This window comes from Entelurus aequoreus, linkage group LG04 (genome assembly GCF_033978785.1).
Source record: "Entelurus aequoreus isolate RoL-2023_Sb linkage group LG04, RoL_Eaeq_v1.1, whole genome shotgun sequence".
NCBI lineage: Eukaryota > Metazoa > Chordata > Actinopteri > Syngnathiformes > Syngnathidae > Entelurus > Entelurus aequoreus.
In genome coordinates this window covers 8,508,060-8,580,148 of record NC_084734.1, presented here as the reverse complement: position 1 = coordinate 8,580,148, position 72,089 = coordinate 8,508,060, and the positions used below count along the sequence as shown (strand labels likewise).

General features: G+C 39.3%; 2 protein-coding genes across 9 annotated transcripts in view; both read left to right on the top strand.

The window, feature by feature from the left end:
• Positions 1-33,023, top strand: part of stx3b (syntaxin 3b) — a 58,798-nt gene extending 25,775 nt beyond the window's left edge. The window contains exons 5-12 of one of the 8 annotated variants that reach the window (XM_062044150.1): positions 1,978-2,048; positions 2,124-2,232; positions 2,316-2,389; positions 7,709-7,843; positions 14,585-14,695; positions 14,861-14,971; positions 32,448-32,528; positions 32,625-33,022. In XM_062044150.1, the coding sequence (XP_061900134.1) occupies positions 1,978-2,048; positions 2,124-2,232; positions 2,316-2,389; positions 7,709-7,843; positions 14,585-14,695; positions 14,861-14,971; positions 32,448-32,525 (689 nt within the window). In that variant the 3' untranslated portion in view covers positions 32,526-32,528; positions 32,625-33,022. Of the gene's footprint in view, positions 1-1,977; positions 2,049-2,123; positions 2,233-2,315; positions 2,390-7,708; positions 7,844-7,984; positions 8,055-14,584; positions 14,696-14,860; positions 14,972-27,563; positions 27,679-27,872; positions 28,793-32,447; positions 32,530-32,615 lie in introns of those variants that run through there. The other 7 variants (XM_062044143.1, XM_062044147.1, XM_062044145.1 and 4 more) reach the window with 7 other exon arrangements.
• A 1,931-nt stretch (positions 33,024-34,954) lies between these two features.
• On the top strand, positions 34,955-64,183 carry kdm2ab (lysine (K)-specific demethylase 2Ab). The gene is made up of 23 exons (XM_062044141.1): positions 34,955-35,170; positions 35,509-35,549; positions 42,383-42,521; positions 46,045-46,123; positions 46,252-46,298; positions 48,177-48,355; positions 48,428-48,534; positions 48,638-48,731; positions 49,676-49,829; positions 49,906-50,021; positions 50,103-50,229; positions 50,315-50,607; positions 50,676-50,753; positions 52,846-53,127; positions 53,211-53,339; positions 53,426-53,512; positions 57,126-57,350; positions 57,425-57,454; positions 57,540-58,456; positions 58,530-58,693; positions 58,786-58,932; positions 60,937-61,152; positions 63,196-64,183. The coding sequence occupies exons 2-23, from the start codon at positions 35,514-35,516 to the stop codon at positions 63,375-63,377; spliced, it is 3,828 nt and encodes a 1,275-aa protein (XP_061900125.1). The 5' UTR covers positions 34,955-35,170; positions 35,509-35,513; the 3' UTR covers positions 63,378-64,183.
• The last annotated feature ends 7,906 nt before the right edge of the window (positions 64,184-72,089 follow it).

Here is a 72,089-nt window from a genome sequence, read left to right as displayed (position 1 = left end):
AGCATTATCACTGGAGGACGAGGAATAGCTAAACATACTTCATTACAGACCGTAGGCAGATACAATAGCTCACCGCTAACAGCACCCCTGAATGTAAACAAATGCGATGGGTGGATCTACACCTAAAATCCACTGTAATGATACCAAGTACAGGAGCGTATCTAGTCGATACTACTATGATTACATCAATATTTTTAATCGGCAATTTTTTATTTCACATTATATTCATAAAGTCAGTAAATACGTCCCTGGACACATGAGGACTTTGAATATGACCAATGTATGATCCTGTAACTACTTGGTATCGGATCCATACCTAAATATGTGTGGTATCATCCAAAACTAATGGAAAGTATCAAAGAAGAGAAGAATAAGTGATTATTACATTTGAACAGAAGTGTAGATAGAACATGTTAAAACAGAAAATAAGACAAAGTAAGTTTCTTACAAGTACCATTATCACTGGAGGACGAGGAATAGCTAAACATGCTTCATTACAGACCGTAGGCGGATACAATAGCTCACCGCTAACAGCAAGCTAGCACCCCTGAATGTAAACAAATGTGATGGGTGGATCTACACCTAAAATCCACTGTAATGATACCAAGTACAAGAGCGTATCTAGTCGATACTACTATGATAACATCAATATTTTTAATCGGCAATTTTTTATTTCACATTATATTCATAAAGTCAGTAAATACGTCCCTGGACACATGAGGACTTTGAATATGACCAATGTATGATCCTGTAACTTCTTGGTATCGGATTGATACCTAAATGTGTGGTATCATCCAAAACTAATGTAACGTATCAAAGAAGAGAAGAATAAGTGATTATTACATTTGAACAGAAGTGTAGATAGAACATGTTAAAACAGAAAATAAGACAAAGTAAGTTTCTTACAAGTACCATTATCACTGGAGGACGAGGAATAGCTAAACATGCTTCATTACAGACCGTTGGCGGATACAATAGCTCACCGCTAACAGCACCCCTGAATGTAAACAAATGCGATGGGTGGATCTACACCTAAAATCCACTGTAATGATACCAAGTACAGGAGCGTATCTAGTCGATTCTACTATGATTACATCAATATTTTTAATCGTCAATTTTTTATTTCATATTATATTCATAAAGTCAGTAAATACGTCCCTGGACACATGAGGACTTTGAATATGACCAATGTATGATCCTGTAACTACTTGGTATCGGATCCATACCTAAATATGTGGTATCATCCAAAACTAATGTCAAGTATCAAAGAAGAGAAGAATAAGTCATTATTATATTTGAACAGAAGTGTAGATAGAACATGTTAAAACAGAAAATAAGCAGATATTAACAGTAAATGAACAAGTAGATTAATAATCCATTTTTTACAGTTTGTCCCTCATAATGTGTACAAAATAATAGGTGTATAAATGACACAATATGTTACTGCAGACTAATTAGGAGTCTTTGTTTGTTTACTTACTACTAAAAGACAAGTTGTCTAGTATGTTCACTATTTTATTTAAGGACTAAATTGCAATAATAAACATATGTTTCATGTACACTAACATTTTTTGTTCAAATAAAGACAATAATGACATTTTTTGTGGTCCCCTTTATTTAGAAAAGTATCGAAATACAATCCTAAAAGACACTAACGCAGACATTATTTTACACTTGTTTGTAGTTATACATATGATTACAACATTTGAGCTTTATGTTTCTTATAATTGTGTTGTTTTTGGACTCATACAACAATATGGTACCGCTGGGTTGATACCATGATGGCATCCTACCGTGAGATTTTGATATTGTAGCATCAGTTTAAAAATGGTTGTAAGTGTTCATTTTTATTATAGTAAGGATTTATTTTTATAAGAGGAATGTATTGGTGGCATTGAGAATCGTAGTTGAAGTGAATGTGTGCAAAGAGGGAAGTAGTACAGAGATGTACAATGAATAATCGGGTTCCCTCTCCAGCCATCGAGAGGAACCTGGAGTCCGAGGAACAGGAGAGGGTGTCAGCTGACATGCGGATACGTAAATCTCAGGTTGGCAACTTTAGTGATTTCACTCCCTGCAGAGTTGTGGTCTGCCAACATGACGTGCAATATATTGTCTTCCAGCATGCGGTGCTGTCCAGGAAGTTTGTGGAGGTGATGACCAAGTATAACGAAGCCCAGGTGGACTTCAGGGAGAGGAGTAAAGGACGCATTCAGAGACAGCTGGAGATCAGTGAGTGACGCCCGTCTAAAAGTCTACGAAGCGTGGAAGTGATGCTGCTGTTCTCCGAGCATGTGTTCCTTTTTCTCTTTTAGCCGGAAAGGCCACAACAGATGAGGAGCTTGAGGAGATGTTGGAGAGCGGGAATGCTGCGGTGTTCACTGCAGGGGTGAGTGGGACATTAACGCTCTCATCAATAATCATTTTTGAGACCCTTAACATGCACAAAAAGTCCCCATATTTTGCAGGCGCGTCAGGTATGGCGAGCAATTGTATATTTTGGGGGTCCTGTTTAGTTTTTTTTAATTTTATTTAACTTTAGTTAACTGAATTTTTTTTATTTTTCTTGATCTTTTATTTTATTTTAACTTTATTCTAACTTTATTTAATTTTTGAGGTCCTTAACAAGCATGAAAATTCCCCATATTTTGCAGGCGCGTCAGGTATGGCGACCAATTTTATATTCTGGGGGTCCCGTTTAGTTTTTTAAATTTTATTTAACTTTAGTTAACTTATTTTTTATTTTATTTTTCTTTATCTTTTATTTTATTTTAACTTTATTCTAACTATTGAATTTTTGAGGTCCTTAACAAGCATGAAAATTCCCCATATTTCGCAGGTGCATCAGGTATGGCGAGCAATTATGTATTTTGGGGGTCCTGTTTAGTATTTCATTTAACTTTTTTTTGTTCTGTATCTTTTATTTTTTTATTTATTTTAATTTTATTGTAACTTTATTTAATTTTTGAGACCCTTAACATGCACAAAAAGTCCCCATATTTTGCAGGTGCGTCAGGTATGGTGAGCAATTGTATATTTTGGGGGTCCTGTTTATTTTTTTAATGTTATTTTATTTAACTTTAGTTAACTTAACTTTTTTTTTCTGTATCTTTTATTTTATTTTAACTATATTCTAATTTTAATACATTTTTGAGGTCCCTAACAAGTATGAAAATTCCCCATATTTCGCAGGTGCATCAGGTATGGCGAGCAATTTTATATTTTGGGGGTCCTGTTTAGTATTTCATTTAACTTTATTTTTTTGTTCATCTTTTTTAAATTTTATTTATTCTAACTTTATTCTAACTTTATTTAATTTTTTGAGACCCTTAACATGCACATAAAATCCCCATATTTTGCAGGCGCGTCGGGTATGGCGAGCAATTTTATATTTTGGGGGTCCCGTTTAGTTTTTTTATTTTATTTAACTTTAGTTAACTTATTTTTTATTTTATTTATCTTTTATTTTATTTGAACTTTATTCTAACTATTGAATTTTTGAGGTCCTTAACAAGCATGAAAATTCCCCATATTTCGCAGGTGCGTCAGGTATGGCGAGCAATTATGTATTTTGGGGGTCCTGTTTAGTATTTCATTTAACTTTATTTTTTTGTTCTGTATCTTTTATTTTTTTTATTTATTTTAATTTCATTCTAACTTTATTTAATTTTTGAGACCCTTAACATGCACAAAAAGTCCCCATATTTTGCAGGTGCGTCAGGTATGGCGAGCAATTGTATATTTTGGGGGTCCTGTTTATTTTTTTAATGTTATTTTATTTGACTTTAGTTAACTTAATTTTTTTTTTCTGTATCTTTTCTTTTATTTGAACTATATTCTAACTTTAATACATTTTTGAGGTCCCTAACAAGCATGAAAATTCCTCATATTTCGCAGGCGCATCAGGTATGGCGAGCAATTTTATATTTTGGGGGTCCTGTTTAGTATTTCATTTAACTTTATTTTTTTGTTTATCTTTTTTTAATTTTATTTATTCTAACTTTATTTAATTTTTTGAGACCCTTAACATGCACATAAAATCCCCATATTTTGCAGGCGCGTCAGGTATGGCGAGCAATTTTATATTTTGGGGGTCCCGTTTAGTTTTTTTTATTTTATTTAACTTTAGTTAACTTATTTTTTATTTTATTTATCTTTTATTTTATTTTAACTTTATTCTAACTATTGAATTTTTGAGGTCCTTAACAAGCATGAAAATTCCCCATATTTCGCAGGTGCGTCAGGTATGGCGAGCAATTATGTATTTTGGGGGTCCTGTTTAGTATTTCATTTAACTTTATTTTTTTGTTCTGTATCTTTTATTTTTTTTATTTATTTTAATTTCATTCTAACTTTATTTAATTTTTGAGACCCTTAACATGCACAAAAAGTCCCCATATTTTGCAGGTGCGTCAGGTATGGCGAGCAATTGTATATTTTGGGGGTCCTGTTTATTTTTTTAATGTTATTTTATTTGACTTTAGTTAACTTAATTTTTTTTTTCTGTATCTTTTCTTTTATTTGAACTATATTCTAACTTTAATACATTTTTGAGGTCCCTAACAAGCATGAAAATTCCTCATATTTCGCAGGCGCATCAGGTATGGCGAGCAATTTTATATTTTGGGGGTCCTGTTTAGTATTTCATTTAACTTTATTTTTTTGTTTATCTTTTTTTAATTTTATTTATTCTAACTTTATTTAATTTTTTGAGACCCTTAACATGCACATAAAATCCCCATATTTTGCAGGCGCGTCAGGTATGGCGAGCAATTTTATATTTTGGGGGTCCCGTTTAGTTTTTTTATTTTATTTAACTTTAGTTAACTTATTTTTTATTTTATTTATCTTTTATTTTATTTTAACTTTATTCTAACTATTGAATTTTTGAGGTCCTTAACAAGCATGAAAATTCCCCATATTTCGCAGGTGCGTCAGGTATGGCGAGCAATTATGTATTTTGGGGGTCCTGTTTAGTATTTAATTTAACTTTATTTTTTTGTTCTGTATCTTTTATTTTTTTTTTTTTATTTTAATTTTATTCTAACTTTATTTAATTTTTGAGACCCTTAACATGCACAAAAAGTCCCCATATTTTGCAGGTGCGTCAGGTATGGCGAACAATTGTATATTTTGGGGGTCCTGTTTATTTTTTTTATGTTATTTTATATAACTTTAGTTAACTTAATTTTTTATTTATTTTTCTTTATCTTTTATTTGAACTTTATTCTAACTATTTCATTTTTGAGGTCCTTAATAAGCATGAAAATTCCCCATATTTTGCAGGTGCGTCAGGTATGGCGAGCACTTTCATATTTTGGGGGTCCTGTTTAGTATTTCATTTAACTTTATTTTTTTGTTCTTTATCTTTTTTTATTTTTTTTATTTTAACTTTATTCTAACTTTATTACATTTTTGAGACCCTTAACATGCTGGCAGCTTTAATTGACTTTGGATTTAAAAGTCAGTCGGTACCTGCCTGGTTGTACACCTTCAGTATTTGCCTTTCAGATGTGGCCAGTGAAATGTTTTACTGCTCAGATGACGACAAGGCGTGTGAAACTGTGGGTTGTAAAGTACAAAGTACACACAACTGTCATTTGTATCCATGACGTTCTGGACTCATGACTCCGCAGAGGAGCATTCAGAGGGATTGTGGTTTTTTTTAGGGTTAGAGAGAGTAAAAAAAATATTCAGTGAAAGGCTGAACTCCATGGAGGGAGTCCAGACTGAGGCCAAGGGAAAAAAACCTCATAGCCGTAGCACACATAAACAAGTTACATAGAGTCAACAAAACTTGCAACAGAGGGAAGGGAGTGGGAGCTACTCAGCCGTCCATCGCCCCTAAGGGGAAGTACTTGATATTGATACTAAAGGTACAAAAAAAATGCAGTTTATTTGCTTTAATAAAGGTATTTATTATTTAGTTAGCAGAGTGTCTCCACACTCTGTATGGAGACACACATGATTAGCTGCTAGTTAGTCAACCAGGTGGTTAAAAATAAATATAATAGCCGGAGGGGATCGGCGTTTGTGATCGCCACTAAAAGGCATTATTCAGCAAAGGTGACCACGTACTTTTTCATGAAACTGAAAATGAAAAATCGACCTTCCCGGTAAGGTCTATTCAGGTGTACTGGAGAGGAGGCTACGCCGGATAGTCGAACCTCGGATCCAGGAGGAACAGTGTGGTTTTTGTCCTGGTCGTGGAACGGTAGACCAGCTCTATACTCTGGGCAGGGTCCTTGAGGGTGCATGGGAGTTTGCCCAACCAGTCTACATGTGCTTTGTGGACTTGGAGAAGGCATTCGACCGTGTCCAACCAGAAGTCCTGTGGGGAGTGCTCAGAGAGTATGGGGTATCGGACTGTCTGATTGTGGCGGTCCGCTCCCTGTGTGATCAGTGTCAGAGCTTGGTCCGCATTGCCGGCAGTGAGTCGGACACGTTTCCAGTGAGGGTTGGACTCCGCCAAGGCTGCCCTTTGTCACCCATTCTGTTCATAACTTTTATGGACAGAATTTCTTGGCGCAGTCAGGGCGTTGAAGGGATCCGGTTTGGTGGCTGCAGGATTAGGTCTCTGCTTTTTGCAGATGATGTGGTCCTGATGGCTTCATCTGGCCAGGATCTTCAGCTCTCACATGATCAGTTCGCAGCCGAGTGTGAAGCGACTGGGATGAGAATCAGCACCTCCAAGTCCGAGTCCATGGTTCTCGCCCGGGAAAGGGTGGAGTGCCATCTCCAAGTTGGGGGAGGAGATCTTGCCCCAAGTGGAGGAGTTCAAGTACCTAGGAGTCTTGCTCACGAGTGGGGGAAGAGTGGATCGTGAGATAGACAGGCGGATCGGTGCGGCGTCTTCAGTAATGCGGACGCTGTATCGATCCGTTGTGGTGAAGAAGGAGCTGAGTTTTAGTTTAGTTTATTAAGGATCCCCATTAGTCTACACCGCAGTGGAGACTATTCTTCCTGGGGTCCAGAAGGCAAAGCTCTCAATTGACCGGTCGATCTACGTTCCCATCCTCACCTATGGTCATGAGCTTTGGGTTATGACCGAAAGGACAAGATCACGGGTACAAGCGACCCAAATGAGTTTCCTACGCCGGGTGGTGGGTCTCTCCCTTAGAGATAGGGTGAGAAGCTCTGTCATCCGAGAGGAACTCATAGTAGAGCCTCTGCTCCTCCACATGGAGAGGAGTTAGATGAGGTGGTTTGGGCATCTGGTCAGGATGCCACCTGAATGCCTCCATAGGGAGGCGTTTGGGGCACGTCCGACCGGCAGGAGGCCAAGGGGAAGACCCAGGACACGTTGGGAAGACTGTCTCCCGGCTGGCCTGGGAACGCCTCAGGATCCCCCGGGAGGAGCTGGACGAAGTGGCTGGGGAGAGGGAAGTCTGGCTTAGCCCGACCTCAGATAAGTTGAAGAAAATGGATAGATGGATGGACTCTGAATGGAATTGCCACCCCAACAATCATTGGTACTTTAACTTAAGAATCAGACTTGAATCTAATCGAATCGTGAGTGATTCCCACCTCGAGTACATAGCCTTGAATTCAGGTTAACCCAGTATCACGTAGCACTATTATAAAGTTCTTTGATTCCTTGAGTTTGTAGCAAGACAGAAGTGTTGGTAGTCCACAAAGGAACTGTGCGGGTGTGACGTGTATGAGCAGCAGTTATATTTGAGCTTGTGCTTATGTTGATGTCCTGCAGATTGTGGACTCTGGCATCTCCAAACAAGCCCTGAGTGAGATCGAAGCCCGACACAAAGACATTGTTCGTCTGGAGAGTAGCATCAAAGAGCTTCACGACATGTTCGTAGACATCGCCATGCTGGTGGAGAACCAGGTACGCTCCTCTCTGCTTCCTTCATGGGTCTCCTCCATCATCATCATCATCAGCGCTCACTCCCTTTGGTGTCTCTTTTTGGTTTTTACTTCCTGACTGAGCCCAACTCTTTTCTGCCTGACACTCCCGTCTTTGTTCCAGCACCGTGTCTTCTTCACTTTCCTCTTTCCTGTCCTCTGCCACCTCCGTATCATCAACTGCTCACCATCTTGTAAGATCACACATTCATTGCCGCTCACCATCTTGTAAGATCACACATTCATTGCTGCTCACCATCTTGTAAGATCACACATTCATTGCATACAATAAGTATAATTGTCTACATACATAAAGTATAATTGTCTACATACATAAAGTATAATTGTCTACATACATAAAGTATAATTGTCTACATACAATAAGTATAATTGTCTACATACAATAAGTATAATTGTCTACATACAATAAGTATAATTGTCTACATACAATAAGTATAATTGTCTACATACAATAAGTATAATTGTCTACATACAATAAGTATAATTGTCTACATACAATAAGTATAATTGTCTACATACAATAAGTATAATTGTCTACATACAATAAGTATAATTGTCTACATACAAAAAGTATAATTGTCTACATACAAAAAGTATAATTGTCTACATACAAAAAGTATAATTGTCTACATACAAAAAGTATAATTGTCTACATACAATAAGTATAATTGTCTACATACAATAAGTATAATTGTCTACATACAATAAGTATAATTGTCTACATACAAAAAGTATAATTGTCTACATACAAAAAGTATAATTGTCTACATACAAAAAGTATAATTGTCTACATACAATAAGTATAATTGTCTACATACAATAAGTATAATTGTCTACATACAAAAAGTATAATTGTCTACATACAATAAGTATAATTGTCTACATACAATAAGTATAATTGTCTACATACAATAAGTATAATTGTCTACATACAATAAGTATAATTGTCTACATACAATAAGTATAATTGTCTACATACAAAAAGTATAATTGTCTACATACAAAAAGTATAATTGTCTACATACAATAAGTATAATTGTCTACATACAATAAGTATAATTGTCTACATACAATAAGTATAATTGTCTACATACAAAAAGTATAATTGTCTACACACAATAAGTATAATTGTCTACACACAATAAGTATAATTGTCTACATACAATAAGTATAATTGTCTACATACAATAAGTATAATTGTCTACATACAATAAGTATAATTGTTTACATACAATAAGTATAATTGTCTACATACAATAAGTATAATTGTTTACATACAATAAGTATAATTGTTTACATACAATAAGTATAATTGTTTACATACAATAAGTATAATTGTTTACATACAATAAGTATAATTGTCTACATACAATAAGTATAATTGTCTACATACAATAAGTATAATTGTCTACATACAATAAGTATAATTGTCTACATACAATAAGTATAATTGTCTACATACAAAAAGTATAATTGTCTACATACAATAAGTATAATTGTCTACATACAAAAAGTATAATTGTCTACATACAATAAGTATAATTGTCTACATACAATAAGTATAATTGTCTACATACAATAAGTATAATTGTTTATATCTGCTTGCACCTTTGCTTTCTGAGGGGAAGTCTTTATTGAGGTAAGCACACTTGTCTACCTTTCCTATACTATACACCTTTTAGTCCACACCTTTCCTACTGTATACACCTTTTAGTCCACAGGTCTTCACCATGTGACCACACTCCTTGTCAGCTAACATTAGTGCTCCGGTTGGCAGCTAGCAATTAGTGCGCCAGTTGCCGGCTAGCATTTAGCGCTCTAATTGCCATCTCGTGATTTGCGATCTAGCTGTCAGCTTGTAATTTGTGGGCTGTAGTTAGCGCTCTTGATGCCAGCTAGCGATTAGTTCTCCAGTTGCCAGTTGGCGATTACCATGTCAGTTGCCAGCTAGCGATTAGTGCTCTAGGTGACAGCTAGAAATCAGAGCGCCAATTGCCAGCTAGCGATTAGTGTGCCAGTTGCCAGCTAGCGATTAGTGCTCTAATTGCCATCTAGTGATTTATGCTGTAGTTGTCAGCTAGCAATTTGCAGACTAGTTGTCAGCTAGCAATTTGCAGACTAGTTATCAGCTAGCAATTTGCAGACTAGTTGTCAGCTAGTAATTTGCAGACTACTTGTCAGCTAGTAATTTGCAGACTAGTTGTCAGCTAGTAATTTGCAGACTAGTTGTCAGCCAGTAATTTGCAGACTAGTTGCCAGCTAGCGATTTGCAGACTAGTTGCCAGCTAGTAATTTGCAGACTAGTTGTCAGCTAGTAATTTGCAGACTAGTTGCCAGCTAGTAATTTGCAGACTAGTTGTCAGCTAGTAATTTGCAGACTAGTTGTCAGCCAGTAATTTGCAGACTAGTTGCCAGCTAGCGATTTGCAGACTAGTTGCCAGCTAGTAATTTGCAGACTAGTTGTCAGCTAGTAATTTGCAGACTAGTTGCCAGCTAGTAATTTGCAGACTAGTTGCCAGCCAGTAATTTGCAGACTAGTTGCCAGCTAGTAATTTGCAGACTAGTTGTCAGCTAGCAATTTTCAGACTAGTTGTCAGCTAGCGATTTGCAGACTAGTTGTCAGCTAGCGATTTGCAGACTAGTTGTCAGCCAGTAATTTGCAGACTAGTTGCCAGCTAGCGATTTGCAGACTAGTTGCCAGCTAGTAATTTGCAGACTAGTTGTCAGCCAGTAATTTGCAGACTAGTTGCCAGCTAGCGATTTGCAGACTAGTTGCCAGCTAGTAATTTGCAGACTAGTTGTCAGCTAGTAATTTGCAGACTAGTTGCCAGCTAGTAATTTGCAGACTAGTTGTCAGCTAGTAATTTGCAGACTAGTTGTCAGCCAGTAATTTGCAGACTAGTTGCCAGCTAGCGATTTGCAGACTAGTTGCCAGCTAGTAATTTGCAGACTAGTTGTCAGCTAGTAATTTGCAGACTAGTTGCCAGCTAGTAATTTGCAGACTAGTTGCCAGCCAGTAATTTGCAGACTAGTTGCCAGCTAGTAATTTGCAGACTAGTTGTCAGCTAGCAATTTTCAGACTAGTTGTCAGCTAGCGATTTGCAGACTAGTTGTCAGCTAGCGATTTGCAGACTAGTTGTCAGCTAGCGATTTGCAGACTAGTTGCCAGCTAGTGATTTGCAGACTAGTTTCCAGCTAGTGATTTGCAGACTAGTTTCCAGCTGGCGATTGGCGCTCTATTTGCCAGCTGGCGATTTGCAGACTAGTTGCCAGCTAGTAATTTGCAGACTAGTTGCCAGCTGGCGATTGGCGCTCTTTTTGCCAGCTGGCGATTAGCAGACTAGTTGCCAGTTGGCGATTATCATGTCAGTTGCCAGCTAGCGATTAGTGCTCTAGTTGACAGCTAGCAATCAGAGCGCCAATTGCCAGCTAGCGTTAGCGCTCTAATTGCCATCTAGTGATTTATGCTGTAGTTGTCAGCTAGTAATTTGCAGACTAGTTTTCAGCTAGTAATTTGCAGACTAGTTGTCAGCTAACGATTTGCAGACTAGTTATCAGCTAACGATTTGCAGACTAGTTGTCAGCTAGCGATTTGCAGACTGGTTGTCAGCTAGCGATTTGCAGACTGGTTGTCAGCTAGCGATTTGCAGACTGGTTGTCAGCCAGTAATTTGCAGACTAGTTGTCAGCTAGTAATTTGCAGACTAGTTTTCAGCTAGTAATTTGCAGACTAGTTGTCCGCTAGTAATTTGCAGACTAGTTGTCAGCCAGTAATTTGCAGACTAGTTGTCAGCTAGTAATTTGCAGACTAGTTGTCAGCCAGTAATTTGCAGACTAGTTGTCAGCTAGCAATTTGCAGACTAGTTGCCAGCTAGCGATTTGCAGACTAGTTGTCAGCTAGTAATTTGCAGACTAGTTGCCAGCTAGTAATTTGCAGACTAGTTGCCAGCTAGTAATTTGCAGACTAGTTGCCAGCTGGCGATTGGCGCTCTTTTTGCCAGCTGGCGATTTGCAGACTAGTTGCCAGTTGGTGATTATCATGTCAGTTGCCAGCTAGCGATTAGTGCTCTAGGTGACGGCTAGCAATCAGAGCGCCAATTGCCAGCTAGCGATTAGTGTGCCAGTTGCCAGCTAGCGATTAGCGTTTTAATTGCCATCTAGTGATTTATGCTGTAGTTGTCAGCTAGTAATTTGCAGACTAGTTGTCAGCTAGCGATTTGCAGACTAGTTTTCAGCTAGCGATTTGCAGATTAGTTGTCAGCTAGTGATTTGCAGACTAGTTGTCAGCTAGTGATTTGCAGACTAGTTGTCAGCTAGCGATTTGCAGACTAGTTGTCAGCTAGCGATTTGCAGAATAGTAGTCAGCTAGTAATTTGCAGACTAGTTGTCAGCTAACGATTTGCAGACTAGTTGTCAGCTAGAAATTTGCAGACTAGTTGTCAGCCAGTAATTTGCAGACAAATTGTCAGCTAGTAATTTGCAGACTAGTTGCCAGCTGGCGATTGGGGCTCTATTTGCCAGCTGGCGATTAGCAGACTAGTTGCCAGTTGGCGATTATCATGTCAGTTGCCAGCTAGCGATTAGTGCTCTAGTTGACAGCTAGCAATCAGAGCGCCAATTGCCAGCTAGCGTTAGCGCTCTAATTGCCATCTAGTGATTTATGCTGTAGTTGTCAGCTAGTAATTTGCAGACTAGTTGTCAGCTAGTAATTTGCAGACTAGTTGTCAGCTAGTAATTTGCAGACTAGTTGTCAGCTAACAATTTGCAGACTAGTTATCAGCTAACGATTAGCAGACTAGTTGTCAGCTAGCGATTAGCAGACTAGTTGTCAGCTAGCGATTTGCAGACTGGTTGTCAGCTAGCGATTTGCAGACTGGTTGTCAGCCAGTGATTTGCAGACTAGTTGTCAGCCAGTAATTTGCAGACTAGTTGTCAGCTAGTAATTTGCAGACTAGTTGTCAGCCAGTAATTTGCAGACTAGTTGCCAGCTAGCGATTTGCAGACTAGTTGCCAGCTAGTAATTTGCAGACTAGTTGCCAGCTAGTAATTTGCAGACTAGTTGTCAGCTAGTAATTTGCAGACTAGTTGCCAGCTAGTAATTTGCAGACTAGTTGCCAGCTGGCGATTGGCGCTCTTTTTGCCAGCTGGCGATTTGCAGACTAGTTGCCAGTTGGCGATTATCATGTCAGTTGCCAGCTAGCGATTAGTGCTCTAGGTGACGGCTAGCAATCAGAGCGCCAATTGCCAGCTAGCGATTAGTGTGCCAGTTGCCAGCTAGCGATTAGCGTTTTAATTGCATCTAGTGATTTATGCTGTAGTTGTCAGCTAGCAATTTGCAGACTAGTTGTCAGCTAGCGATTTGCAGACTAGTTGTCAGCTAGCGATTTGCAGATTAGTTGTCAGCTAGTGATTTGCAGACTAGTTGTCAGCTAGTGATTTGCAGACTAGTTGTCAGCTAGTAATTTGCAGAATAGTAGTCCGCTAGTAATTTGCAGACTAGTTGTCAGCTAACGATTTGCAGACTAGTTGTCAGCTAGAAATTTGCAGACTAGTTGTCAGCCAGTAATTTGCAGACAAATTGTCAGCTAGTAATTTGCAGACTAGTTGCCAGCTGGCGATTGGGGCTCTATTTGCCAGCTGGCGATTTGAAGACTAGTTGCCAGTTGGCGATTATCATGTCAGTTGCCAGCTAGCGATTAGTGCTCTAGTTGACAGCTAGCAATCAGAGCGCCAATTGCCAGCTAGCGTTAGCGCTCTAATTGCCATCTAGTGATTTATGCTGTAGTTGTCAGCTAGTAATTTGCAGACTAGTTGTCAGCTAGTAATTTGCAGACTAGTTGTCAGCTAGTAATTTGCAGACTAGTTGTCAGCTAACGATTTGCAGACTAGTTGTCAGCTAACGATTAGCAGACTAGTTGTCAGCTAGCGATTAGCAGACTAGTTGTCAGCTAGCGATTTGCAGACTGGTTGTCAGCTAGCGATTTGCAGACTGGTTGTCAGCTAGTAATTTGCAGACTAGTTGTCAGCTAGTAATTTGCAGACTAGTTGTCAGCCAGTAATTTGCAGACTAGTTGTCAGCCAGTAATTTGCAGACTAGTTGCCAGCTAGTGATTTGCAGACTAGTTGTCAGCTAGTGATTTGCAGACTAGTTGTCAGCTAACGATTTTCAGACTAGTTGTCAGCTAGTAATTTTCAGACTAGTTGTCAGCTAACGATTTGCAGACTAGTTGCCAGCTAGCGATTTGCAGACTAGTTGCCAGCTAGCGATTTGCAGACTAGTTGCCAGCTAGTAATTTTCAGACTAGTTGTCAGCTAACGATTTGCAGACTAGTTGCCAGCTAGCGATTTGCAGACTAGTTGCCAGCCAGTAATTTGCAGACTAGTTGTCAGCTAGTGATTTGCAGACTAGTTGTCAGCTAGTAATTTGCAGACTAGTTGCCAGCTGGCGATTAGCATGCTAGTTGCCAACTATCGATTAGTGCGACAGTTGCCTGCTAACTATTAGCGGCACTATTGCTAATGTTTGAAGTACTTAGTATAGCATAACAACAAGGTACCTTAATGATCAGTTTAATATATAATCCAAGTAGGAGGTCCATCAGTTTGCACACCATTGAAGACCCCAGTTTTAACTGGAAGGAAAAAGTGTGGTAAGTTCAGTTTTTCATGAACTTAATCCTAACGACCTCCTTGTGTCCTTGCAGGGTGACATAGTAGACAACATAGAGCAGAATATTTCCAAGTCGGTGGACCACATCATTGCAGCTAAAGAGCAGACCAAAAAAGCTGTCAGGTACCAGAGCAAAGCACGCAAGGTAATGTTCTCACTTTGCTCTTTCTCACCTCATGCTGTGCAACTACCTGCTCTCTCTCTGGCCTCACACACACACACACACACACACACACACACACACACACACACACACACACACTGGGCCTCTTATTTGATGCACCTGCTAATGCTGCGCGGCCACAAAAAGGGCGGAATGATCGACCGGATCGAGAGCAACATGGACCAGTCTGTGGGCTTCGTGGAGCGAGCTGTAGCGGACACTAAGAAAGCTGCTAAGTTCCAGCAGGAGGCTCGACGTGTGAGTGACCTCAGTGGAGATGTGAGCGCTTCAGGTCTCCCAAAAGCAAAGTAGGAGAGACTACACGACTGCACTGTACAACAGTGGTCCCCAACCATTGATCCGGGGACCGGCACCGGCCTGTGACGCATTGACACCGACTAAATCATCAATCAATCAATCAATCAATCAATCAATGTTTACTTATATAGCCCTAAATCACGAGTGTCTCAAAGGGCTGCACAAGCCACAACCACATCCTCGGCTCAGATCCCACATCAGGGCAAGGAAAAACTCAACCCAATGGGGACCCCCCAGGCGACCGGTGCAATGGACGTCGAGTGGATCTAGCATAATATTGTGAGAGTCCAGTCCATAGTGGATCTAACATAATAGTGTGAGAGTCCAGTCCATAGTGGATCTAACATAATATTGTGAGAGTCCAGTCCATAGTGGATCTAACATAATAGCGTGAGAGTCCAGTCCATAGTGGATCTAACATAATAGTGTGAGAGTCCAGTCCATAGTGGATCTAACATAATAGTGTGAGAGTCCAGTCCATAGTGGATCTAACATAATAGTGTGAGAGTCCAGTCCATAGTGGATCTAACATAATATTGTGAGAGTCCAGTCCATAGTGGATCTAACATAATAGTGAGAGTCCAGTCCATAGTGGATCTAACATAATATTGTGAGAGTCCAGTCCATAGTGGATCTAACATAATATTGTGAGAGTCCAGTCCATAGTGGATCTAACATAATAGTGTGAGAGTCCAGTCCATAGTGGATCTAACATAATATTGTGAGAGTCCAGTCCATAGTGGATCTAACATAATAGCGTGAGAGTCCAGTCCATAGTGGATCTAACATAATAGTGTGAGAGTCCAGTCCATAGTGGATCTAACATAATAGTGTGAGAGTCCAGTCCATAGTGGATCTAACATAATATTGTGAGAGTCCAGTCCATAGTGGATCTAACATAATATTGTGAGAGTCCAGTCCATAGTGGATCTAACATAATAGTGTGAGAGTCCAGTCCATAGTGGATCTAACATAATAGTGTGAGAGTCCAGTCCATAGTGGATCTAACATAATAGTGAGAGTCCAGTCCATAGTGGATCTAACATAATAGCGTGAGAGTCCAGTCCATAGTGGATCTAACATAATAGCGTGAGAGTCCAGTCCATAGTGGATCTAACATAATAGTGGGAGAGTCCAGTCCATAGTGGATCTAACATAATAGTGTGAGAGTCCAGTCCATAGTGGATCTAACATAATAGTGTGAGTCCAGTCCATAGTGGATCTAACATAATAGTGTGAGAGTCCAGTCCATAGTGGATCTAACATAATAGTGAGAGTCCAGTCCATAGTGGATCTAACATAATAGTGTGAGAGTCCAGTCCATAGTGGATCTAACATAATAGTGTGAGAGTCCAGTCCATAGTGGATCTAACATAATAGTGTGAGAGTCCAGTCCATAGTGGATCTAACATAATAGTGAGAGTCCAGTCCATAGTGGATCTAACATAATAGTGTGAGAGTCCAGTCCATAGTGGATCTAACATAATAGTGTGAGAGTCCAGTCCATAGTGGATCTAACATAATAGTGTGAGAGTCCAGTCCATAGTGGATCTAACATAATAGTGTGAGAGTCCAGTCCATAGTGGATCTAACATAATAGTGTGAGAGTAGATAAATGACACAATATGTTACTGCATACGTCAGCAGACTAATTAGGAGTCTTTGTTTGTTTACTTACTACTAAAAGACAAGTTGTCTAGTATGTTCACTATTTTATTTAAGGACTAAATTACAATAATAAACATATGTTTCATGTATACTAACATTTTTTGTTCAAATAAATACAATAATGCCATTTTTTTGGTGCAACCCTTTATTTAGAAAAGTATCGAAATACATTTTGGTACCGGTACCAAAATATTGCTATCGAGACAAACCTAGTATCTGCATATGAAATATTGCACAGAATATGAATACATAACTTTTAGAATGGAAATAGAAATCTATGTGAACTTATGGAAAGTATTTCTAGCTTTATTATATATCCATGCTCTTGTCCTTGAGTGTGTTGTATCTCTTATAACCATCACATACTAAAGCAAAACAAAGCCTACTACTGGCAAAAATGAGTAAAGGGAAAAGGCCAGGGGCTCCTACTAATTCACATGTCAAACTCAAGGCCCCGGGGGCCCCCACTTCATTTTATTTGGCCCTGGAAATATGTATCAAAGTACTGTAACTTTTCTTACTAAATTATTCTTTCTTTCTATTTTGGGAGAAAAAATATATATGTAATCCATGTTATCGCAAATGATAACTTAAATATTGTCTAATTATGCAAAAATATAGGATCAAACATTCAAACCATTTTTTTAAAAATAGAAATAAATACTAATAATAATGATTTCAAAGCAAGTTCAATAAAGTACTGTAACTTTTCTTACTAAATGTATTTCTTTCTATTTTGGGAGGAAAAAATATATGTTCTCCATGTAACTTAAATATTGTCTAATTATGCAAAAATATAGGATCAAACATTCAAACCATTTTTTTTTCAATAGCAATAAATACTAATAATGATTTCAAAGCAAGTTCAATAAAGTACTGTAACTTTTCTTACTAAATGTATTTCTATTTTGGGAGGAAAAAATATATACGTACTCCATGTAACTTAAATATTGTCTAATTATGCAAAAATATATGAACAAACATTCAAACCATTTTTAAATATAAATACATACTAATAATAATGATTTCAAAGCAAGTTATCCATGAAATTGTGCAATGTAAAAGCAATAGATTTCATGGTCATTGTGAAATTTACTGTGGTTTTTACAGCATTTTTCTCTAAATGAAAAAAAAACAGTATTTTTTTTTACTGTAATAAACTGGTGTTGTTTTGGCATTTACAGTAATACACCCAAAAATATACACTTGTTGATTTGTGGGGAAAAAGTCAGCTCAGGTGCCAAAACTGTACTGTGAAATTGCGTTCTTTTTATTTACAGTAAAAAAAACGAATTTACATTTTACAGTAAAATTCTGGCAAATGAGCTGCCTTTTTTTTTTTTAACCATAAAAACAGCAGTACTGTTTTTCCATGTACAGTAATATACACTACATGTACAGTAATATACACTACATTTACAGTAATATACACTACATTTACAGTAATATACACTGCATTTTCCGCTGAAATTATCGCAATTTGCCATATTTTTTGTACATTTTAGTTAAAAAAAAAAAATCTAATAATAAAATGCATAAAAAAAATAGTGTAATAATAGTATTCACTGTTAGAAGCGGCCCTCTGGGGCCAAACATAACTGCCATGTGGCCCTCAGTGAAAACCACTTTGACACTTATTCAACATTATGGTGAGTTTTTTTTCATGTATTCATTTTCCATGCGCTTATTTGCTATATTTATCTGCCGCACGCCGTGAAAATAATGCCGACATTAAAGCGGTCCCTGGTGCAAGACCGGTTGGGGACCCCTGCTGTACAGAACTGTATTCCTCATGAGGTCATCAAGGGTGAGAAAAGGCCGACTGCTCAACTTGGAGTTTCTCCAGCAACTTTTATTAGGTCATTACCTTTTCATGTTCTCACCTTAAATAGCCAACATCCTGTCACTATGTGAAGAGGCAAATTCCTCTTGCTTGCTTTTGGAAGACCAGAACCTTCTTGTGATGATCCCACCTGACCCCTACTCAATCCCAGCCCAACTAGATCACCCTTATACCCCCCCCCCCACACACACACACACACACACACACACACACACACACACACACACACACACACACACACACACACACACACACACACACACACACACACACACACACACACACACATACTTACACACACTCTCTCTCTCTCTATTCTCTACTTGGCTTTATTTCTGTTTGTGTGTGTCTGTGTGTGTGTGGGTGTCATTCTAGCTATAGTGGAAAGGGGGCCCCTCACAACCTACTGACCAAATGTGGGTCCACACAAAGTAGGCAAGATGTGTGTGTGTGTGTCATTCTAGCTATAGTGGAAAGGGGGGCCCTCACAACCTACTGACCAAACGTGGGTCCACACAAAGTAGGCAAGATTTGTGTGTGTGTCATTCTAGGTATAGTGGAAAGGGGGGCCCTCACAACCTACTGACCAAACGTGGGTCCACACAAAGTAGGCAAGATGTGTGTGTGTGTCATTCTAGGTATAGTGGAAAGGGGGGCCCTCACAACCTACTGACCAAACGTGGGTCCACACAAAGTAGGCAAGATGTGTGTGTGTGTCATTCTAGGTATAGTGGAAAGGGGGGCCCTCACAACCTACTGACCAAACGTGGGTCCACACAAAGTAGGCAAGATGTGTGTGTGTGTCATTCTAGGTATAGTGGAAAGGGGGGCCCTCACAACCTACTGACCAAACGTGGGTCCATACAAAGTAGGCAAGACGTGTGTGTGTGTGTGTGTGTGTTTGCTGTCCTTTAAAATGGCCAACTCACATAACTTACTACTATGTGTGTGTGCGGTCAAATCTACCTAGCAACAGCGGTCGGTCCTCACAACTACAAAAGTAAAACTTTTTTTTTTAACTTTGTGTGTTTTGCATTCTGAAGTGAGGTTGCAACTATCTAGTGATAGATATATATTTGTTTCATCATTCTAGCTATAGTGGAAAGGGGGGCCCTCACAACCTACTGACCAAACATGGGTCCACACAAAGTAGGCAAGGTGTGTGTGTGCATGGGTTTGTGTGTGTGTGTGTGTGTGTGTGTGTGTGTGTGTGTGTGTGTGGCATTGACCTGTGAAGGTAAGTCAACATCGTTGCTCTAATGGATTGCTTTAGTCAACATTAGCCTAGCTCGGAGGTCGGCAACCAGCAACTCTTTAGCTTTTTCAAAAATGTATGAAACTGGAAAACGGTGAAGGGGAAAAAAATTGTTTTTTGTCGTAACATGTTTTCTGCAGGAGGACCAAAAAAATGACACAAACCTTCCTGGTTGTTAGAAATCCCACTGTTTATATTAAACATGCTTCGTTTGGCTAGCGACGTTTTGTCCTACTAATTCTGGCGGACCTTGAACTCACCGTAGTTTGTGTACATGTGCAACTTTCTCCCACGCTGCCACAGAAAGACGTGTTTAATGCCATTTAGTCCACCAAACATTTTATGCTGTGCGTGAATACACAAAGGTGAGCTTTGTTGATGTTATTGACTTGTGTTGAGGGCTTATCAGGCATATTTGTTCAGTGCATGACTGCAAGCTAATCGATGCTAACATGCTATTTAGGCTAGCTGTATGTACATATTGCATCATTATGTTTGTAGGTATATTTGACCTCATTTAATTTCCTTTACTTATGTCCTCTGTGTATTTAATTTATATTTGCATGTCTCATGACACATTATCTGTATGTCTGATAGTTGTTTGTGTGCCATGTTGTTCCAGACCACAGCAAATTACCTTACATTACCTAGCTTGCAAAGATTGTAATAAATCCATTAGAAGAAGACAGCCTGCAGTTTCCTTTAACTTGGAAACAAACATCTATACCTTTGGCCATTCTAAGACAGGCATTTCCAGGAGTTATCTCACCCTCTGAGAAGTTTTACTAATGTTTTCCAATGTTGTAAAAATGTGTCGAAAAAATATTATATTTTAACATTTCTGTCAATGAAGATTTGCATCAGCCTGCGACACATAGTCATTTTGATAGTAGGCTAATATAGACACTTATATGTTGTCTTCATTATAACACTTCAGTGTTTCCCATAAACTGACAAGGTACCTGTGGCGGTGGGGGCGTGGCTATGGGCGTGGTCACCATGACATCGAGTAATTTGCATAATTTACTACAATATGATTTTCTCTAAAAAGGCTCAAAAAATGTATACTTACTAATTAATAACAGTTTTGTTTTAAACTTACATCCATCCATTTTACAATATAATTACAACACTTTATGTACATATTTATATACAGATTTGAACAATAAGTAATTCACTGACATATATTTATTAATTGTGGTTCTTACAAAAAATATATCTTATAAAATATAAAAGCTAAAATGTCTCTTAAAGCTCTGCCCCTTTAATTAGTGCATACTAAATAATTTAACTTTAGCCTACTACGACAACCATATTATTTACCAGCAACATAAAGTGAAACAGAGGCAGAGGTGTCCTGCCACAGTCAGTAACAAATAAACAGAAAACATTAGTGGTGGTAGATAGACACAGAGCTTCATCAAACATCTGATCCACTGAACAAAGAGCTCCAAAAATCTTGATCCTACACTTCTCTTTTGTAAAGTAAATCTGAACAGACGATATGGGCATCTACATCAACTATATGATTTGCCTGAGAAGCTGGACAGGAAGGAAAAAAAAAAAAAATCTATTTGTGGCGGCCTTAATTCTTTCGTGGCGGGCCGCCACAAATAAATGAATGTGTGGGAAACACTGCACTTATAGGACTGTCTCAGAAAATTAGAATATTGTGATTAAAAAGTCCTTTATTTTCTGTAATGCAACTAAAAACATGAAAATGTCACACATTCTGGATTCATTACACATCAACTGAAATATTGCAAGCCTTTTATTATTTCAATATTGCTGATTATGGCATACAGCTTAAGAAAACTCAAAAATCCTATCTCAAAAAAATTAGAATGTTTCCTCAGACCAAGTAATAAAAAAAGATTTATAACCGCAAAACAAAATCAAACATTTGAAAATGTCAATTAATGCACTCAGTTTTTGGTTGGGAATCCTTTTGCCCGGATTACTGCACCAATGCGGCGTGGCATGGAGGCAATCAGCCTGTGGCATTGCTGAGGTGTTATGGATGCTTCAATAGCGGCCTTTAGCTCATTTGCATTATTGGGTCTGGTGTCTTTCAGCTTCTTCTTCACAATACCCCACGAATTCTCTATGGGGTTCAGGTTAGGGGAGTTGGCAGGCCAATGGAGGACAGTAATGCCATGGTCAGTACACCAGTTATGCTAGGTTCACACCAACGGCGCTTTGACGGCGCTTTAAAGCGGCATGCAAAGCGGCGTTAAAGCGTAACAAAGCCTGATTGAAGCGTGAGGGTCCTAATGGATGGTGGGAAAGCTTGTAGTGAAGCGGGACATGCGGCAAGTTCGCCAAAATTTTTTAAACGGTTTAAAAAAATTCTGCGCTCTGTCAAGGATGGAATAAAGCGCCGAGAGAGTATGAAAGCGTGAAAAAGCGTGACAAAGCTCAGCAAAACTTGACTAAAAGCGTAGGAAAGCTTAACAGATCTTGGTTCAAAGCGCGGACCCCAGTCTACAACTACAAATAGGAAGTGACTGTGATATTGACTAGTGACATTGAAACTTTTATGTAAAACCAACACAGTATTACAAATCCATTCTCTTTTGCATCATTGCCTTTTTTATACGATGATCATTGTTTCTGTACTTCTGCTGTTTGATGTTGCAGTTTGACATTACTGTCTATAATTTTTCTGTATGAAAATGTTAATAATAAAGAGAATATGTTACGTTTTATAAAAGAAATGCCTTTTATTATTTTCAACTAGCATAAGAAATGAAAGATAGATATTTATTAAGATGACAAAAATAAAAGAAATGAATATATAAAACATAACGAAAAAAAAAGAGAAATTGAAAAAATAAATGAATATAAAAAATGTGTGGATAATTGCCTTTTATTATTTTCAACTAGCATAAGAAATGAAAGATAGATATTTATTAAGATGACAAAAATAAAAGAAATGAAGATATAAAACATAATATAACGAAAAAAAAGATAAATTAAAAAAAATAAATGAATATAAAAAATGGGTGGATAATTGCCTTTTATTATTTTCAACTAGCATAAGAAATGAAAGATAGATATCAAGATGACAAAAATAAAAGAAATGAAGATATAAAACATAATATAACGGAAAAAAAAGAGAAATTGAAAAAAATAAATGAATATAAAAAATGTGTGGATAATTGCCTCTTATTATTTTCAACTAGCATAAGAAATGAAAGATAGATATTTATTAAGATGACAAAAATGAAAGAAATTAAGATATAAAACATAATATAACGGAAAAAAAGAGAAATTGAAAAAATAAATGAATATAAAAAATGTGTGGATAATTGCCTTTTATTATTTTCAACTAGCATAAGAAATGAAAGATAGATATTTATTAAGATGACAAAAATAAAAGAAATGAAGATATAAAACATAATATAACGGAAAAAAAAGGGAAATTGAAAAAATAAATGAATATAAAAAATATGTGGATAATTGCCTTTTATTATTTTCAACTAGCATAAGAAATGAAAGATAGATATTTATTAAGATGACAAAAATAAAAGAAATTAAGATATAAAACATAATATAACGGAAAAAAAAGAGAAATTTAAAAAATAAATGAATATAAAAAATGTGTGGATAATTGCCTTTTATTATTTTCAACCAGCATAAGAAATGAAAGAGATATTTATTAAGATGACAAAAACAAAAGAAATGAAGATATAAAACATAATATAACGGAAAAAAAAGAGAAATTGAAAAAATAAATGAATATAAAAAATGTGTGCATAATTGCCTTTTATTATTTTCAACTAGCATAAGAAATGAAAGATAGATATTTATTAAGATGACAAAAATAAAAGAAATGAAGATATAAATCATAATATAATGGAAAAAAAAAGAAATTGAAAAAATAAATGAATATAAAAAATGGGTGGAAAACAGTATACTGAGTTTTTCACATTTTTTTCTTATTTTTGTTGTAACAATGCACAACAGAGCTTGATAATCGTGTCAGAGCCTGATTTAAAGCGTCAGGATCGCATCAAAGCATAATAAAGTTCAATAAAGCGTAATAAAACGTATCAAAGCGTGATTTAAAGCATATCAAAGCGTGAGGAACGGTAACAAAGCGGCAACTAATTCGTATCAGAGCGTATCAAAGCATAACATACTTCAGAGATCGGGATATTCGTGGAACAATTGACAAAAATGACGCCGCTTTGCTCGCCGCTTTAAAGCGCGGCAAGCGCCGTTGGTGTGAACCAGTCATTACTGGTGGTTTTGGCACTGCTGGATCATGCTGGAAAATGAAATCATCATCTCCATAGAGCTTTTCAACAGATGGAAGCATGTAGTGCTGTAAAATCTCTTGGTACACAGCTGCATTGACTCTGGACTTGATGAACCCCAGTGGACCGACACCAGCAGCTGACATGGCTCCCCAAACCATTGCTGACTGTGGGAACTTCACACTGGATTTCAAGCAACTTGGATTTTGCTCCTCTCCAGCCTTCCTCCAGACTCTTAACGCCTTGTCTTCCAAATGAAATACAAAACTTGCTTTGGTCTGAAAACGGGACTCTGGACCACTCTGCAACTGTCCAGTGCTTCTTTTCCATAGCCCAAGTCAGACGCTTCTTCCGTCGTCTTGAGTTCAGGAGTGGCTTGACCATGGGAATACGGCTACATGCTTCCATCTGTTGAAAAGCTCTATGGAGATGATGATTTCATTTTCCAGCATGATCTGGCACCTTCCCCGACTCTGGACAGCCAGGACTTCATCCATGGCCACAGAACCTGTGTCCACAAGGGAGAGGGGGGCAGAGGAGAAAATATCGGCAAAAAGGCCATTTTCCGACATCTCTACTTGCAATCTTTTGGATTATCAGCTGTCCCTTTGCACAGAGAGAAAAATACAACTTCAGCACAATTGATAAGAACTACACTAACGGCACTTAAAGGCCTACTGAAATGAATTTTTTAAATTTAAACGGGGATAGCAGATCCATCCTATGTGTCATACTTGATCATTTTGCGATATTGCCATATTTTTGCTGAAAGGATTTAGTAGAGAACATCGACGATAAAGTTCGCAACTTTTGGTCGCTGATAAAAAAAAAAGCCTTGCCTGTACCGGAAGTAGCGTGACGTCGCAGGTTGAAGGGCTCCTCACATTTCCCCATTGTTTACACCAGCAGCGAGAGCGATTCAGACCGAGAAAGCGACGATTACCCCATTAATTTGAGCCAGGGTGAAAGATTTGTGGATGAGAAACGTGAGAGTGAAGGACTAGAGTGCAGTGCAGGACGCATCTTTTTTCGCTCTGACCGTAACTTAGGTACAAGCTGGCTCATTGGATTCCACACTTTCTCCTTTTTCTATTGTGGATCACGGATTTGTATTTTAAACCACCTGGGATACTATATCCTCTTGAAAATGAGAGGCGAGAACGCGAAATGGACATTCACTGTTACTTTTATCTCCACGGCAATACATCGGCGAAGCACTTTAGCTACGGAGCTAACGTGATAGCATCGGGCTTAACTGCAGATAGAAACAAAATAAATAAACCCCTGACTGGAAGGATAGACAGAAGATCAACAATACTATTAAACCATGGACATGTAACTACACGGTTAATGCTTTCCAGCCTGGCGTAGCTTAACAATGCTGTTGCTAACTTAGCTACGGGACCGCACAGAGCTATGCTAAAAACATTAGCTATCCACCCACGCCAGCCAGCCCTCATCTGCTCATCAACACCCGTGCTCACCTGCGTTCCAGCGATCGACGGAGTGACGAAGGACTTCACCCGATCATCGATGCGGTCGGCGGCTAGCGTCGGATAGCGCGTCTGCTATCCAAGTCAAAGTCCTCCTGGTTGTGTTGCTGCAGCCGGCCGCTAATACACCGATCCCACCTGCAGCTTTCTTCTTTGCAGTCTTCATTGTTCATTAAAGGCCTACTGAAATGAATTTTTTTTATTTAAACGGGGATAGCAGATCTATTCTATGTGTCATACTTGATCATTTCGCGATATTTCCATATTTTTGCTGAAAGGATTTAGTAGAGAACGACGATAAAGATTGCAACTTTTGGTATCTGATAAAAAAAAGGCTTGCCCCTACCGGAAGTAGCGTGACGTAGTCAGTTGAACATATACGCAAAGTTCCCTATTGTTTACAATGATGGCCGCATGAAGTGAGAGAGATTCGGACCGAGAAAGCGACAATTTCCCCATTAATTTGAGCGAGGATGAAAGATTTGTGGATGAGTAAAGTGCAAGTGAAGGACTAGTGGGGAGTGGAAGCTATTCAGATAGGGAAGATGCTGTGAGAGCCGGGGGTGACCTGATATTCAGCTGGGAATGACTACAACAGTAAATAAACACAAGACATATATATACTCTATTAGCCACAACACAACCAGGCTTATATTTAATATGCCACAAATTAATCCTGCATAAAAACACCTGCGTGTTTGTTATGCTAGCTCCTAGCTCCTCTGCTAGCTCCATAGAACACGCCAATACAATTCAAACACCTGATCAACACACACAATCACTCAGCCCAAAAGACCGTTCACCTAACCCAAGGTTCATAAAGCTTATATATTTAAAAAAAGTTACGTACATACGCAAAAAAAAGTTGCGCACATACGGTCAAGCGATCAAATGTTTAGAAGCCAAAGCTGCATACTCACAGTAGCACGTCTGCGTCTTTGTCATCCAAATCAAAGTAATCCTGGTAAGAGTCTGTGTTGTCCCAGTTCTCTACAGGCGTCTGTGTATCGAAGTCAAAAGTCCTCCTGGTTAGAGTCTCTGTTATCCGAGTTCTTCCATCTTGACTGCATCTTTCGGGAATGTAAACAAAGAAGCGCCGGCTGTGTACTGTTGTTGCTGACTACGTTCGAAAAATACGTCCATTTCGCACCGACAACTTTCTTCTTTGCTTGCTCAGCTTCCTTTTCCATAATGCAATGAACATGATTGCAACAGATTCACGAACACAGATGTCCAGAATACTGTGGAATTATGAAATGAAAACAGAGCTTTTTCGTATTGGCTTCAATGTGGAAGGCATACCCGTGTTCGCCGGGCTACGTCACGCGCATACGTCATCCTCAGAGGCGTTTCGAACCGGAAGTTTAGCGGCAAATTTAAAATGTCACTTTATAAGTTAACCCGGCCGTATTGGCATGTGTTATAATGTTAAGATTTCATCATTGATATATAAACTATCAGACTGCGTGGTCGGTAGTAGTGGCTTTCAGTAGGCCTTTAAACAAATTGCAAAAGATTCACCAACACAGATGTCCAGAATACTGTGGAATTTTACGATGAAAACAGAGCTTTTTTGTATTGGATCCAACGGGGTCCGAATACTTCCGTTTTAACCATTGACGTCACGCGCATACGTCATCATACATAGACGTTTTCAACCGGAAGTTTGCCGGGAAATTTAAAATGTCACTTTATAAGTTAACCCGGCCGTATTGGCATGTGTTGCAATGTTACGATTTCATCATTGACGTATAAACTATCAGACTGCGTGGTCGCTAGTAGTGGCTTTCAGTAGGCCTTTAAACATAAGAGTTGTGTGATAATATATACATCATTATTCTCACAATTTCTTCTGATTTTTGGGGGAAATGTTGAAATGCAGATGTTGACAGGACAATAACGCCGCTGTCACTCAACGCTACAACCTCGTATTGCACTCTGATCCTTGAAGGAACTCGTATAACCGTGGACACGCAGCAATGAGAGTTGTCCCGTCTGTACTTGCCAACAGAGAGTGCTGCATGTAGTGCTGATTGTTCTGGTCTTGGTGGCCGTGCTAGCGCTGGTCATCGGGCTGTCAGTGGGCCTGACTGGCGGCTGAGCAGCTGCTTGAGGAAGCAGCTCAGGTGAGTCCAAGACGTGGCACATGTGGGCGGGAATAAGGCTTTGCATGCTCCTCACTGGAAAGGCTTCTTGTGTGTGGAGGACTTGGACGTGGTGAGCTTTGTGGGCGGGTCTTTTCTCTCACCTGGTTCAGCAAAACACGCCAAGCGGCGCCGGTTTGACCCTCGTTCTCCTCTCTGTCTCCCCCCGTCCCTAGAAAATGATCACAATCGCCGTGGTCTGTGCCGTGCTGGTCGCCATCGTCCTCGCCATCGTCCTCTCACAGACTCTATAGCAGGACCTCTTCCCTACAAACCATTTCACTCCTCTCATTCCTCATCCGGAGTCTACGAGAAGAGCAAGACTCGACCGACGTCCGTCTAAAGCTAAGGGCAGTTTGTTCCGCCATAAATGAAGACTGAACCTGGTGTCACATTCCTATTTATTCATGATCCTCTGCTATAAGAAGCACATTATTATTATTATTATTATTATTATTATGCATTTATGAGCCTTTGACACATTTCACAATTGGAAGGTTCTTGGGAGTTTCAGCACTTTCACGTTTTTCCACAAAAAAAGATTCATCTGTGGTCTTGCACGCCCTCCTTTTGAAGGACAACTAGTCATTCCAAAGAAGACCTTAGATTGTAACACCCAAAAAGCTTATTTTTTTTTAAAGAGTCTGCACCAACACTGTGTAACCTGGCTTTCTTTTAAAACATACCGTTTATGCTTTTAAAGATTTTTAGCAAACCGGTTGCCAAATATGTCAACAACACCCTTTAAGTATTGCTACTTTGTTTATTACTGCGATACTGTGTTTTGTTTGTGCCCGTATGGCAATAAAGTTAGATTGAATGTGAGTCAATACGCTGTAAAGTCAACACTCTTTAACGGTTTTATTGCTCAGATTTGTGTCATTAAATCATTATTTATGACGTTAAAGAACCACTGCCTCAGAGACAAATATCCATGTGGACTTCATCCAAATGGTGCCTTCATTTGTCACAGAGGGAACAAAACTGTGATGTACTAATGTTTTATTGCTAATTAAATGTGTTTTTATGTATATTGCTGGTTGACTTGCTGTTTGACCGTAAGCCTGACACAAAGCTGATTCATGGTTATGAAGAGGTAGGTTGTATTTTCTCATTACACACACACACACACACACACACACACACACACACACACACACACACACACACACACACACACACACACACCTCTTTTCCCTTGGTCCTCCCTCTAAGTGGTGTCATTGTGCATGCATGTGAACTATAAAAACCCAAAAGCAGTGAAGTTGTCACGTTGTGTAAATGGCAAATAAAAAGAGAATACAACAAATCCTTTCTTTAACTTATATTCAATTGAATAGACTGCAAAGACAAGATATTTCATGTTCACACTGAGAAACTTCATTTTTTGCAAATAACCATGAACTTAGAATTGAATGGCAGCAACAAAGTTGTCACAGGGGCATTTTTACCACTGTTTTACATGGCCTTTCCTTTTAACAACACTCCGTAAAGGTTTGTGTCAGGTTCAAACACTGATGACATCTGTTAAACAAGACAAGAAGCAAATAATTAAACAGACAGAATTCAATTTGGCTCAATCTGAGGAGAGACGCCTGGTCTGTACAGACTTCCAGCACGCTCTGGCAAAAGATTGTACGCATCATTGGCGTTGTTAGGCCTATTTTAAAATGTTCTTAAGCTCCCCTAAATAATTTGGTGTTAAAAAAAAAAAAAAAAAAAAAAAAAATTTTTTTTTTTTTTTTTTACAAATACATGCCGACATATTCATTATAAAGTGGCCCGAATATTAATTTAAATAAATAATCATGTAACCTGTCATTATTCACTCAGTTTCCCCTCACTTCACAGTGTAAGGTAGAGAGCCCCTTTAGTGCGTCGGTATCCAATCCATTCCACTTGTTCATATAGAAAATGCCCACATCACTCAAAATCCAGTCCGCATTTTCTATGCGACCTTGCTTGCGGTCCTGCAGGTGTACGAAGCACATTAGCACACAGCACTGCAGAACAAGAACCTTGTGTCTGCAATTGTAAATCATTTAGTTTTTAAGTTTTGTGTTTCTTGTAGAATCCATATAAAATAATCTATATAAAGTAGTAATGAAAAAAACATAATTAAATATATTTGTTTTATTGTATTGTTACATTAATAGCTGTTAATGGCTTGTTAAACATTTCATAGGATTTTCAGAGGGTGGAAAAAACAAGACATTTAATATAAAATGTAAAATGAATAAATACATAAAAAGAAAAAGAAAAAAAATGGTTAAAAGCCATCGTCCCGGGGAGCATTTAATTTCGTGCCGTGCATTTTTTTTACCGGGACGACGGGACTACGTTAATCTCAAGCCCTGGAAGTTACATTTTATTGTTTGCATTATTCGTTTCAGCATTGCACTTTGAAGACGGTCCCTCAGCTCTTTGACAGCTTTGGCTCTTTTTCAGATCAGCAGACGGACTCTAAGTCTTTCTTATTTACAGTTTATATAAATGTTTCTCATTTCTATTCAGACTTCCATATATATTTAATTTCCTTAATAGCTTGCCATGATATATATATATAAATATATTATATACAAGCCAAATTATCCCGATCCAGATATTACTTTAATTCAAGTAATTAAGTAATATTTCCAGGGCTTGAATTTACAACCATTTTAGTCACATATGTGCCCAAAATGTAATCTGTGCAACTTCAAAATATTTGGGAACAAACAATTATTGTATTGTGAGCTAAAGTGGTGGCATTAGCCTCTATGTTGTGAAGTAATAACATAGAGGCTAATGCCATGACTTTCATTGTGTTTCAGTGTATCTTGAAGGATCATGCAAGTCATTGTTTCTTGTTGATGCTGTAAACAAAATGTCACCATGTTTGTTGTTGTACTGAACACACATTGAAAATAAACCCACTGAAATAATAACAATGATTAATTTCTAAGTCTTTGTTAGCCGTTTGTAAAGTTTTGTGCTCGTGCGCTACGGTCGCTCGCATCCTGTGCATCTCCTGGGGGCTAAGCCCCCCTGTCCTTAAAAGTTAGTGACGCCCCTGGTACGCATCCTCCTTTATTTGGACTTTCTCTGACCACATGGCAACGGCTGCTTCTAAGGGACGAGGGTCGTAAATAGCCATCGCCTTTGGTTACAACAGTTCAAAAGAAAAGGTTGTAAAAGAGTTGAAAAAGGAGGTTCAAAAAGAGGTCGTCTGGAACTTGGGCAGATCCTGCCTTCTCTCCGCTTTGTGGTCCTTGGGTTAGAACAATATCTTTCTGTTGATTACAATACATGAAAGAAAACAGAACACCTTCATGTTGCTTCCCCCCCTACACAGTGGAGTTTTACAAGCCTTCTTGGTAGGTTTCAAAGACAACTTCTGTCTTCTCGCTGGGAACTCATTTCAACACAAAGTTTTTGTGATGACTTAGATAAAATTCTAACAGTTTGGGAACTGAGGAGACACATTTTTGAACTGGAATTATTTCCCGTTCTTGCTTGATGTACAGCTTAAGTTGTTCAACAGTCTCCCTTCTCATATTTTAGCCTTCAACATTTCAATGGGAGACAGGTCTGGACTACAGGCAGGCCAGTCTAGTACCCGCACTCTTTTACTACGAAGTCACGCTGTTGTAACACGGGGCTTGGCATTGTCTTGCTGAAATAAGCAGGGGCGTCCATGATAACGTTGCTTGGATGGCAACATATGTTGCTCCAAAAGCTGTATGTACCTTTCAGCATTAATGGTGCCTTCACAGATGTGTAAGTTACCCATGTCTTGGGCACTAATACACCCCCATACCATCACACATGCTGCCTTTTACACTTTGCGCCTAGAACAAACCGGATGTTTATTTTGCGCTTTGGTCCGGAGGACACGACGTCCACCGTTTCCAAAAACAATTTGAAATGTGGACTCGTCAGACCACAAAACACTTTTCCACTTTGTACCAGTCCATTTTAGATGTGCTCGGGCCCAGCGAAGCCGGCGGCGTTTCCGGGTGTTGTTGATAAATGGCTGTGGCTTTGCATAGTAGAGTTTTAACTTGCACTTACAGATGTAGCGACCGACTGTAGTTACTGACAGTGGTTTTCTGAAGTGTTCCCGAGCCCATGTGGTGATATCCTTTACACACTGTTGTGGTTTTTTGATGCAGTACAGCCTGAGGGATCCAAGGTGTGTAATATCATGGCTTACGTGCAGTGATTTCTCCAGATTCTCTGAACCTTTTGATGATATTACGGAGCGTCGATGGTGAAATCCCTAAATTCCTTGCAATAGCTGGTTGAGAAATGTTGTTCCTAAACAATTTCCTCAGGCGTTTGTTGACAAAGTGGTGACCCTCGCCCCCGTCCTTGTTTGTGAATGACTGAGCATTTCACGGAAGCTGCTTTTATACCCAATCATGGCACCCACCTGTTCCCAATTAGCCTGTTCACCTGTGGGATGTTCCGAAATAAGTCTTTTGATGAGCGTTCCTCAACTTTCTCACTCTTTTTTGCCACTTGTGCCAGCTTTTTTGAAACATGTCGCAGGCATCAAATTCCAAATGAGCTAATATTTGCAAAAAATAAAGTTTTCCAGTTGGAACGTTTAAATATCTTGTCTTTGCAGTCTATTCAATTGAATATAAGTTGAAAAGGATTTACAATTCATTGTATTTTGTTTTTATTTAGCATTTACACAACGTGACAACTTCACTGCTTTTCTACAAAATGGCACAAATGACACTTCTTTCCCTCTATATCTACAGAAAAAGATGATGATTACTTTGTGCTGTACCATCATTGGCATCGTGGGGTTCTCCTATTTCTACAGTTTCTTCTCATAAAAGGTAAAACTTGACCCTTTGCATCAACATGACAAATAGATGACTTTCTGAATGTTTAATGCACGCTTTTTCTGTTTTTGTGTGTGCTGGCGTCAAAAGAGTTGTCCCAAAAAATGTTTCCTCCAAGCTGAACTGTGACTGAAACTTCAAAGTGTGTCCCTGCCTGATTGTGTACTTCCTTCTTTCTATATTGACTTTGAATAATAGTTGTGTTGCTGTGTGAGGTGTCACGCATGTGCAGTCTCCCTCTCTCACTGCATCGCCCCCTGGTGGTCGTTGGAAACTAACTCTATAAAGTCCACATTCCAAGCCTTCTGAGGACTGAACCACATTCTGATTAATTTGATGTCACAAATGTCATGACCTGCATGTACTTTTTGTTGTGTGTGTGTGTGTGTGTGTGCTCTGAAAATGTAATATTTGTGTGTGTGTGTGTGTGACAAGTTTCCTGGCTGCGTGTCGACCCAGAAAAGCGTGTTACGTAATAAAGTATAGTTGTGCGTTGTACCAGCTGCTGTCATTTCTTTAGTTTAATTACATTACATTTTTTAACCCCACCACCACCACCACCGTGACATTGTTGCAGTGTTTTCAGGGGTGTATTAAAACCCCAAACTCGCAAGTACTTTCTTGTTTAAAGCCTTTTTATATATATCTTTTTGAATTTTATAAACCTTTATTTATAAATTGCAACATTTACAAACAATTGAGACATAATAATCAAAATAAGTACAAAAACAGTACAAAACTGCGCCAGGGGGTTGTAAACTCAAAGTAACTAAAATATATATATTATATATATATATATATATATATATATATATATATTTTATATATATTATGTATGTTATATTATGTATATATATATGTATATATATATTATATGTATACATTATATTATATATATATATATTATATATGTTATATGTATATATATATGTATATATATATATATATATTATATGTATACATTATATATATTAAATATGTATAATATTATATATATTATATATATTATATGTATACATTATATATATTAAATATGTATAATATTATATATATTATATATATATATATTATATATATATATGTTATATATATTATATTATATATTATATATGTATATATATTCTATATTATATTTTATATATATATATTATATTTTATATATATATATATATTATATATATATATATTATATAATATGTATACATTATATATATTTTATAATATGTATACATTATATATATGTATACATTATATGTATACATTATATATATATATATATATATATTATATATATAATATATATATATACATAATGTATATGTATAATTTATACATAATATATATATATATAATATATAATATATATATATATATATACATAATGTATATGTATAATTTATACATAATATATATATATAAATATATATTATATCTATATATACATATATACATTTTATATATTATGTAATATATATATACATTATATATATATATATATATTATATCAATCAATCAATATATATATATATATATATATATATATATATATATATATATATATATATATATATATATATATATATATATATATATATATATATATATATATATATATAAAGTGCAAAGCCATAGGCTCACACAAGTTCAGTAAATAATTTAAATTTGGAACACAGCATCATCGTTTTCACAGCTTTTTGGTTGTTAGACGTAGAGAGTGTTTTAACGTAGAGTTCTAATTCTTTTTTTAAAGGCACAAAAAAACAGGTCGGGTATTGAGAAACTTACATTTATGAATATAAAACTTAGCCATTAGTATAATGAGGTTGCAAAGGTAAAATTATTTTTCGATTTTTTTTTTTCATTCTCGTTTAAAGCCTGCGTCTTCTTCCTCCCCAGTCATCATAAGAGAGGCGGAGTTTAGAGGAGAGTGCGCTCGATTTGCCATCACACGTCGTAAATATCGCACCACGGCGACGCACGGTATTGACTGTACCCACCACAGGGCGAGCAAATGAAGCGCGCCTGTTTGTTAACATATTCTAATCTTGCCTGAATGGCAGAGGGCCGTGGCCAATAGGAGGGGTGATATGCAAATAGTGGGCGGGGTCACAATAGTGTAACCAAATGAAGCGCGCCTGTGCGTTGACATGTTCTAATCTGGCTTGAACGGCAGAGGGCTGTGGCCAATAGGAGGGGCGATATGCAAATAGTGGGGCGGGGTCACAATAGTGTCTTGTGACTGTCAACATATTCTAATCTTGCTTGAACGGCAGAGGCCGTGGCCAATGGGAGGGGCGATATGCAAATAGTGGGGCGGGGTCACAATAGTGTCTTGTCTGTTAACATATTCTAATCTTGCTTGAACGGCAGAGGCCGTGGCCAATGGGAGGGGCGATATGCAAATAGTGGGCGGGGTCACCGTAGTGTAATGTTGGTGTGTATCTGTGTTGTTTGACCAGCTGAAAATGGCGGCTCGGAGCGTCGAATCCGTCTACTAACTTTATGGCGTGATAATAAAACCTCACAATGCGACACCAGCGCGGCCTCTCAGAAATGGCGACAAACTTACCGGGGACGCTTCAACGCCACGCTCGACTGGTGAAACGCCGCCGCTGACCGCGAAACGGAGTTAGAAGGTAGAGGCGGATGCTTTTTTTTAAAGCTCCTAATGCTAACATGCTAACATAGCTGGCGACGACTTATCAAAGAGGCGAGCTGTTACCTACTTCTCTGTCTATATATATATATGCATATATATATATATATAGAATATTTAAAAAAGTGTCACTTGTTAAATCACCCAATCTTTCGACGGTTTTTCTAAATCCTGTATATTTTGCTATATTTAGCAAGACTGTTGGCTAATGCTAGTGTCGCTAGCTTCCCCGCTTGAGCCTTTCAAAATAAAACAACAACAAAACGTCCTAAAAACTCACATTTTCCCCCCATTTAACACTCTTCTCGTTTCGTTTAGAGACCATGGAGGATCCTCACACGCGGTACAGCAAGCGCCTGGTGAGTACTCCCTTCTTGTTTTTGCCCATTAAACAGCTGTTTGCTGTCTTTGTTGCATGTTAACATCAACAGTTTGACAGGAGTTCAGTTTCAATGTCATTGATTCCAAGTGATGGGCTCTTCGTGACGTGCTTCTGTCATCAAAAACGTAAAGTAGCAATGAACTTAACGCCTTGAGGTTCAAGAGAAGGTCAAGTTCATTGTGTGACCTGCCAGTGTTGGTTTGACCTGCTGCCCACTGCCTGCTCCTTTCTTTCCTTTATACATCTTATATTTCCTGTATTTTATATTATTACTTTAAACTGTTTCATATAGGGATGTCCGATAATGGCTTTTTTGCCGATATTGTCCAACTCTTAATTACCGATATCACATATATATACACAGTCGTGGAATTAACACATTATTATGCCTAATTTGGACAACCAGGTATGGTGAAGATAAGGTCCTCTTTAAAAAAAGTAATAAAATAACATAAGATAATTAAATTAAAAATTTTTTTTTGAATAAAAAAGAAAGTAAAACAATATAAAAACAGTTACATAGAAACTAGTTATTAATGAAAATGAGTAAAATTAACCGTTAAAGGTTAGTACTATTAGTGGAGCAGCAGCACGCACAATCATGTGTGCTTACGGACTGTATCCCTTGCAGACTGTATTGATATATATTGATATACGCTGTAGGAACCAGAATATTAATAACAGAACAAAACAATCTTTTGTGTGAATGAGTGTAAATGGGGGAGGGAGGTTTTTTTGGGTGTGTGCACTAATTGTAAGTGTATCTTGTGTATTTGATGTTGATTTAAAATTAAAAAAAAAAAAAAAAAGATACCGATAATAAAAAAAACGATACCGATAATTTCCGATATTACATTTTAAAGCAGTTATCGGCCGACAATATCGGCATGCCGATATTATCGGACATCTCTAGTTTCATATTTAAATTTTTTATCCTGTAAAGCGTCTTTGAATGCTCTAAAAAGTGCTATACTAAATAAAATGTATTATTATTATTATTGTTATTATTATCTTCCAACTATTGTCGTTTGTCCCAAATACTGTTGTCCCGATACCAATATTTTGGTACCAGTACCAAAATGTATTTCGATACTTTTCGGTACTTTTTTAAATAAAGGGGACCACAAAAAATTTAATTATTGGCTTTATTTGAACAAAAAAATCTTAGGGTACATGAAACATATGTTTATTATTGTAATTTAGTCCTTAAATAAAAAAGTGAACATTAGGGGTGTTCCAACTATTGTTGTTTGTCCCGATACCAATATTTTGGTACCGGTACCGAAATGTATTTCGATACTTTTCTAAATATAGGGGACCACAAAAATGTCATTATTGGCTTTATTTGAACAAAAAATCTTAGGGTACATGAAACATATGTTTATTATTGCAATTTAGTCCTTAAATAAAATAGTGAACATACTAGACAACTTGTCTTTTAGTAGTAAGTAAACAAACAAAGACTGCTACCGTATTTTTCGGACTATAAGTCGCAGTTTTTTTTTATAGTGGGTGCGACTTATACTCAGGAGCGACTTATGTGTGAAATTATTAACATATTAATGTAAAATATCAAATATTATTTATCTCATTCACGTAAGAGACTAGACGTATAAGATTTCATGGGATTTAGTGATTAGGAGTGACAGATTGTTTGGTAAACGTATAGAATAGTTCTATATGTTATAGTTATTTGAATGACTCTTACCATAATATGTTACGTTAACATACCAGGCACGTTCTCAGTTGGTTATTCATGCCTCATATAACGTACACATTGGTACTTTAACTTTAACTTTTTAACTATTCTTTATTTATTTTAAATGGCCTTTCAAATGTCTATTCTTGGTGTTGGCTTTTATCTAATACATTTCCCCCAAAAATGCGACTTATACTCCAGTGCGACTTGTATATGTTTTTTCCCTTCTTTATTATGCATTTTCGGCCGGTGCGATTTATACTCCGGAGCGATTTATAATCCGAAAAATATGGTATTTTGGTACCAGTAACCAAAATGTATTTCGATACTTTTCTAAATAAAGGGGACCACAAAAAAATGTCATTATTGACTTTATTTGAACAAAAAATCTTAGGTTACATTAAACATGTTTATTATTGTAATTTAGTTCTTAAATAAAATAGTGAACATTAGGGGTGTTCCAACTATTGTTGTTTGTCCCAAGTACTGTTGTCCCGATACCAATATTTTGGTACCGGTACCAAAATGTATTTCGATACTTTTCTAATTAAAGGGGACCACAAAAAATGTAATTATTGGCTTTATTTCAACAAAAAAATCTTAGGGTACATGAAACATATGTTTATTATTGTAATTTAGTCCTTAAATAAAATAGTGAACATACTAGACAACTTGTCTTTTAGTAGTAAGTAAACAAACAAAGACTCCTAATTAGTCTGCTGACATATGCAGTAACATACTGTGTTATTTATCTACCTATTTTCTTGACTACATTTATGAGGGACAAGCTGTAAAAATTGATTTATTAATCTACTTGTTCATTTACTGCTAATATCTGGTTATTTTCTGTTTAACATGTTCTATCTACACTACTGTTAACATTTATAAATTGCTTATTCTCCTGTTGTTTGATACTTTACATTAGTTTTGGATGATACCACAAATGTAGGTATCAATCTGATATCAAGTAGTTACAGGATCATACATTGGTCATAATTTAAGTCCTCATGTGTCCAGGGACGTATTTACTGAGTTTATAAACATAATCCATCCATCCATTTTCTACCGCTTGTCCCTTTTGGGGTCACGGGGGGTGCTGGAGCCTATCTCAGCTGCATCCGGGCGGAAGGCGGGGTACACCCTGGACAAGTCGCCCCCTCATCACAGGGCCAACACAGATAGACAGACAACGTTCACACTCACATTCACACACTAGGGCCCATTTAGTGTTGCCAATCAACCTATCCCCAGGTGCATGACTTTGGAGGTGGGAGGAAGCCGGAGTACCCGGAGGGAACCCACGCAGTCACGGGGAGAACATGCAAACTCCACACAGAAAGCTCCCGAGCCCGGGATTGAACTCAGGACTATTCAGGACCTTCGTTTTGTGAGGCACATGCACTAACCCCTGTTCCACCGTGCTGCCTGATGCTAAACAACGTCGATGTAATCATAGCAGTATCCTGTAGTTGGTATCATTACAGTGGATGTCAGGTGTAGATCCACCCATGGCATTTGTTTACATTGTGACGCCGGTGAGCTATTGTATCCTCCTACGGTGTGTAGTGAAGCATGTTTAGCCATTCCTCGTCCTCCAGTGATAATGGAACTTGTATCATTGTACTTTATTTGTCGCCATGGAGGCGAGGATTAGTGTTTTAGAAGTAGCTATGCAGCTGAGATAGGCTCCAGCACCCCCCGTGACCCCAAAAGGGACAAGTGGTAGAAAATGGATGGATGGATGGATGGATGGATGGATAAAACACTGCAGACTGCGGGTGGACTTTAGCCGCTAGCTAGCTAGCCATGTCTTAAACCTGAGGGTGTTTCAGTGTTATAACTTCACCTTTATTTTTACTTTTTACACCAAAATGCATCCTTTCTCCCTTTTCTGTCCAAACACTGTGTCTGCTTGTAAGTACTCTGTGTGTGTGCGCTGCCAAACATGCTCCTTTGCTTGTAAACGATGTGACAACGACAGTGGTGGGGGACCGGTACTTTTTAGAGGCGGTATATTACCGAATACGACTCATTACTATACTAATACCGGTATACCCTACAACCCTAGATTGTAGTGTATAAAACTGGCAGCTCAGTCGCCACAATTTTACCGTAATATTTGCTGTTTATTTTTTTTTTTACAGCATATAAAATGAAAAAAATACAAAATTAAATGGAATGAAAAAACAGTAGCACTGTATTTTTTTAACGTAAAAATTAATGCAAGTTTTTTATTCTGTAAAATCTCCAGTTGTGTTTTATAATGTATTATTACTCTATACCGGGGGTGTCAAAGTTATTTTATCTCGGGGGCCGCATGGAGGAAAATGTGTGCGCACGCGGGCCGGACTATTAAAATCATGCCATTGAAACTAAAAAAATAAAGACAACTTCAGATTGTTTTCTTTTTCTTACTTTGGCCAAAAATAGAACAAACACATTCTGAAAATATTACAATAAAAATATAGAAAAAAAAATACCCGGCAGTGGTAAAGTTTAGATCCATGAAGTAAAGAAGAAAGTGAATGAATGTTTATAACTGAATACATTTGTAAAAAAGTGTTTTCTTATGTATTAGTTTTTTAATGAATTAATAACATATATGACAACCTTTTTCCAAAACACAATATAGAATGTGAGATATAACAGGATAATACATACATTTATCATTGGTTTTCAAAACGCTTACAAAACATTGGGACCCCAAAAATTTACTGTGGGACCCCATTTTTATGACTTGATGGGGTCCCAGCATTTTGAAAATTCCTAGCACCAACACCGATGGAGTATTGGTGCGTGCAAAACAGCAGCAGGTGGCTGTGTTCTAATACTAATCAAATATCATCCCAGGGGCCATAGATCTTTCATTCGCGGGCCGGATCTGGCACGCAGGCCTTGACTTTGACACATAGACTCTATATTGAAAGCGGATTTTACTGCAAAAAAATGTTACTGTAAATTTTTTACATGAACAGTTTGTTGAATTACTTGCTTTGAAATCATAAGTCAAGCAGATATTGAAGTATTTATCTTTATTTGAACAATAACATTGTTTTGAAATGTATGATGATATAATATCGTAGAGGTTGCCCTCTAGTGGGTTCTTCGGACCACCACACGCCGCCAGGAGAGCCCGGAATTCAGGGTACAACACTGTTTTATTTTCATAAAACGGGCAGAGGCTTTTGCTTTCCAGCAAAATGTCTTTCTCTCCTGCGTCCGCTCAGCAGCACCCCCAACTCCAACTGCGTGTCTCATTCCGGCTGCTGCTAATAAAGGTGACAGGTGATTAGATAACAAGGTCCACATGGGCCATATACTCACCTGTTGTTGTCTTCGAGGCCGGTCCTGGCACACCTCGTTCCGCGGCAGGCCCGCAGGCCACGCCTCTCTCCACAAATATTTAGTTTTATTATTAGAGATGATTCAAGTGTAAGTATTTATAATTGTACACAGTACATTTATTTTTGTAATAAATGTATTAAGAAAAGATAAGGTACTTTATTTACACACATTATTTCCACGCTTTCAGGGGCCACACAAATTGATGTGGCGGGCCAGATCTGGCCCACGGGCCTTGAGTTTGACACCTGTGATATAGGAGGTTGTACTAAAAAGAAAGCAACATCTGCTATTGTCTAGCTCAGTGTTTTTCAACCTTTTCTGAGACAAGGCACATTTTTTTCATTGAAAAAATCTCAATGCACACCACGAGCAGAAAACATTAAAAAATGAAACTCAGCAGCCGATATTGACAGTAAAAAGTCGTTCTCGCAATTGTTGGATATGACTTTAAAGCATAACCAAGCATGCATCACTATAGCTCTTGTCTCAAAGTAGATGTACTGTCACCACCTGTCACATCACACCGTGACTTATTTGGAGTTTTTTGGTGTTTTCCTGTGTGTAGTGTTTTACTTCTTGTCTTGCGCTCCTATTTTAGTGTTGATTGTCATGTCATGTACGGATGTACTTTGTGGACGCCGTCTGCTACTCCACATGCTGTAAGTCTTTGCTGTCGTCCAGCATTCTGTTTTTGTTTACTTTGCAGCCAGTTCAGTTTTAGCTTCGTTCTGCATAGCCATATCCTAAGCTTCAATGCCTTTTCTTAGCGGCACTTGCCTTTTGTTTAATTTTGGTTTAAGCATTAGATACCTTTTTACCTGCACACTGCCTCCCGCTGTCGTCTGCATATTGTGATCACGGCAATGTTCCCGTAGCTACCTGCTGCCACCTACTGATATGGAAGAGTATTACACGGTTACTCCGCCGAGCTCTAGAAAGCACAGACACTAAACAACGGCACATTTGCGGATTATAATTACTGGTTTGGTGAAATTACATAATCTCCCACGGCACACCAGACAATATCTCACGGTACACTTGTGTGCCGCGGCACAGTGGTTGAAAAACACTGGTCCAGCTGTAGTATAGGAGGTTGTACTAAAAAGAGACCATCTGCTATTGTCTAGCTGTAGTTTATTGATATGCTTTCCAACGTAATACGTATTTTTCAACCTATACATGTTGAAAATAAATGTGTGCCGCTGTTGTATTACGCTGCAATATAGTTTTATAAATGATTATAATGCACTTTTTAGTTTTAATGTACAGTTAAAATAGTAGTACAGCTTGCATAGTACATTTTCTGTAAACTAACCTTGTGGGGGTGGGGACATCTGATCCATCTGTCCAGCCAAGCACTGTAGCATGTGGGTGAATGGCAGGGGGTTTAATGTGGGGAAGATTAACCCCTCTATTGTCACGCTATATTGTTTGCTACCCACTTTAACTGGATTAGGACTTGAACGCCGGGCCAGTTTATCAATCAGCTGTCCTTCTCTGAATGCCCTAACGTAGACATGTGCTAGAAATAAGGCTAAACGTTTGTATGTCAGCATTCGTTTGGCTGAGAAACAGTCGGTACCTCAGTTCCAAGCTGTTTTCTCTGCAATGACCCAGAATTTCCCTCACCCCAATGTATCTTCAGTCCATTGAAAGTAAGCCAAGTTACAGGCAGGGTGTTGTTCAAAGCGAGCGTCCAACAATGGTTGACTGAGTGTTCTTAATTCTTGCCGTTTTTTACACGAGCTATTCCTTTTCACCACCAGCGTACAGGTACCCGCCGCCGCTACCAGGATGACGGCATCTCTGACGACGAAATCGAAGGGAAGCGGACATTTGACCTGGATGAGAAGTTGCAGTGCAGCAGGTTTGGCTCCGACTTGGTCAAACACATGGAGGGAAAAGGTGAGCTGTCAAAGCAAACACAGAGAAAGTGTTACTGGGAAGAGCCAGTTTAAAGGGGAGCTGCACTTTTTAAAATACAAGAACACATACTGTATGTCATTTTTGCAGGTAATGGAGATTGGATCTATTCCGCCTATAAATCGCTCTGAAAAACTTCCAAAAGCGTCCATTTTATCTACAGTACAGGCCAAAAGTTAGGACACACCTTCTCATTCAATGCGGTTTCTTTATTTTCATGACTATTTTCATTACTATTTGTCACATCAAAACTATGAATGGACACATGTGGAGTTATGTACTTAACAAAAAAAAGGTGAAATAACTGAAAACATGTTTTATATTCTAGTTTCTTCAAAATAGCCACCGTTGGCTCTGATTACTGCTTTGCACACTCTTGGCATTCTCTCCATGAGCTTCAATAGGTAGTCACCTGGAATGGTTTTCACTTCACAGGTGTGCTTGAAGCTCATTGAGAGAATGCCAAGCGTGTGAAAAGCAGTAATCAGAGCAAAGGGTGGCTATTTTGAAGAAACTAGTAGGGCTGGGCGATGTATCGATATACTCGATATATCGCGGGTTTGTCTCTGTGCGATATAGAAAATGACTATATGGTGATATTGGAGTATACGTTCTCACGCAGTTGCTTTTAGCTGCGGGCATTACACTACAGGCTCTTCTCACTCTTTCTTGTCTCTCCTTCTCACAGAGACATAAAACAAGTGCACCTTCTTACATACGTCACATACAACGTCATACACCCTCGCGGAGCAGAGAGGTAGCGGCATGGTAACATTAAAGGCCTACTAAACCCACTATTATCGACCACGCAGTCTGATAGTTTATATGTCAATGATGAAATCTTAACATTGCAACACATGCCAATACGGCCGGGTTAACGTATAAAGTGCAATTTTAAATTTCCCGCGAAACTTCCGGTTGAAAACGTCTATGTATGATGACGTTTGTGCGTGACGTCGATGGTTGAAACGGAAGTATTCGGACACATTGTATCCCAATACAAACCGCTCTGTTTTCATCGCAAAATTCCACAGTATTCTGGACATCTGTGTTGGTGAATCTTTTGCAATTTGTTTAATGAACAATGGAGACTGCAAAGAAGAAAGCTGTAGGTGGGATCGGTATATTAGCGGCTGGCTGCAGCAACACAACCAGGAGGACTTTGACTTGGATAGCAGACGCGCTATCCGACGCTAGCCGCCGACCGCATCGATGATCGGGTGAAGTCCTTCGTCGCGCCGTCGATCGCTGGAAAGCAGGTGAGCACGGGTGTTGATGAGCAGATGAGGGCTGGCGTAGGTGGAGCGCTAATGTTTTTATCATAGCTCTGACGAGGTCCCGTAGCTAAGTTAGCTTCAATGGCGTCGTTAGCAACATCATTGCTAGGCTTCGACAGGCGGCACAGCATTAACCGTGTGGTTACAGGTCCAGGGTTTGGTTCGGTGTCTCCTGATAGTAGTATTGTTGATCTGCTGTCTATCCTTCCAGTCAGGGGCTTATTTCTTTTGTTATCTATCTGCATTTAAGCACGATGCTATCACGTTAGCTCCGTAGCTAAAGTGCTTCACTGATGTATTGTCGTGGAGATAAAAGTCACTGTGAATGTCCATTTCGCTTTCTCGACTCTCATTTTCAAGAGGATATAGTATCCGAGGTGGTTTAAAATACAAATCCGTGATCCACAATAGAAAAAGGAGAAAGTGTGGAATCCAATTAGCCCTTTTACCTAAGTTACGGTCAGAGCGAAAAAAGATACGTCCTGCGCTGCACTCTAGTCCTTCACTCTCACGTCCTCATCCACGAATCTTTCATCCTCGCTCAAATTAATGGGGTAATCGTCGCTTTCTCCGTCCGAATCGCTCTCGCTGCTGGTGTAAACAATGGGGAAATGTGAGGAGCCTTTCAACCTGTGACGTCACGCTACTTCCGGTACAGGCAAGGCTTTTTTTTATCAGCGACCAAAAGTTGCGAACTTTATCATCGATGTTCTTTACTAAATCCTTTCAGCAAAAATATGGCAATATCGCGAAATGATCAAGTATGACACATAGAATGGATCTGCTATCCCCGTTTAAATAAAAAAAATTCATTTCAGTAGGCCTTTAGCTGTGGTGCTAGTGGAGTGGTGCAAGTGGTAATACGAGAGAAAGAAGGTGCGAATCTGGTAACAAATGAAGGAAGAATGAATTCCCAAAAAAACAGCAGGGGGTCCATCATCTGGCGGTGGTTTGGCTTCAAGCGGGAAGATGTTGAACATACAACCGTATTATGTCAAGTATGCGGCAAAAGCGTACAAAAAGTAGCAGCTCTACTAATGTAGCATCATTTGAAGTCACCTGCTAGAGAATGAAGCGTGCTTGAAACTCCGCATGTCAACATCTCCGTTCGATGCCACACCAACAAAATGCCCGAGCAACCATTTCCACATCAACACCGTATGAAAAAAATAGTCAACAACAGAAGGAGATAACGTCCGCAGGAACCTACCACATAGTGAAGGACATACACTATTTGATTTCCTATTATGCAGCTCATTTTTATTTGACACTTATTGAAATATCTTGTGACATCATGCACAAAAGTGCACTTTATTTGTTTTAAGCTATTGTAGTGGCGTTCTGTACAAAAAGTGCACTTTAATTTAGTGTTGTTTTGATATGTCATCTTAGTGACATCATGCACAAAAGTGCACTCATAGCTTGTTTTAAAATGTCTCTGACAATCTTGCACTTCCTGTTTTGAAATGACATGAATGTTTGTGACACTGCTTAATAACTGTTTAATAAATACACTTTTGCTAAATTGACTTAGTTGTGATTTCCCTCTCTGCATGAAAGTTTAAAAGTAGCATATATTAATGCAGTATGAAGAAGAATGTTTTAATGTAGACACATAGAATCATCATACTGCTGTGATTATATGCATCAAGTGTTCATTCAAGGCTAAGGCAAAATATCCACATATATATGGTGTATCGTGACATGGCCTAAAAATATCCAGATATTAATAAAAGGCCATATAGCCCAGCCCTAGAAACTAGAATATAAAACATGTTTTCAGTCCTTTTTTTTTGTTAAGTACATAACTCCACATGTGTTCTTTCATAGTTTTGATGTGACAATCTACAATGTAAATAGTCATGAAAATAAAGAAAACTCATTGAATGAGAAGATGTGTCCAAATTGTTGGCCTGTACTGTATGTAGTACACAAAATATGTTTGAGACATGTTGCAGTGTTTGGGCTGCAGAATTAGAGAGCGAGATGTGATCAGTTTATGTGCAGGCTAATAAATAATTTATGAAGCCAAACCGTCAACAAAAATGGTCCTACAGAACATACACACATTATCATTGAATTGGTGTGGTTTTACAAACGGCTTCATTAAGTTTAAAAAGGTATTTTGGTAAAAAAAATAAAAATCTTATGCACGGTTATTTCAGAAACAATGTCAATAATGTTTAAAGATGATTGAGACTAATGTTTTGTATATACTTCTACACCAGATTTCACGTTTGAGTACATCCAGAGGGAAGGACTTAGGGAGCCCATCATCTTTGAAAAACCCGAAGGCCTCGGACTACAGTTAGTACATTTCTTCATCACATCAATTTAAGCAGATGGTATTCATTTACAGTGAAAGCTAAAGTTAGGCCGCAGCTTGTCGTTGTATTGAATGAGATGGTGTCCCCAAACCTTGCACTCTCTTTCAGAATGCCAGACTCTGATTTTAGTGTGAGCGATGTCAAGGTGTTTGTTGGTAAGTTTTGCACCTTCCATTAAATATTTAGATAATCAAACATAGCTATGTTGTTGTTTGTTATGAAATATGTATGTTATGAATATATAAAAAAAATTGCCTAGTCTTCTGAGTTGAACAACACATGTAACTGTGTGAATAGGGGGCAGATATTATAAGTTTTACTTATTTCTGCTCCTTTTCACTCATGATGTATTTATTTAGTTATGTGTTTTTTTTTTCAAAACTCACCAAACTTTTCACACACATCAGGACTGGTGGAAATTGCGATCTAATAAAAAAAAAACGAACCCCAAAACTCAAAATCTAGCGCAATTTTTGAATAAAACAGAGACAAAACGGCTCCTCCGAGGAAAACACAGACAAAACTGCTTGTAACTTCCGGTAGGAACGTCTTACAGACATGAAACAAAAACCTCTATGTAGGTCTCACTTAGACCTACATTTCATAGATTGACACCCTTCAGCAAAAATCAACAGGAAGTTTGATATCCCCCCTCGAAAACACAATTTTTGTAAAAAGCGGTCACCAAACATCAAACATTATCTCCTCTGAGCGCGTTTGTCGTTTCGGCTTCAAACTACTACAGGAGAGAGATTGAACCCTTCTGATTAAAAGTTGACGAAAGCGTTTTGAAAAGTGCTACGGTTTAGATTTTACGAGCCTTCAAAGACCCGCTGCGCTGATGCTGCTCCGCTGCCGCAGCACCTAGGAAAAAGACACAGACAATACTTCCTCTAACTCCCAGTACGAATATCGTAGAGACATGAAACAAAAACTTCTATGTAGGTCTGACTTACAGCTACATTTCATACACTGACATCTTTCAGCAAAAATCAACAGGAAGTTGGCAATCACCCCTTCAAAACACAAGTTTCATAAAAACACTCATTTTTGCCTCTCTGAGCTGTAATTTGACCCCCTTAAAATACTTCAAAACTCACCAAACTTTTTACACACATCAGGACTGGCGGAAATTGCGATCTATTAAAAAAACCGAACCCCAAAACTCAAAATTGCGCTCTAACGCCCCCTAGGAATAAAACACAGACACAACTGCTCCTCGGAGGAAAACACAGACAAAACTGCTTGTAACTTCCGGTAGGAACGTCTTAGAGACATGAAACAAAAACCTCTATGTAGGTCTCACTTAGACCTACATTTCATAGATTGACATCCTTCAGCAAGTAGCACCTGCCAAATATGCGGACCCGACCAACGCTGCTTGTTTTTGTTTGAACTTGAATGAATGAATGAAAAAAATCACAAAACAAACATGCAGGACACTTACTAATCAGAATTTCAGTCAATCAAAATGTAGTTATATAGCCCTTAATGACAAGTGCCTCAAAGGGCTGCACAAACCACGACGACATCTTTGGATCTGAACCCACATCTGGGCAAGAAAAAACTCAACCCGATGGAAACAATGAGAAACCTTGGGAGGGTGACCTTGGGTGACCGGTGCAATGGATGCAGAGTGGGTACGGTTCATAATGTGAGAGTCCAGTCCATAGGATGGCCAGTAGGGGAGGTCCTCTTGCATGTCCATAGGGTGGCCAGTAGGGGGGGTCCTCTTGCATGTAGACAAGTTGGCAGCGAAGAGACGTCACCAACTGATCCACCCTGAGTCCTGACTTTGAAACAGCTAGCGCCGCCTCTGTGGAAACTGATGCGTGGCCACTTGATAACCTCTCCGTGCAAGAGAGGGGGTCAGAGCCGAAAAAGAGAAGCGGCAGGTCAACTACCGGTAGTCTAAAAAGGGGTCTATTCAAAGGCTAGGGTGTATAAATGAGTTGAGAAACCTAAATCCTTTTACTGATTTACCGTCTCAGTTGTTCTCCGCACTAATTGAGCTCCCGTTGATTTCATCGCAGGGAGTCGACGCATCGTTGACGTGATGGACGTCAACACCCAGAAGGGAATCGAGATGTCGATGGCTCAATGGGGGCGCTACTACGAGACTCCGCCGTCGGAGCGAGAGAAGCTTTACAACGTCATCAGCTTGGAGTTCAGCCACACCAGACTGGAGAATTTGGTGCAGCGTCCGGCATCCGTAAGAACGCACACGCTACACTTCCACCACGTGGTTTAAGTGAAGGTTTAAGACACGCATCGCTTAACTCAGGTGGACCTGATTGACTGGGTAGACAACATGTGGCCTCGCCATCTGAAGGAGAGACAGAGGGACTCTACCAATGCAATCATCGACATGCATTATCCCAAAGTACAGAAGTAGGTTCACCCAGCACATCACACATGTACCACAGTCGCTTAAATGCAATGAAGACTTTAGAACTGATTTTTTTTTTATCCCATTGTCCATGGCTTGTCGCAGGTACTGTCTAATGAGTGTGCAGGGCTGCTTCACAGATTTCCATATTGACTTTGGAGGCACTTCAGTCTGGTACCACATACTCAGAGGAGGAAAGGTTTGTGCCTTTTTGTTTTTACGCCAGGCCAGCGTCTAATGTCAGACTACTCAAATCTAGACTCCAAACATCCCAGAACAAGCTAGTCAGGTTACTTCTAGACCTCCACCCCAGATCACACCTCACTCCTACCCACTTCTCCAAAGTAGGCTGGCTCAGGGTGGAGGACAGAGTACAACAACTTGCACTGAGCCTAGTCTATAAAATCCGCTACACCTCCCTGATACCGAAGTACATGTCAAACTACTTCCAAAACGTAAATGACCGCCATAACCACAACACCAGGGGGAACTCCACAAACCACGTTAAACCCAGATTTTGATCTAACAAAGGTCTTAACTCATTCTCCTTCTATGCCACATCAATATGGAATGCACTTCCAACAGGTGTAAAAGAAAGTGCATCTCTATCCTCTTTCAAAACCTCACTAAAACAACACCTCCAGGCAGCTACAACCCTAGCTTAACACCCTCCCCCCACCACATCCCACCTCCCCGGATTGTAAATAATCAAATGTATATACTTATGCTTTCTGAACTCACTATGATCACTGCTCGCTGTACATATCCTACCAAGTGAGACCTACACTGTTGCAATGTCCATTTCTCAGATGATATAATTGTTGATGACTGAAGTATGCTGATAGCAACCCAACCTAACCTACCCCCCGTCCCAACTCCCTCCACATCCCACCCCCCGGATTGTAAATAATGTAAATAATTCAATGTATGTACTCTGATGATTAACTTGTGTGATGACTGTATTATGCTGATAGTATATGTTTGTACCATGAATTGATTAACGTGGACCCCGACTTAAACAAGTTGAAAAATGTATTCAGGTGTTACCATTTAGTGGTCAATTGTACGGAATATGTACTGTACTGCAATCTACTAATAAAAGTTTCAATCAATCAACCTTTTTTTAACCTGTGACTTCCACAGGTGTTCTGGCTGATTCCACCCAGCCCCCAGAACCTGGAGATGTATGAGAACTGGGTTTTATCAGGAAAACAAGGAGATATCTTCTTGGGTGACAAATGTCATGACTGCCAGAGGATAGAGCTCAAGCAAGGCAACACCTTCATGATTCCCTCAGGTCCGCCACAGATAGAATCACAAAAAATAAGAGTCTAAAAATGTGCGTCAACATGCTGTCACCTTGTTCGTGGCAGGGTGGATCCATGCTGTGTACACGCCCGAGGACACCCTGGTGTTTGGGGGGAATTTCCTCCACAGCTTTAATATTCCCATGCAGCTCAACATCTACAGTATTGAGGATCGCACTCGGGTGAGCAAAGCTTTTACCGTGAATTAAAAAAAAAACCTGAGTGTACTTTTTCTCTGATTTATTTTGGTCCTCTTCCTTCAGGTCCCAGCAAAGTTTCGTTACCCCTTCTACTATGAGATGTGCTGGTACGCCCTGGAGAGATACCTCTACTGCCTGACAAATGTCTCCCACCTCACTCCTGAGTTCCAAAAATACTCCCTCGGCTTAGGTCAGGGCTCTCAACGCGAGTCTCGTCGGTGCTACACTCGCTTCTCTACTTTGTACTAAGTCCATCTTTATTTCTTTTTGTTTAGGTCTGACACGAGCGGACCTCGATATCGATGACCACGCCAGCAACGGTACCTCCAATGGCGTTGATTGTGAGGTTGAAAGGAAGTTGAAGGAATCTGGTAGTGACGATGATAAGAATGCTGATGAAATCGAAAAAGACAAAACAGATCCAGTTGTCAGACCGCAGTATGCATTGACACCCTTTGAGCTGGAGGGGCTATGTAACCTGTTAGGGAAGCTGGAGGAATTGCCCCCTAACAAGAAGTGCGTCCCCACAGGGATTGAGAATGCCGAAGCTTTACTGGAAGACATGCGGGTGGGTATCATCTCCCTAATCTCTGTACCAGATCGGATTTGTTTTTCTAATTTTGTGTGTACGTGTAGGCTGTTCTGAAGGAGCATGCCACCGACAACCCCAAGATGTCCTACACTGGAGAACCCATTGTCAGGTGGCCCAAAAGAGTAAGTAGAAAGTGGTCCACACTTAGAATCCTTTCATTTTCTCAAAAATCGACAGTGCGCCTTATAACCCGGTGCGCCTAATGTACGGAATAATTCTGGTTGTGCTTACCGACCTCTAAGCTATTTTATTAGGTGCATGGTGTAATGATAAGTAGAGATGTCCGATAATATCGGACTGCCGATATAATCGGCCGATAAATGCTTTAAAATGTAATATCGGAAATTATCGGTATCGGTTTCAAAATTATCGGTATCGGTTTCAAAAAGTAACATTTATGACACTCTAAAATGCCGCTGTGTACACGGACGTAGGGAGAAGTACAGAGCGCCAATAAACCTTAAAGGCACTGCCTTTGCGTGCCGGCCCAGTCACATAATATCTAGGGCTTTTCACACACACAAGTGAATGCAAGGCATACTTGGTCAACAGCCATACAGGTCACACTGAGGGTGGCCGTATAAACAACTTTAACACTGTTACAAATATGCGCCACACTGTGAACCCACACCAAACAAGAATGACAAACACATTTCGGGAGAACATCCGCACCATAACACAACATAAACACAACAGAACAAATACCCAGAACCCCTTGCAGCACTAACTCTTCCGGGAAGCTACAATATACACCCCCCCCCCCCCCCCAACCTCGCCCACCTCAACCTCCTCATGCTCTCTCAGGGAGAGCATGTCACAAATTCCAAGCTGCTGTTTTGAGGCATGTTAAAAAAAAATTTGGCATTTTTTTCCATAACTTGAGTTGATTTATTTTGGAAAACCTTGTTACATTGTTTAATGCATCCAGCGGGGCATCACAACAAAATTAGGCATAATAATGTGTTAATTCCACGACTGTATATATCTGTATCGGTTGATATCGGAATCGGTTATTAAGAGTTGGACAATATCGGAATATCGGATATCGGCAAAAAAGCCATTATCGGACATTTCTAATGATAAGTGTGATCTGTAGATGGCAGTCACACATAAGAGATACGTGTAGACTGCATTATGACGCCATTAAACAACACCGAAACGTTAAATGTTCCATTGAAAATAAAGAACATTACACATTTTAAAGATATTTTAGTATGACTTTGAAGCTGCACCACTTTGTGGATTGTCGGCCCATCGCAGCTACCGTAGTCAGAGATACAAGTCTTACTATGGTGTGTGTATAAAGACCGCAAAATGGCAGACATATTATCTGGCATTTTGTTTCACAATATTATGCAAAACCAACTTTTCTTACCTTCTGGTACCTGCTGATGTGTATTTGAGATCTGCATAAGTCCTGAAAATTTGCACACGTCCGCCACTGTAGTCCGTGCTCATCACATAGTTGATAAGCTTCTTCTTTTTCCACTATCTTCTTATTATGGGACATTCATCCTCTGCTGTTGCCATTTCTAATATAAAGTAGTGTAAAGTTCTTACTTATACCTCTCTATAGAAGCGCTAAAACATACCGGTGTAGTGAGTTTACATTATTCACCCAAGGAACTTTAGTTATTAGAGAGTTCCGGTCGGACGGTTTTTCACGGGACACATTTGGGGTGTTGTTGTTGTTGCACTAGTGAGCCACGGATGAGGAGATGCTGCTCCGTTATTGATTGAAGTAAAGTCTGAATGTCATTAAAACAGTTAGCGCCATCTTTTGACACTTCTTCCGCTACCGTCCTTGCACGCTACACCGCTACAACAAAGATGACGGGGAGAAGACGCTGTCCAAGGTGAGCCACGTAAATAAGTCCGCCCACAAAACGCCGAATCCTGAAGCGAGTGTCAGAAAGCGGCTTGAAGATGATGTGTAAAACATCATCTATGCAACATTTTGAGCAAAGAACCACCATTACATGTTATGTAGACCACAAGGAAGTCTTTTACATTTAGAGAAAAAAAAGACTCCTTTATTGCGCCTTTTGTATGAAAATAGACCTGACTAGACCCGCTCATCGGCAGTGCGCCTTATAATCCGGTGCGCCCCATGGTCCGGAAAATACGGTAGTTTGAAATGTCATGACTTCACTGCAAAGTGTTCCAGTGTCAAATGTAAACACAACTTGATGTGCCATTCTTTTTTTTTTGCAGCCATCATGGTACCAACCACCCTCAAACCCACCACCACCACCACCACCGCCACCAGCGCCGCCTTGCCGGCCCCGCCTGGGACCTCCCCTCTACAAGCCTTTGGGTCAGAGATCCAACAAAAGCTCGTCCATCTCGGCTTTGAGGCGCCGTCGGGTGCGGTGCAAATACTGCTCGGGCTGCTGCAGGAAGGAGTGCGGCGATTGCAATTTCTGTCTGGACATGAGGAAGTTTGGAGGGCCCGGAAGGATGAAGAAGACCTGCATCATGAGGCAGTGTCTCATGGTATGTCACTTTTAGAGGCGGATGCTTTCCTCCATTGTCACGTGTGCCATATTGTTTATCTGAGCATCATTTTGTTTACATAGCCTGCTTTGCCAAATACTGCCCGATGTGCGGTCTGTAAAAAAGGGGAGGTAGAAGAATCCCACCCAAGTACTCACACGCTCATGGAGTGTTCTGTTTGCTTGCGCATTACTCATCGTCAATGCACAAAGGTAAGTGTGCTTCAAACAAACTCAGTCATGTACAAGTGGGTGATTTGTTTTCTGACTGCATTTGCAACATTCAATGACTCTTTCAGGAGTCCGGTGATGGGAAGATTAATGACGATTTGCCGAGCTGCTGGGAATGTCCTAGATGTAACCAAGGCAAAGATTCCGCATCAGAGGTATGTCCGATATTGACTTCATTGATATTGAGATGTATGCAGCGGTTCTTCCCTCAAACTAACGTCAGGTAACACGTGGTGTAAAATAGACATATTATTCCAACAAATTTTACCCAGATGACACTGGTCGCATTTCACAAACAAACACTATCCATCCATTTTCTACACCGCTTATCCTCATTAGAGTCTTGGGTAAGCTGGAGTCTATCACAGCTGGTTTCAGGCGAGTGGTCACCAGCCAATTACAGGGCATGTATAGACAAACAACCATTCACACCTTTTAGACAGTTTAGAGCAGGGGTGTCAAACTCGTTTTCATTGGGGGTCGAACTCGTTTTCATTGGGGGCCACATCACAGTTATGGCTGCCCTCAGAGGGTCACTTGTCCATCAATCCATCCATTTTCTACCGCTAGTCCCTTTCGGGGTCGCGGGGGGTGCTGGAGCCTATCTCAGCTGCATTCGGGCGGAAGGTGGCGTACACCCTGGACAAGTCGCCATCTCACCACAGGGCCAACACTGTTAGACAAACAACATTCACACTCACATTTAGGGATGATACTCGAAACCGGTTTTCCCGGTTGTTCGATAAGAAAAGAACCGAGTCCTCGGACTCGAATCCCTTTTTGAGAACCGGTACCCGTTATCGAGACCACTATAGTAAAGAAAAAGAGTTGGTTCTTTATTCGAATCACTTGGAACGAATCCCTTCCCGACAAGAAATGCCCCATGTGACATCACAAGAAATGACGTCACGTAGCTCAGTCATTTGTCAGGGTGGGGTGCAGCGTGCTGCGGTACGTTCCCGGGACGCAAAACTGACGGCTCCGGACGAAAGCGTGCAGGTAGGAGATGATTTATTTCTCATAAATCATACACATTACAACAGACAGGAACGAAACAAAAGGAAAGCGTGCCGTTCGCACGAGAAGCTAAAGCAAAAACTTACTTAGCGTAACTGTTGAAAATGCAAACAATGAAGCCACGACGAGTGACCGGAAAAGGCAGGCTTAAATAGAGTCTCTGATGAGCAACAGGTGCGCGTACAAGGCAGGTGAAAATCATAAATAACCATGGTGACTAAAACAAACCCCCGAAGTGCACAAAACAACTAAGAAAGTCCAAAACTAACAGAACATAACTAAACAAAATATGATCCGACCACATCATAATACATCACAGTTTCATATCATTTCACTTTACAGGAGTAAGAAGAAGTAAAGCTTATTTAATTCTACCCCTTTCCCACTTCACACAAATATATACATCATTTACTGACTTTTTTATAATAAAATATCTGTGAATTAGTATATACAACAGTTTTGTAATATGTAATTAATTAATTCAGTCATTATTAATATACTGAGATTAATAATATCTTATTTTCAATAAGGTTGAAAGTATTTCTCATAATTCTTCTTCTTTGTACTTTGTAAGCACTATTCATTTGAACAACCTCTTAAACTGGATCATATCAGTACAATGTTTAACTTCTTTACTTCATCCATTCCATCATTTAATTCCACATCATTTTAGCTGTTTGCAATTTTACCAAATCATCGAATTTTAATATTTTTGACTCAATAAATAAAGTGTTTGTATGTTCTCTATATCCAACATTATGTATCAGTCTAATTAATTTTTTTTGTAACACGGTAACGAATGTAGCGCACATTTGTAGTTATTTCCCCAAATTTCTGCACAATAACTCCGATATGGTAATACTATAGTAGCGAGCAGTAGAGAATGTGAAGTGATTTGTTAAACCAAATATTGTGTTTTTATCCATATACAACAACCTATCTGGACTCGATAAGAGAATCGATAAGGAATCGGTTCGATAAGAGGATTCGATAATAGGCTCGAACTCGATAATTTCTTATCAAACATCATCCCTACTCACATTCACACACTAGGGACCATTTAGTGTAACAGTGAATAATATATACATTTTAAATTGCTTCATTACCCAATTATTTATTGTTATATATTTTTACGTACACTGTAAGAAAAACATGTCGATTTTAGAGTAAAGTTTAGCTGCGGAAATTTTACCATAAAATGTACCATGTTTTTTTTACAATGAATACTGTAAATGTAAATGGGAAAACAGTACCACTGTTTTACTGTAAAATCTACGGTTTTTTTTGCAGTGTTTTACAGTGTATTACTGTAAATGGAAAAACAATATTACACATGTTTTTTGTCTTGTGTTTTTACAGTAGAATTCTGGCAACTGAGCTACTAGTTTTTTACCGAAAAATCAATCAATCAATCATCAATCAATGTTTACTTATACAGCCCTAAATCACGAGTGTCTCAAAGGGCTGCACAAGCCACAACAACATCCTCGGCTCAGATCCCACATCAGGGCAAGGGAAAAACTCAACCCAATGGGACAATGAGTAACCTTGGAGGGGACCGCAGATGTGGGGACCCCCCCCCCCCAAACCCCCCCCCCCCCCCCCCCCCCTACCGCCTGGGCAACCGGTGCAATGGACGTCGAGTGGATCTTGCATAATATTCTGAGAGTCCAGTCCATAGTGGATCCAACATAATAGTGAGAGTCCAGTCCATAGTGGGGCCAGCAGGAGACCATCCCGAGTGGAGACATGTCAGCAGCGCAGAGACGTCCCCAACCGATGCACAGACGAGCGGTCCACCCCGGGTCCCGACTTTGGACAGCCAGCGCTTCATCCATGGCCACCGGACCTGTGCCCTCCCTCCACAAAGGAGAGGGGGGCAGAGCAGAAAAGAAACAGCAGATCAACTGGTCTAAAAGGGGGGTCTATTTAAAGACTAGAGTATACAAATTAGTTTTAAGATGGGACTTAAATGCTTCTACTGAGTACTGGAGCCCCAATAGAAAACGCTCTAGAGCCCGCAGACTTTTTTTTGGGCTCTGGGAATCACTAATAAGCCGGAGTTCTTTGAACGCAGATTTCTTGCCGGGACATATGGTACAATACAATCGGCAAGATAGGCTGGAGCTAGACCGTGTAGTATTTTATACCTAAGTAAAGTCACATCTTAAGTGCACAGGAAGCCAGTGCAGGTGAGCCAGAATAGGCGTAATATGATCAAACTTTCTTATTCTTGTCAAACGTCTAGCAGCCGCATTTTGTACCAACTGTAATCTTTTAATGCTAGACATAGGGAGACCCCAAAATAATACGTCACAGTAATCGAGACGAGACGTAACGAACGCATGAATAATGATCTCAGCGTCGCTAGTGGACAAAATGGAACGAATTTTAGCGATATTACGGAGATGAAAGAAGGCCGTTTTAGTAACACTCTTAATGTGTGACTCAAACGAGAGAGTTTGTTCGAAGATAAAATAAATTATATAAAAATTGTACAACGTAAAAATAGTTTTTACATTGTACAATTTGATGGATAAGTTGCTTCAAAATCACGAGTAAAGCAGATATTTAAGTACTTATTTTGATGTCTGGAATATGTGATAATATAATATTAGATTAAGTTCAAAATATACGAAATTGCATACAGTACATGTATATTTTAAGATATGTCCAAACTTTTGGCGTGTACTGCATCTCTCTCTTAAGACGACCATTGCAGTGACACCGTCCACTTCCTCCTGTCCCCAGTCTTTTAGTGATGGGGAGAGTGACTCGTCAGAAGAATCCACGTCGCCGCCACCAGCCAAACGTTCTTACAGGGAAGGCATCGGCGTGGGCGAAAGGATGGCACGGGGGAGACGCGGCAGACCCCCGTCACGAACCACAGCCCCACCGCCCTCTCAGAAACTGCTGCTGCAGCATCAACAAAATCGCAGGAGAGCAAGTCTATTGGAGCTTAGGCTCAGGAAGAGAGTAAGGGATTACAACAATGTTTTTGTGTCAGATGGGGAAAAAAAATTTCTATTTGTTGTGCCTTTTTATTACAGCTAAAACTGGAGCGCAGCAAAATTCTTGCAGTAAGTCTGCAGATAATTCTGCAAGGAATTTGTATTTAAAGAATGCTATGTACGCTATTGTAAATAATGTTGCTTTGACTTGTAGCAGAAACAGTCAATGGAGCGCGCCAAGTTACTATCCCGCATGCGCTCTCCAGTGAGCAGACTCTCTCAGGGAAGAGGTCGGGGCACCTCCTGGCTGGGTGGCTCCTCCAGAGCGACCGGCTCCCTCCGGCTACACTCGTCTCCTGCCCCCACGTTTGAAGACAGGGGAGAGCTCCGCCGAGGGCGAGGGAGGGGTGTGAGGCTGCGCGGCGGAGGAGCGGGAAGAGGCGTCACCGGCGGTCGACCCAATCCGAGGTTGGAGGACAGCGAGGACAGCAGCAGCAGCACGGACAGCAGCAGCTCTGACGAGGAGGAGGAGGAGGCGGTGCCAAACGGGAAAGAGAACCAGCCACAGTCGAGACGAGAAGGTGTACCAGCCAAAGACACGGAAGAGGAGGAGCTGCGAGAGGAAAAGGGCACGGGAGGTGATGGTGAGCAGGTCACCGATAGCTCGTTCGCCAAAGTAACGCTACAAAGGCCATCCAAGGACAAGCAGCACCTTTCCGCCATTGTTCCCCAACTGGAGGCAATCACCCCGCAGACTGCAGCACACACCCCCAACAGGCCTCTAGTGAGACCGCCCATCAGAAACCCAAACACAAATGGTAAACATTCCAGCATGCAGCAGCCGCCAATCACACACACTTCTCACCACGCGGAGAGCAACACGGCCGCTCAAAGGAAAATGCCCAGCAGCACGGCGAAGCTGAGCAACGGCGCCTCCTCGTCTACATCCTCCGAGCTCTCACACCTCCGCACCCCTCTGTCCGCCCTACAGGGCGCAGGGAGTGAAGCAGGCAGGGAGGGCAGTGGGAGTGGGCCGGACTGCGAGAGGGAAGTGTGGGTGTCTGTCTTCCGGTACCTAAGTCGAGCAGAACTTTGTGTGTGCATGGCGGTCTGCAAGAACTGGTACAAATGGTAAGAGCTTGACATGACTTCTATTGCATTCCACCTCGGTGTGTTTAGTCATGCATCTCTTACCCATCTGTAGGTGCCTGGACAAGCGACTTTGGACGCAGATTGACCTGAGCATTAAACGCACCATCACCCCTCAGGCGCTAACAGGCATCATCAAGAGGCAACCTGCTTCGCTCGATCTCTCTTGGACCAACATCTCCAAAAAACAGCTCAGCTGGCTTGTTAGCCGCCTACCAGGCAAATATAAACACTAACTTTTGTCTTTCATGACCGTCAAAATGACTTAACACACAAGACCTAATGCTGTATTACTTTGGTTGGTTTTATAGGGCTGAAGGATCTGATGCTGGCAGGTTGTACGTGGACGTCGATTTCGGCTCTGTGTTCCTCCGGTTGTCCTCTCCTTCGCTCTCTCGACTTGCGATACGCAGACGGCGTCAAAGATGCTCAGATCAGGGACTTGGTCACTCCTCCAGGTGAGCAAACACATTGTTATATTATTACCCTTGACAGGAGGTTATGTGATTGTTTGTCTGTCTGTTAGTTAGCAATAGATTGGTTACGATGTACTTATTCGATACACAATAAAAATAAACCCATGTACTCACTGGAAACTGTTCAAACTGTCAAGTATTTAAATTAGCAATAGAGTGGTAGAAAATGGATGGATGGATGGATGGTTACGATGTACTTATTCAATACGGGATAAAAATAAATAAAAATAAACCCATGTACTCACTACTTAATTGAAAACTGTTCAAACTGTCAAGTATTTAAAATCTCTGTGCTTCAACATATTTTTTATACACGATATAAACTGCAGTACCATCTGCCAAAGGGTAAACTATACGTTCAAAAAAGAATAAAAGTGGCCTATAGCCTCCCAGTGCTGTTTATCTAAACAGTTAATACTGTGCTCATAAATAACAATAGTCAACTATTTTACATTATATCAATCAATCAATGTTTATTTATATAGCCCAAAATAGTGTGATAGTCCGATAGTCCAGTCCATAGTGGATCTAACATAATAGTGTGAGAGTCCAGTCCATAGTGGATCTAACATAATAGTGTGAGAGTCCAGTCCATAGTGGATCTAACATAATAGTGTGAGAGTCCAGTCCATAGTGGATCTAACATAATAGTGAGAGTCCAGTCCATAGTGGATCTGACATAATAGTGATAGAGTCCAGTCCACAGTGGATCTAACATAATAGTGAAAGTCCAGTCCATAGTGGATCTAACATAATAGTGTGAGAGTCCAGTCCATAGTGGATCTAACATAATAGTAAGAGTCCAGTCCATAGTGGATCTAACATAATAGTAAGAGTCCAGTCCATAGTGGATCTAACATAATAGTGAGAGTCCAGTCCATAGTGGATCTGACATAATAGTGAGAGTCCAGTCCATAGTGGATCTAACATAATAGTGTGAGAGTCCAGTCCATAGTGGATCTAACATAATAGTGAGAGAGTCCAGTCCATAGTGGATCTAACATAATAGTGAGAGTCCAGTCCATAGTGGATCTAACATAATAGTGAGAGAGTCCAGTCCATAGTGGATCTAACATAATAGTGAAAGTCCAGTCCATAGTGGATCTAACATAATAGTGTGAGAGTCCAGTCCATAGTGGATCTAACATAATAGTAAGAGTCCAGTCCATAGTGGATCTAACATAATAGTAAGAGTCCAGTCCATAGTGGATCTAACATTATAGTCACTACTACTAAAAAGACTAAATGGCATTAAAAAATCTAATACAATTGTAGGTGAGGGCCGATAGTCAATATATCGATCAAATGATAAATGGAAATTAACTTAATGATGTTGCGGCAATTGATAAATTGTGTTTCTTTTCCTCCTCTCTGTCTTTCAAACTGCATACAAGAGGTCTTGTAAGGTCCCAAAAAGCCTTGCCTCCATAGCGGCCAATCAAACGTCTACGGGGGCCCAAACTTTGCCATTCTTGGGCCTCTGTGGGCGTGTCGTCCTTAACTCTGACACCATGTCATGTTCATTTTAGGCGTCTCCAGTTCAACACACATGAGCTAACATTAGCAACTCTCGTGACGCACGTCACGTGACCTACGGTGGCCTAAGATGGACAACCAAGGCAATTCTCACAACAGACCACAACTCTTGTTTTCTGACATTCCCACAGTACATGAATAAGAGTTCCTTCAGATGCCTGACACTTTATACACAACTTGCCAACTAATGCCGAACATGCTCCTCTGCTCGTAAAACAAGCAGTGTCACGACGTGATTCGTTAGTACCGCGGTACTATACTAGTACCGATATACCGTACAACCTTAGTACCGCGTTATTTTATTAGTACCAGTACACCGCACAACCCTACCACGCAAACAGCAACTAATTTAAGATTGAAGGTGTACATACCTTTTTTGTTCAGTGCCTTAAAGATGTGATTGACTTGTTTCTTTTGTAACCATTCCAACCTGCACTGTGTGTTGTCAAGGTTGTGACAACCGCAGTCAGTTCCGCACCATGCAGTGTCTTCGACTGGCGGGCTTGGACATCAGCGACTCCACGCTGCGCCTGGTGATCCGCCACATGCCCCACTTGACCAGGCTGGACATATCCCACTGCAACAGCCTCACAGACCACTCCATCAACCTGCTGACGGCGGTGGGCTCCTCCACGCGGAATACATTAACCGAACTCCACTTGGGAGGTGAGACATGATGTTTCCTTTTGCAGATTGTAGGGGTGTAACGGTACACAAACATTTCGGTTCGGTACGTACCTCGGTTTAGAGGTTCAGGTAATTTTCGGTACAGTAAGAAAACAACAAAATATTAATTTTTTGGTTATTTATTTACCAAATTTGTAAACATTGGCTTTATCCTTTTAACATTGGGAACACTATAATAATTCTGCCCACGTTAATCAACATTAAACTGCCTCATGTTGTTGCTCAAAACTTTTCTTCTACATATAAAAAGTGCAACATTAAACAGTTTCAAGTCAACTCATCATGCTTAATTTATTACAGCATTTGGGAAGCCTGTAGTTGATTTTTATTATGTAAATGTTATATTTTTATCAACATGTGAAAGCAGGGACCCTGCCATTCAAAACTAGGCTGCTCCATTACTAATGATTAATGTAACTACAGCTGAAAAATTAGTACAATAGCAATAGGAGAGACTATTCATCCCTGAACACAATGGAGTTCATGTAGGCTTAATGATGCACTTACATTATTATATCAACTATCAGAGACAGAAACTCTTCATTTAACATAATGTCCTTTTTTGCTGCTTCAACACAGCTCAATCAACACAGAAAAAGGTAAAGTGAAATAACAGACAGACAGGGCTTTGCTGTCCGTAACACACACACACACACACACACCGCAAAATGAGCTAACGTTACGCTAAAAGCTAATTAGCCTTCACCTCAAGCCAGGACTGCGAGTGAGCTGAGCTGCCGTTTACGTTTCTAGAAGGTCAACGGACTCATAGTGATGTTACTAGTAGTTGACTGGGAGGTGTTTATTATCATTTGGGGAGAGTACGCTGCCTTATGCTCACCTGCTAAACACCTACCTTCTCAACGCTGGAGCCAGGCCCGGCCCTAACCAATCTGGCGCCCTAGGCAAGATTTTAGGTGGCGCCCTCCCACATCGGCAGTGAAGTGTATATACCCACAAGAAACCGAATAGCTTTGTCTTTGACCTTTTTTTTTACTTAAAGAAAGCAAATTAACAATCAGAATTGTTAACAAGATAAAAAAAACTATTGATAAATAAATGAATACAAAAAATAAAAAATGAATATATGAAATACAATATTTTTTACATACATAAACACAAAATAAAACGTGTCAAGTTGCATAAAATAAATTAAAAATACAATATAAATAAGGCACTGCACAAAACAAGTTATCAAACCAGTATGACTTTAACAACTACCGGTATATTACAAAAAAAGGGGATCCTACAGAGTTCTCTATTTGTGCTTTTTAATATTGCATTAACTAGAATGACTTACAAATTACTGTACACCAGGGAGTACTGTAATTACCTAACGTTACATTATTATTTTCCATAACAATTTAGCCCCCTCCACAATATTAACCCGACGTTAAAACAGAACTAGCTATTTATTGATTAGGAATTGCCGAATCATGTAACATTAGCTTAATGCTAAAAAGCCAGGTTACTATCACATTCTGTAACAGACAAATAATTTCATGTAGGCTAACGTTACCTACCTGCTACCTCTGTCTTTTTCTCGTTTCTCCTCCTCTTCTTTTCTCTTTTTTTCTTCCCTGGGCACCTGACAGTTTTGGCCGTTTTGACATCTTGTGTTGATTTTTTTATGTGGTGACGTCCAAAAAGAGTCATGATACGGGAAGGGAGGGGGTGCACCGTGCGGGGGGAAAGGGGGGGCCTAATGTTGTAACAAATAATATTTCTATTAAATAGGCTTTACTTTGCATTTTAATTAACGTGGGATTATTTTATGTATTTAGAAATAATAGTACCAACTTTTTTTTTTTTTTCCTCCCAACATTTGTGGCACTGGCGTGGCGCCCCCTGATGGACGGCGCCCTTAGCATTTGCCTATACGGCCTATGCACCACAGAACCGAACCGAAACCCCCGTACCGAAACGGTTCAATACAAATACACGTACCGTTACACCCCTAGCAGATTGTGATGGTTTTGATGGTTTTAACTGTGTGTGTGTGTGTGTGTGTGTGTGTGTCAGCTTGCAGTAAACTATCAGACACCTGTCTCAAGTATCTCCGACGCCTGTCCTGCATATCGCTGTTGGATCTGCGAGGCTGTAAAGGTGTCTCCCGCAAAGCATGCGAGTCCTTTATCTCCGAGCTGTCCGTCAACACACTCTACTGCCTGTCGGAGGAGAAACTCATTCAGAGGATATCCTAGAGTTGGATTCTAACGTGAGGTATGGACGCTCGTGTGCACCTGCAGAACTAAACTAAACTAGTGTTGATGGAAGGGAGCTGTTACCGCGGCAACAGTGCACCTAAAAAGAGACTCAGGACTCCTTTTGGTTTTTGTCTTACTTTTTTGGGGAGGTGGGAGTTTTTTTTTCACATGTCCGGAGTGGGAGAACATAGTTTATTCATTAAATGATCTGTTCTGGACTAAACATCCACATTTAATTTTGTTAAATCACTTTTTGCTTCCATTTTTGCTTCATGCACAACGGCTATGGGTCAATTTCCTATTTTCTTAATCAAAAACCTGAAATGGATTGCATTTAGGAGCTATACAAGTGTTTAAATATGCATGAACCTGGCTCTTGGGGAGCAGCGTGTTGATGAAGTGCTGGGCCAAGGAGCAGTAGGCATGGAGGTGCTACTCTTTCTACACAGACTTCCTTTACATTTAAAGTCTCAACACACCATTTTTGATACATGTTTTTTTGGGGGTGGGCGGGTGATCTCATGACCATAACACTTCAATATAGAGATGTATAATTTGTTTTTTTGAGGAGCAGAGATGTTTGTCTGGAGTCTTTGTCCCCAACATGGTTCCTGCTATGAACTCTTGACTAGAGACTACTGTTGTGGCCGCCTGACTACAAATACAGTAAATCTTTCCCCTCTTTTAGGTGTTGGAAAAAACGGGACTCCTGTAGCGTTGTAATTATTTTCAGAAACGTTCTGCTTTTTTACTTTATGTTACATGTGTTATTTTTCAAGAAAAAATAAAACCAAAAATCACAATCTGTTCTTGTTTATATCGCTATAGTGGTTTGGATGTTGGTTCACCAGAGACATTTAATTCTACCACTCCAGGCCTGGGCAATTATTTTGACTCGGTCTCGGGGCCGGCATATCTATTCTAATTCTAATTCTAATTCTATTCTAATACAAAACCTCACAATAATGTCTGATTGAATGCTAAAAACGTTATGACAGACTAGAGCCGGGCGATATGGCAATTTATTAATATCTGGATATTTTTAGGCCATGTCACGATACACCGTATATATGTGGATATTTTGCCTTAGCCTTGAATGAACACTTGATGCATATAATCACAGCAGTATGATGATTCTATGTGTCTACATTAAAACATTCTTCTTCATACTGCATTAATATATGCTACTTTTAAACTTTCATGCAGAGAGGGAAATCACAACTAAGTCAATGTACTAAAAGTGTATTTATTAAACAGTTATTAAGCAGTGGCACAAACATTCATGTCATTTCAAAACAGAAAGTGCAAGATTGTCAGAGACATTTTAAAACAAGCTATTAGTGCACTTTTGTGCATGATGTCACTAAGATGACATATCAAAACAACACTAAATTAAAGTGCACTTTTTGTACAGAACGCCACTACAATAGTTTGAAACAAATAAAGTGCACTTTTGTGCATGATGTCACACAAGATATTTCAATAAGTGTCAAATAAAAATGAACTGCATAATAGGAAATCAAATAGTGTATGTCCTTCGCTATGTGGTAGGTTCCTGCGGACGTTATCTCCTGTTGTTGACTATTTGTTTCATACGGTGTTGATCTGGAAATGGTTGTTTGGGCATTTTGTGGGTGTGGCACCAGCCGAGATGTTGACATGCGGCGTTTCAAGTACTTTTCATTCTCTAGCGGGTGACTTTTCAAATGATGCTACAAATTAGCAGCAATGCTACTTTTTATAGCAACGCTTTTGCCGCATACTTGACATATTACGGTTGTCTGTTCGACATCTTCCCGCTTGAAGCCAAACCACCGCCAGACGATGGACCCCCTGCTATTTTTCTTGGGAATTAATTCTTCCTTCATTTGTTACCAGATTGGCACCTTCTTTCTCTCGTATTACCACTCGCACCGCACATGCAGCTAAAAGCAACTGCATGAGAACATTTTCTCGAATATCACGATGTAGTCATTTTCTATATCGCACAAAGACAAACCAGCGATATATCGAGTATATTCAATATATCGCCCAGCCCTGTGACAGACCACCTTAAAAAGCGGAATGGAATTAAAAAATTTTTTTACTGAATGAGACACCCAGAATGTACATGAAAATAAAGAATGTGGGATTTACAATATTAACTATAAAGGATAAAACACTGAATATTGACAACATATGAACGTCACACCCCCTCTCCATCCACATATTTTACAATCAAGTGAAACGCAACAAAAATGCAACAAACACAGCGAAATATGAACGTGAAGGGTAAAAAAAACAAAACACCTACAATCTGATACATCACCAAGCTTTAGACATTTGTTGTAAAAATCTCCTTCCGCGTCTGTCCCTGACACCCACATTTCAGGCTGTGGAAACGCTCCCCACCCACACTGCTGTGACTTAGATTACCATGGTAACTAATTAGATTACCATAGTAACTAATTAGATGACCATAGTAACTAATATATCATGCAAAAGTGCAGATTCCAACCATTGAAATACTTTGTATAGTTCAAGACTTACGGTCATTAGAAATCATGAGTGCACATCATAATGGCAGCTACACTTAACATCTTACACATCTAAAAAAAATTATTTGGGAATGTCCGGGGGACCAGATTGAAAAGCTTAACGGGCCGCATGTGGCCCCATTTGCCCAGGTCTGTACTACTCTAAAGGACTCCACATGTGAGTCATAATCATTGTTTATTTTGTGAAGTGTCCTCAGACCCAGCAATGCACACATTTGTTTGTGGTGAGAATGAAGCTTTTTTCTACATATGTTTGTTGCATTTTTGACACATACAGTCCAGAAATACAATGCAGTGTTTCCCACACATTCATGTATTTGTGGCGGCCCGCCACGAAAGAATTACATCCGCCACAAATAAAAACAATAAAAAAAGGTTTTAGTTTTTTTTGTCCTGTCCAGCTTCTCAGGCAAATCATATAGTTGATGTAGATGCCCATATAGGCTGTTCAGATTTACTTTACAAAAGAGAAGTGTAGGATACTTCTCTTGTTGCCTTATTTGTATTTGACCACTACTGTTTTCTGTTTATTTGTTACTGACTGTGGCAGGACACCTCTGCCTCTGTTTCACTTTATGTTGCTGGTAAATAATATGGTTGTAGTAGTAGGCTAAAGTTAAATTATTTAGTATGCACTAATTAAAGGGGCAGAGCTTTAAGAGACATTTTAGCTTTTATATTTTATAAGATATATTTTTTGTAAGAACCACAATTAATAAATATATTTCAGTGAATAACTTATTGTTCAAATCTGTATATAAATATGTACATAAAGTGTTGTAATTATATTGTAAAATGGATGGATGGATGGATGGACGTTTAAAACAAAACTGTTATTATTAATTAGTAACTATACATTTTTTGAGCCTTTTTAGAGAAAATCATATCATTGTAGTAAATTATGCAAATTACTCGATGTCATGGTGACCACGCCCATAGCCCCGCCCATAGCCACGCCCCCACCGCCACAGGTATCTTGGCAGTTTATGGAAACACTGCAATGAGACATGCCAAATGTTATTTTTCTTCCAACAAGTAAACCACAAAAAGTATATATGCATCAGTCAAATAAGTACAGGCAGGAGAATGAAGCATTTTAGAGGCTTCAGTTGCAAACAGGTGTGGCCATTACGTGGATGGCGAGCTAGCGGTGGATGGTGGAAGGTGTGTCAGTCCATCGCCAGCCTGGCATTAAAAAAACAGACCTAAAAATAATCGATCAATCAATCTTCACCAAGACGTCACTTTGGTCACTTGATTGACATTCACGGCACCCGAGGGTCTTGTGAGATCATTATTAAGAAAAAATGACCGACAGGAAGGCAAGAAAAACTTTTTATCTCAACAGACTCTCGCGTTGTACCTGCCGTCAAAACTCTAAAGACCGACTACACAGTTCCTGTCTTCACAATAAAAGCCATGCTTCATCCTGCCTGCGCTAACAAAATAAGAGTCTCGGAAAGTTAGCAAGCTACGGAGTTTGCCGCCATTGTATTTCTTGTAAAGAGTACAAAAAGGAGTATGCAAGCTGGACAAATAAGATGGCAAAAAGCAAGCACTTTCATGTGGTATTAGACAGAAAGGAGGACTTTTTTTCTCCATTAAAAATGTGGAGGTTATCATCATTACCGTCTGATTCCAATCAATGCAAGTCATCACAATCACACCAACTTATATTCTTGTCTTCATGACATGCTTGTATTATCATTAAACACCTTTAACTTGTTAACCTCTCTTTCATAAATTAATCAATATAAATGATATATATGAATGAGGTAGACCTCAATGATGACCTCTCAAAATAGCATCATTGATGTCTCCATATGACCATTGCTGGAGAAATACTATACAGGAACACATTTACGCACTACTGGGCATTGGATCACCACCAACAGTGTACAAAACGTTTTTTTTTCTGGTGCATTTAAAAATCAATAAACCCGCATCAGCAATTAAAACATATCTTATGTGGCACTGTCAAAATTAAAATTGCAAAAATAAAGATATAAAATATCCGAACTCACAGGTGGTGACAGTACACCTACTTTGAGACAAGAGCTATAGTGATGCATGCTTGGTTATGGTTTAAAGTCATATCCAACAATTTAAAATATATTTTTTTTGCAAGGTTTCTCATAGTCATTCACATCGACGTCCCGACGTCGTTGTGAGTTTTTCCTTGCCCTGATGTGGGCTCTGAACCCAGGATGTCGTTGTGGCTTGTGCAGCCCTTTGAGACACTTGTGATTTAGGGCTATATAAATAAACGATTGATTGATTGATGATTTAAATTAAAATCAGAAAATAAAATCATCATAAAAAAACAATGCTAGATCAAATTCAATCAATCAGTCAAAGTTTATTTACATAGCCCCAAATCACAAGTGTCTCAAAGGGCTGCACAAGCCACAACGACATCCTCGGCTCAGATCCAACAATTTGATGTATCTTATTAATTGTTTTATGACCTTGAATGAATGAAATTAAAGAATATATGAACCTTATATTATGATATGCAGGCAGACGGATTAGTTTGTCACGCGCAATGTTTGGCCGCATGAAAAACAAAAAAACATTATTTTCAATTCATCACAATAATTAATTATTAGTAAATAATAATAAAGTAGTCACAGTTCAAATAGAAATGCAACAAAGCGCTAACTTAGACACAAAAGCAGTACACATCATCATCATTATTAACCAGTGAAATTAACACTAAATGTGATGACCTTTTCTGAAATGAGATCAACGTTTTTGAGCTATAGATTATTTTATAAATTCATCTGAGGTCAAACATCCTAGTTTTGGCTTCAAATACCACATAAATCATCTCGGTCCTTTTTAATTCATGTTGAAGTGTGCTGTAAAATAGTAATTTATAAAAAGAAATGATTTTGTAGCCGTTTCTTAAATGTATGATATCATTTCTGTGATGTTAAAAATGGCCACTAGATGGCAGAATTGTATAACAAGAGTGGTGTAGAAAAAGATTAATGCTGGATTGTGCTGCTGGATTGTGCTGCTCAACTTTAATTCAAAGTTATTTTACGGGTATCATCATTTGTATCATCATTTCACTGAAATTTCTGTAATGTTAAAATGTGCCACTAGATGGCATCATTGCATGAAAAGTGTGGCGTACAAGAACCAAAGTACCACTGTCTTGGTCACTATGGCATACTTGCCAACCCTCCAGTTTTTAGCGGGAGACTCCCGGTATTCAGCGCCTCTCCCGATAACCTCCCGGCAGAAACTTTCTCCCGACAAACTCCCGGTATTCAGCCGGAGCTGGAGGCCACGCCCCCTCCAGCTCAATGCAGACCTGAGTGGGGACAGCCTGTTCTCACGTCCGCTTTCCCACAATATAAACAGCTTGCCTGCCCAATGACGTCATAACAGTAGAATGATCGAGGGCGAGTTCTTGGTTTCTTATGTGGGTTTATTATTTAGGCAGTTTCATTAACGTCCTCCCAGCGCGGTAACAACACACAACAGCACGTTTAGTCTACCGTAAAGCAGTTCGTCTGCCGTAAACAGCAATGTTGTGACACTCTTAAACAGAGTCATCTACTGGATAGCCTCCAGAACACTGAAATTCAAGTATTTATTTTATTTATATGTATAATAAAATAAATATATATATATATATATATATATATATATATATATATATATATATATATATATATATATATATATATATATATATATATATATAGCTAGAATTCACTGAAAGTCAAGTATTTCATATATATATATATATATATATATATATATATATATATATATATATATATATATATATATATATATATATATATATATATTATATGAAATACTTGAGTTGGTGAATTCTAGCTTAAATATATTCCCCTCTTAACCACGCCCCAAGCCCACCCCCGAACCCCTACCTCCCGGTATCGGAGGTCTCAAGGTTGGCAAGTATGCACTATGGGCCCTGTTGTTCATGCACATGCAGGCCCCCAAATTGAAACTTTTTAAGGGCAAGCCAAGTGTTGCCTTAAAGGAGGGCTCATATTTTAGTGCACCAAGGCAAACATTATTTTCTTTTGAGGCAGGAGCTCCAAAGCATGCATGCGTACATGTGCATGTGTGTGTAGGAATCAATAGAGTACGGTCGGTCGGTCGGTCGGTCGGTCGGTCGGTGTCTGTCCGTCTTGTACTAGTGTGTGAGTGTGAATGTTGTCTATCTGTGTTGGCCCTGTGATGGGGTGGCGACTTGTCCAGGGTGTACTCCGCCTTCCGCCCGAATGGGTTAGGGTTAGGTTTAACCCTAAACCCTTTATATATACACCATGTACATGTACATATATACCATAACTATACATGTACCTACTCAGTGGCCTAGTGGTTAGAGCAGGGGTGTCCAAACTTTTTCCACTGAGGGCCGCACACTGAAAAATCAAAGCACGCGGGGGCCTTTTTGATAATTTCTTCATTTTTCAAAACCAATTAAATATACACTTTTTTTTTTTAACCTTTGGGGCTCGCTCAAGTTAAGTCCTAGGGGCCCAAGTTAGGTCCTAGGGACCCAGAAGGGTTTCAGTCTTAAAAAAGGTTAAAAATAAGTCACCCAATTTTTGGGGGCAAAAATACAAAATATACAATATTTTTCCCAAAAAGATTTTCAAAGTGGAATATTTGATGTGAAGTAATTTGATCCCTAAATAGGTCAATAATTCATAGCAAAATTTAAATGCATTTATTATTATTATTATTTTTAGCAAAGACAGGTGTTTTTTAATTCCACTAAAATTTTTGGGGATTCAAAAGTGCCCCACTCATAAAATGGTCATGCTTTTTTTTGTAATTTTTTTTTTTTTACATTCAACACTTAAATCTCTATATCAGCTTCAGATAACATATAGTGTAATTAGTTTAGTATATTTATAATAACAATCAATATAATAATTAGTATAATTAGTATTAGTATATAATTTGTATGTATTCTTTAAAATAATTTTCATATTTTTCGTGTTTTTTTTGTTTGTTGTATTTGTGTCCTTTTTGTCCTTAAATCAGTCAATAATTCATAGCAACATTGATTTTGACTCATTATTTTTTGGAGAAAATTATTTTTAAAAATGTGTGTTTTTAGAGTCAACAATGCAACTTTTTTTCTCGTTGCATTTCACCTATTTGCTCTTTTATTCCACATTTTAATGTTTAAAAAAAAAAAAGTTTTAGTATTTTTAAAATGATGTGCCGCGGGCCGGTAAAACATGAGCTGTGGGCCGCAAATGGGCCCCGGGCCACACTTTGGACACGCCTGGGTTAGAGTGTCCGCCCTGAGATGGGTAAGTTGTGAGTTCAAACCCCGGCCGAGTCATACCAAAGACCATAAAAATGGGAGCCATTACCTCCCTGGTTGGCACTCATCAAGGGTTGGAATTGGGGGTTAAATCACCAAAAAAGATTCCCGGGCGCATCATCATTGGTACTTTAACAAAAGTTTGGACACCCCTGTTGACAATTGTTGTGTCTGACCAGTCTTCCTCTCTGGGAATTAAAGTCACTGGTCAATCCCAAGTTCTTTCAGATGACATATATGTTGAGTAAGAAGGACCATCAAGACAGAATAGGAATATTATCAAGTTTTACTAAAGCTTTAGGAGAGCAGTCCTACAGTCCGTTAATAGCGGCATCGAGAAGCGGTCTGAAAATCAAACGGAAAGAGACAACTTATTGAATACGAAAACAGCCCCCACCCTGCCCAGAAAGGAATACAGCCTCATTGTTCTAATACTGATAAAATAAGAAGGGAGTACTCCCAACTCCCACATTCCAACGCTTCAAGGTAAAACACAGAGTTTACTTGCGGACATAAGATACAAGAACAAAGTGTACACATGGGAATATTAGCTGCTTTAAACATGACTATGAATAAAGAAAGAACTCTTAAAAATATATGCATTCTCCACACCATCCTTAGAGCTGGTGTGCTCAAATGTTGGCTCCACCGGACATTATGAAGAATTATGTTAGCCAGGTCAACCCTAGTTCATTTCTTCAATCCCACTTCCCCGCCATGTTTGTTGTTGTTGTTGTGGTCATTATTCTAGGACACAATGAGCAAATGAGCCCCACAGCTACAAGCTTTGTCAGGCAATGAGGTGGAAGAAGTCTCTGACTCGATTTCTATTTCCCACAG

Bases quoted from the DNA above. Each gene is read 5' to 3' on its own strand.
- kdm2ab (XM_062044141.1), top strand. From the start codon at position 35,514: ATGGAGGATCCTCACACGCGGTACAGCAAGCGCCTG. The intron at 46,299-48,176 runs GTAAGTTTTGCA...ATTTCATCGCAG, and splicing joins CGATGTCAAGGTGTTTGTTG to GGAGTCGACGCATCGTTGAC. The intron at 50,230-50,314 runs GTCAGGGCTCTC...CTTTTTGTTTAG, and splicing joins AAAATACTCCCTCGGCTTAG to GTCTGACACGAGCGGACCTC.